Source organism: Nicotiana tabacum, chromosome 6, assembly GCF_000715075.1.
Source record: "Nicotiana tabacum cultivar K326 chromosome 6, ASM71507v2, whole genome shotgun sequence".
NCBI classification, from domain to species: domain Eukaryota; kingdom Viridiplantae; phylum Streptophyta; class Magnoliopsida; order Solanales; family Solanaceae; genus Nicotiana; species Nicotiana tabacum.
In genome coordinates, this window is record NC_134085.1 from 35,503,754 (window position 1) to 35,575,842 (window position 72,089).

A 72,089-nucleotide genomic window follows, 5' to 3' on the forward strand; every position below is an offset into this window, starting at 1 on the left:
TTTTGCTAGGAAAAGAAAAATATTAAAGCGTATTAACGGTATTCAAAATTCTCCTAGCTACCAAACTAGTCAATACCTTAGAGATCTAGAATTAAAACTTGTTGAAGATTATGACACAATCCTTAAACTAGAAGAGGACTACTGAAAATTACGCTCTAGGGTAAATTGGTTAAATGAAAGGGATGCAAATACTAAATTCTTTCATATTCAAGCCACTAACTGGAGAAATAATATTGTCTTTTTTAAAGATAACTATGGAAATTTGATCGAAAATCAAACTGCCCTAATAACTTATATTTCAAACACTTCCAGAGTATCTTTACTACGTCTCATGAAGATACTAACTGGAAAGCCATTCAATCAGATAACACTACCTACAATAAAGTTGACATATCCGGCCTTGATAGTAAATTAAGAAATCATGAGATTAGAAAAGCTATTTTCTCCTTCAAACCATACAAGGCTCCTGGACTGGATGGTCTACACCCCTTCTTCTTCTAAAAGTTCTGGCCAATTCTAGGCAGTAAGGTCATAAACTTGTGCCAAAAAATCTTTGACACAAGGGTTATGCCTCATCAAATTAACAAAACTTACTTATATTTGATCCCAAAATTCATTAATGCAAACCAATTAAAAAATTTTAGGCCAATCAGCCTATGTAACACGTTGTACAAAGTGGTCACAAAAGTTATTGCTAATCGCATCAAGCCTTTCCTAAAACATTTTATTAACGATCAACAAGGTAGCTTTGTTAAAAATAGGCGAGCTAGTGACAATGCTATCATTATCCAAGAAATGCTAAAACAGTTTAACACTCACAAAGGAAAAGAGAATTGCATTCTAAAGCTCGACCTAGAAAAAGCTTTTGATAAATTAGAGTGGTCATATGTTTACAGAACTCTAAAAAATTTCAACTTTCCTCCTAATATATCTTCCCTAATCCTTAATTGTATATCAACTAGTACTATCTCCGTTTTAGTGAATGGAAATAAAACGGAGGAATTATACCCTACTAGGGGAATTAGACAGGGAGACCCAATGTCCCCCTATCTTTTTATCTTATGCATGGATATTTTGTCCAAAAATATTGAACATCAAGTTGATATCCATAATTGGGACCCAATTAGACTAAACAAAAAATGTCTTCCCTTGTCCCACTTGTTCTTTGCAGACGACCTAACTTTAATGGGTCGTGCAAATAATAAAACAATCACTACTATGTGGAATAGTATGGAACATTTCTGTTACCTATCCAGGCTTGATATAAACAAAGATAAATCCAAATTATTAGTGTCAAAGTCTTGCACTAATGATAATATCACAATGGCCACAAACACGTTTGACATGAAACTTAGCAAATCATTTGATACTTACCTAGGTTTTTCCATGCTCCAAAACCACCATAGGCATAAAGAATACTAACCTATAATTGATAAAATACGGGCAAGGTTGAATAATTGGAATGTTAAATGGCTTAGCATGGCGGGAAGGTGCACTTTAATAACATCTGCTCTTAACACAATCCCAAATCACCTAATGCAATTATCTTTACTTCCTAGTAAAACTCTGAAGGAAATTGATAAGATTCAGAGAGATTTCCTATGGGGAACTACTAGTGAAAAGAAAAACATTCACCTAATTGGTTGGAATGTGGTAACACACCCTAAGGATGAGGGATCTAAAAATATAGCCCTTTTGGCCAGCCTAGCTTGGCGTATTCTTACTAACCCGTCATCCCTCTGGGCTCGTGTTCTCATTAGCTTGTATGGGTATATTAGTAGAACTGGGGGTTGCTCTAATACTTGGAAAAGCCTATTAAAGGGCTGGACCATTTGTAAACAAGGTATAAGGTGGCCAGTAGACCAACAACCAAACATGACTATTTGGGACACAAACTGGATCCCAAACTTCAACAACCTTAGAGATAATATAATTGGTCCCCTAACCTATAATGAAAATTGCTTAAAAATGAAAGACATCCGGAATAACAATGGATGAGATCTAAAAAAAATCTCTTTTGAGCTCCCTCAAAGCATTATTAATAATATCCATTCTTTATCTACAATATCCAACCCTACTCACATCAACAACCTCATCTGGAGCCCTAGTGGGTTATTTACAACTTCTTCCTATTATAGATTGATTGATAAACAATCCCAACCAGATAAAATATTCAATTGGATTTGGGGCACAAAATGTCCAAGGAAAATCCAGTTCTTCCTATGGAAATGTTATCACTCACGTCTCCCTACTAGAGAATACCTTGGAAAAATTGGTATCAACATAGACACAAACTGCCCCATATACAAGAACATGAATGAATCTACAATACACATCTTCTAGGAATGCACGATGGCTCAAATCTTTTGGCAAACCATGGGGGTATCCATAAATAACCAACTGGGTAGATGTTTTACGTAATAGAAACCCTAAAATAACCAACAAACTCATCACATGGGAAGAATATTTTCCATTTGTACTATGGGCGATTTGGAGAAACATAAATGAAAACAACATGAACAATACTAGCAACCATATCAACACGACCAACGTTATTAACCAAGCATTGGAATATCACTTGCTAACATCCAAGCCTACTAATAATAATATAAAAGTCAAGCTAAAAGTAAAGTGGCAGGCTCCTCCAAGGAATTGGTACAAACTCGATTTTGGTGGAGCCTTCAACAATAGCTGTTTACATGAAGGTATCAGTAGAATAATACGCAACAACAAAGGCGAATGGATGCTGGGATACTACGAGAAGTATCCCACAACATCACCCATCCAGGCTGAACTCCAAGCACTACGGCATGCACTTCAAATAATTATCAAGGAAAATATATTCCCAGTTGAAGTTGAAACAGATGCCATAGAGGTCATTCACTTCCTTTATGAGGATTATCCTACTTACAAAGATTTAATTCATGAATGCAGGTGGTTAATGGAGAAGGCAACGCAGCAATGGGAGATCATAATGAAGCATAGCTTTCGTTAGACCTATCAAATGGGTCGGGTCGACCCACGAACCGGCCCACATAACCCAATAAAATTGACCCTTTAACCGGCCCGTGACCCACAAAATCTTAACCGGACCAACCCATTAATTTAAGGGGCCTGGGTCGGGCTACAATATTTTGACCCACTGAACCGGACCGGACCCGAATCGGTAACTGACCCACAGGTCAACCGGCCCGGACCACCCTTATGAATGTGGTAGTAGAGCGGGTAATTGACTAATTGGACGTCGACCAGCTCAGTAAGATTTATTTTAATAAAATATTACATATATTTTTTATAAAAAGAAACTAAACCATTCAACCGGTGCTATCTACAATGGCTCGTGATTTTTTGGCGGTTCCGGTTTCAACTGTTGCTTCAGAAAGTGCATTTAGACATGCAAAATTACAACTTGGAGAGCGAAGATTATCTTTAAGTCCTCGCACTTTGGATGTCCTCGTTACTTTTAGAGATTGGATATATGCAGAAAGAAGAAATCAAGAAAATATAAATGACGATTTAGACTCAGTTGAAGATCTGACCATGTCCGATGTTGAAGGAGTGGATGGAGTAGCTAATGAGAATTAGAGTATATTATATTAGAATATCATTTTTCTTATGTATTAGATACAGAAATAATTGAATTCCATATTACTAAAGTATGATTTTTCTTTCATTTTTATTTTAATTGGCTTCAAGAACATGTAGTAATTTCAAGTTCGTATATAGATATAAAAGTTTGAAATTTTTATCATTTATTAGTTTTTAACTTTTTTTAATTAAATTAGATTTGGCCCATTAGGGCCCGGGTTAAGGGATTACGGGTTACGGGTCGGATCAACATGTTTTGATTAATGAGTCTAATCTGGACCGGCCCTATAAGAAAGTAAACTGGACCGGCCCGGTTAAGGATCCACGGGCCAAGAGTCAACGGGTTCGGGTCCGGGTCTAGTCGACCCATTTAACAGGTCTAGCTTTCGTGAAGGGAACTTGGTAGCACACTAGTTGGCAAAAGAAGCTCTAATGTCTCCTAGTTATAATAAACCCTATTATTTTGTATCACCACCTACCTTTGCAATGGATGCCTATTGCAAGGACCAGGATGACCATAAGTATGTTAGATCGTGTCCTATGAATGTGCGTAGTAATCTAGCGACATTAGCCAATGACAGTGCCTTAGAAGGCATTTCTCTAGTATGTACTAATGACAATGCTATGGGTCCCGTACCCTAGGTTGCTACTGTTATTATTATTACTAATATAAGTATCTTTTCCCTTAAAAAAAATTGTATCTAAATAATATTAAATATTGCTTCCTCTGGTCCACAATAAGTGACCTTTTGCCTTTTTATTTTGGTCCAAATAAGTGTCCATTTATATAATCAAGAAAAAATTTAATTTTTTTCCCAAAACTACCCTTACGTATGTATCCCTAAAAAGTTTTTTACTCCTCACATTAAATTATGCTGCAACATTTAATTAAGGTTAGTTTAGTCACACTAACTATTTTTGTCTAGAATTTAGTATTTCCTTAATGAGTGTGCCCAAGATAAATTGGTCACTTATTATGGATCAGAGGAAGTATTAATTATTAGATATTTAAAGTTCTTATTTTATTTTGGCACGACAATGACATGAGTTCGGTTTTTTTTTAAAAAAGTGAAAATTCATATTTATTGGGAGTGAAGCGTAATTATTTTTGTTATTATTGTTGCTAGATAATTAAAGTACATATTTTCTTATTAAAAATATTAATGATTATAATTGTTTAAAGAATAACGGTATATATATATATATATATTTAAAAAATACCTTTAAGAATTTTAGTGAATCTAAATCAATCAGCAGAGCTAAAAAAAAAAAATAGAAGACTAAGATTACTTCCCTAAGTTAAGGATAAATTTTTAATTTTGGATTCAAACAGTTTTTACTTATTTATTTTCATTATACTTTTTTTTCCTTAAAAAATGAAGACCACTTGTTCTTAAAGGGGTTTTCTGAAAGAGTGAAAGCAACCGATTCCTCCCTCTCTTCACTTCACTGTCTATATAATTATATTCATTCATGTAATCTTCCTATTCCTCACTCCTCAGAGTCATGGCGGAAGTAAACGTCGATATTGCTCAGCAATCAAGCCAAGGCCAAAACTTGCCACTCCAAGATCGAGTAGCCATCGTTACCGGCTCTTCTCGTGGCATCGGCAAAGCCATCGCCCTTCATTTAGCATCTCTGGGTGCTAAGCTCGTCATCAACTATTCCTCCAACTCCACAAAAGCCGACGACGTCGTATCCCAGATCAATTCCATCTCCAATTCCTCCTTACGTGCTATCGCCGTCAAAGCCAACATCTCTGACCCAGATCAAGTCAAATCCCTCTTCGACGCTGCAGAATCGGCTTTTCAATCGCCGGTCAACATCTTAGTCAACTCCGCCGCCGTGCTCGACGCTAAATACCCATCAATCCTAAACACAACGGTGGAGGACTTCGACAGGACCTTCGAAGTGAACGCACGTGGGGCTTTCATATGCTGCAAGGAAGGGGCGAGCAGAATCAAGCGCGGCGGAGGGGGGAGGATAATATGCTTAACGACATCGTTAGCGGCGGCGTTCAAGCCTGGGTACGGGGCTTACACGGCGTCGAAGGCGGCGGTGGAAGCGATGGTAAAGATACTGGCGAAGGAGCTGAAAGGGACTGGAATAACGGCGAATTGCGTGGCGCCGGGACCCATAGCAACGGATATGTTTTACAATGGGAGAACAGAGGAGATGATAAAGAGGGTAATTGATGAATGTCCAAATGGAAGACTTGGACAGACGGAGGATGTTGCGCCGGTTGTTGGGTTTTTGGCAGGTGATGCTTCTGAATGGGTTAATGGACAAGTCATTCGTGTCAATGGAGGCTATAACTGATCCTTTCTTCTCTCTTTTTTTTTCTTTTTTTTTTTCTTTTCAAATAGTAATAAAAATAAACATGCTAGCATGAAAATGGGGTGAGTGATATCTGTTTGGTTTCGGTGCAGTGTATGATGGTTGTTCCTCCCTTAATCAGATAATCAGAGGTTTCGAGTTTGAGCTTTGGGTATGGAAAAATTCTTGGCAGGGAACAGTACCCGAATGGGGCTCTTCTCGGTACGAATTCGAATATAATCGGGCTCCAATGCAGATACCGGACACCAGACGGGAAACCAAAAAAAGATATCTGTCTGGTTTTAATTTGTGTCATTTTGTTTGGTTTTGAATTATTACATAAATGACTTATTTGGAGTATTATATATGGTAAGAAAATCAAATCTTGAAACTAACTTTGACGATTATTTTTTAAGTTTACGGCTTAATTTACGGACTACAAAATTTCGAAAGAGACAAAGGTATATAGACATGGTTTTTGAGTATTACAGATTACATGCCAATTTTGCCATGCTAGTTATGTAAAGTTAAGAAATTTATTTTTATCGTTTAACGAAAGTGTAGAAAATTTTCATTCCAGTAGAAATAGAGATATTGTTTCGACCAAAAGAAAAATCTCTAAATCTGTCACTTTCTAGTTTCTTATACAATTAGTGCGGTTAGGCCCGGCAAAGCCCGTGCCAACGACTATATGTCTATATGAGCATTTCGTGTTTAACTATACAACTATTTAATGCTTCTCTGCTCATTTCTAGTGGTAACTAGTAGTCGTACTTGCGTTGCGCGCGGTTAATATTAAAAAAAGTATTAATTAAATTAAAGTATGATTGGGCTTATTTGATTCTATTAGATCGGATTGTTTTAATAAATTTTAATTGTCATATTATTTGTCAATACGATATACCCAATAATAAAATCTCTATTAAATTAAAAGTACTTATATAGTCAGTGAATAACTTTTTTTTCTATATTTTTCTTTATTATATTATTCAATGTTTAGTATTATTACATTATTAATAGAAATTTTTATTAGTATATTATTTTGTTTACTATTTTTTTCTGCTCGCTTTCTTTTTGTAATATAAGAGAAGATATATAATTTATTACTGTTGAAATATTTTTTTACTTTAAATGTTATTCTGTTTTTCTTAATAATATTATCTAAATTTTAATGAATAAAATCTCTATTAAACTAAAGGGGCTTATAAAGGTAGCGACTAACTTTTTTGTTATGTATTTTTCTTTATTATATCATCCAATATTTAGTATTATTATATTATTAATAGAAATTTTTATTAGCATATTACTTTATTTAATATTTTTCTCTACTACTTTGTTTTTGTAATATAATAGAAGATATATTTATTTTATTACTCTTGAAATAATTTTTATCTTAAATTTTATTTGATTGTTCTCAATAATATTGATCGATTTTAATGAACAAATTCTCAATTAAATTAAAATGACTTATCTAGTCATCCAATAACTTTTTTGTTATGTATTTATCTTTATTATATCATCTATGTTTAGTAGTCAATTTTAGGTAGTTAATTTCGTTGTGTCTTTTTTATCATTTTTTTATATAAATAATTTTTGAATATCCAAATTTGTTGGAGTTTTGTCCTAAAATTTGTCACTTTGTTAATTTTTTGATGTTACATTTGGAATTATCACAATGATTTGCTTCCCCTATTCTATATAAATAGAATAGATATTGTCTGAATTTTAATGAATAAAATCTCTATTAAATTAAAAGGACTTATATAGTAATCAAAAACTTTTTGCTATGTATTTTTGTTTATTATATTATCTAATGTTTAATATAATTATATTGATAATAGAAATTATTAGCATATTATTTGCTTAATATTTTTTTCTGTTAATTCTTTTTGTAATATAATAGATATATATATTTTATTACTCTTGAAAATACTTTTTTAATTTTTAATTTTATTATATTTTTCTTAATAATATTGTTTGAATTTTAATGAATAAATAAACTTTTTATTTCATAAAAGAAAAACAAAAATGATTTTAAAAAATGAAATAAAGAAATTAACTAACCTAAACCAACCCTCACCCATGTTTAAGTAGTTAATTTAGGTAGTTAATTTTTTTGTAAATTTTTAATAGATAATTTCTTTGTTATTAACTAATTATGTCATGTGGCTTTTTTTCTAGGATACTACTTGGAATAATGTGGTACTTTTTTCTTTGGCTTTTAATAATATATAGATATAGATATAGATATAAATATTGATTTGAATTAGCAATTTTTTATTTTTTATTTCGATTTTTATTATAAAATAATTTTAAAGTTCCAACTTTGTTGTAGCTTTGTCCTAAAAATCTACACTATACACACACACACACCACAATATTAGAAAGAAACTACTCCACAATTTTAATCAAAAGGTTTTTTTATTTCTTTATTTTCGTTTTTTTATTTTAAAATAATTTTAAACTACAACTTGAAACTACTCCCTAATTTGAATTGGTAATTTTTTATTTTTTTTATTTTATTTTTTATTGTCTTTGAGCCGAAGGTCTCCCGGAAACAGCCTTTATATCCTCTCTGGGACAGGGGTAAGGTCTGCGTACAGTCTACCCTCCCCAGACTCCACTGGTGGAATTTTACTAGGTTGTTGTTGTTGTGTCATTCTTTATTTTAAAACTCCAACTTGAAACTTCTCCCTGATTTGAATAGGTAATTTTTTTCTTTTTTTTTTCATTTTTTTATTATAGCTAATTTTTTTTATTTAAAAATAATTTTTTTAACTCCAACTTGAAACTACTCCAACCTAATTTGAATGGGTAGTTATTTTTTTATGTATTTACATTTTCGTTTTTTTTATTATAGCTAATTATGAGATATCTATATTTATTAATTCAAATAAAGTAATCAATTATTAATATATATATATATATATATATATATATATATATATATATATATATATATATATATATATATATATATTCATTTTTTATAGATATTTAAATTAAAAAATAATAATCAATAACTAATTATTAACTAAATAACTAATGAGTAACTAATTATGTCATGTGACTTTTTTTAGGCTGTCATTTGGCTTAAGGAGAGGATTTTGTCCTCTCCTTTCAATAATAATATAGATATTATCCTTGTACCATTCAGAAGCTTTTTAAGTACTATACTTTATTTGACATTCTTTGTTTATCATAGTAGTTTAATCATTTATTAGTTCCTAAATGGTACTATATTTGAATTTGTAATTTTAATTTAGAGATTATTTGAGTGATTGTAAATTTTTATTATCAATATAATTAGATTTAATTTAATTTAAGAAAATTCAGAAGAACGTGAAGATGTTAAAAAAAGGTTCAAAACAACTATATAGCATATTATGACCAACAACATTTTGGGTCCTGGTTCTAAACAAACTTTAAATAATTAAAAGTAATAAAATAACTTAACCCTGTCAATTTCTCCATTGTTGTTGGCGTCAATTATGTGTATACTCCAGTGTTTTATTACAAAAAGTAATGATTATTAAATGATAATTCATGCTCTTTCTTTTTAAATAACAAGCCGTTTAAATTCGATTGATTTATGTAATGGCAATTACGCATGCTATAAATTTTATGTTCAGCATATGGTCAATATAAAAGTTAGCATTTTATACTCAAATTTTTCCTTTTAATGTTTAGTTTTGAAAAAATAGTGTCATAAAATTAAAAATTAATTTGTAAAGACACAAAAAACTATTTCATCCAAAATTTCTAGTGTACTTTTTCCATGATTTTTTTTAATATCTTAGAAAGAGATATTTGGCTTACAAACGGAAATTTATTTTCCCTTCTTAGGCTAGCACTAACCCAAGCGAAGATCTTTGTAATTTACGGTATTTACTCTATTCTTCGTATTCTTATTTTATTTTATTTTTCACTCTCTTATTTAGTCAATAATATTTTGACTAATATGATATTTCGCATTAAATAATTAGCCCTTTTTTTGTATGGATAGTAATTATTCCTTTACCAGACTTTCTAATTTTTTGTAATTCTTTAGACCATAAACTTTGAAAAAGAAAAATACTTCTTGCTGCATTATCTTTCAAACTTCAATATAGAATGAAATGAGAACTTCAACGCTCTCCGGTAAAAATATGAAAGGTATCAAATACGTAGTACTTTAGCACATACATATTTATTAATGACAATAGAAATTCAAAAATATATCTATAAAAAAAGGAGGATGAATGAATTAAATAATTAATGCTCATAATATTATTTTTATAATAGATGTTCTCATTTTAAGTTTTTTTTTTTCCTTTTCAAACAATTGAATGAAACGGAAAGGTAACCATTTTTCTATTTTGCTCTTTTATAAAATATAGTTTCTGGCAAAATTGTTGAAGCTATATAGCGTTATAACATTAATGATTAACTTGAATAATTATTTTTAATTAATAGAATATTAATTGGATCATATATCAAGTATATTATATAATGATAGACTAAGTTTAGTTATAATATAATCATAATATTAGATAACTTAAATCTGAATACAAATAAGTGTGGTAACTTTCTTTCAATCTAAATCACATAAAAATTTTGAAAAGTTGAAAAATATGTTTTCCTACTTTAAATCTCATTTTATTTTCAAATATTTTCATAGTACAAAATAACAATTCCTTTCCCTCTTAATTTTTTCTGAAGATTTTCTTAAAATGTTTCTTCTTGTTTATAAAATGACATTCCTTTTCCCTTAATTTTTCTAATGATATTGTTAATTTTTCCTTGTTTAACGGAATGATGACACTCCTTTTCCTTTTTCTCGAAGATTCTCTAAAATATTGTTTGTGGTTTGATAATTCAACAACTTAAATCCATCTACACATTTTTTTTTTATAAACTAAATTTAACATTGAAGTGTTTCCCAAATTAAACTTTAATTGACCCACTTAAACTATTGTGGCTTTCAAGCTAAATAAAAATATTATTAGCTGTGATGTTTATGATGCTATCCATTTTAATATTAGCTATTTTAGATGTAGTCATGATAAAGAAAAAGTTCAAACTGCAATACCACAAAATTTACATTTAAAAACTGAACTTTTTTAACCTTTGGAACTATGCAAATTTTTTAAATTGCAAACAACACAGTTTTGCCTATTAGATTAAAGACCAAAATGACAATACATGGATAAAAAAAATAATAAGCATCAAATAGAAATTCATTTTGTCTATAGCTTATTTAAATAAATCGGAATCAAAAAGTACAATAGGTAGATTTGTATGGTATATGACAAGATTCCAGAATGAATATGTAGCCTACCTCTCTCTAATCTCTATTCTATCTCCTAACATTATCATGTAAAATGGCTTTTGCTGGCATTTCTCAGAGGTTTGCTAAATTTACTAAAATTTTATGAATAATTAGAGTTAGTAAAGAGCTAAATAAGAGATAAAATTATACTCCAAGAGTTGGCATTTGAAAAGCTGTCATATTTATCTCAGCAAAGAGATCCACATATTCAAGCGGGTCCCAGATTTTCTTTTTCTATGTTAATAGAAGTGGTAGTGTTTTAAGAGCCTACAAATCGGTAAAAATAGCGCGGTATAGCCAGTTTTCGGACTGGTCATTCAAAAATAGCCAACATTTACGAAGTCAATGAAAAATAGCCATTATTTTACTGCAACAGAGACCGGTCCAGCATAATATACTGGAGTTCGGTGCACCTGTATATGAACTCCAGCATATTATGCTTGACCGGTATACTTTGCTGACTCCAGTATAATATACTGGAGACTGGAGCACCGATGCTCCAAACTCCAGTATATTATACTGGACAATTATGCTTGCTGGAACTCCAGTATATTATGCTGGAGTTCTAGTGTACTTATGCTGGAACTCCATCATATTATGCTGGAGTTCCAGTATAAGTAACTCCGATATAATATACTGGTGTATTTTCCGGGTTTTGAATAGTATTTTCGCTCAAATTTATCTTTACATGAAAAGTGGCTTAATTTCGATTACTTTTGAAACTGGACTATTTTTGAACGACTAATTGTAAATCTGGTTATTTTTGAATTTTCTCCCTACAAATTGAGCGTATGGAAGAAAAATTCAAATGGGCCCCAGTATTTTTGCAAAGTTGTCCACGCGTGATTTATTATTGACTTGGTTATTTTGTCCATTCTTGGAATAAAGTTAAATCTCTATGGTTTTTTGTAAATTCACATGTTTTTAGTTTTGTGTAAATAATATAGGGGAAAAGACAGGAGTACCTATAAAAGTGAAACTATTTACCCTGCCCTACCCATTAAAGAATTCTACCCACTAAATAATTATAATCTCCTACCCATTTAATAAATAAATGGGAATATCAAAATAACTACCCCACGCTTAATGCCCTACCTATAAAAACGCAAAAGCAGCTCAAAATTTCAGAAAATCAGCGCACAAAATTGAGATTTCCACCGACATTCCCTAATTTGAAGATCACTAAGTGTGAAAAAACAGATCGAAGATGTTGATTCATATCTTCTTTTCAGATTTGGATTTCGCTGTTGTTTTCAGATTTTGATTTCGCTGTTGTTTTGATTTTGATTTCGGAGCTAAACTTCTGAAGTTTAGCTGAAAATTCTAATCTAGGTTTGGAGATCTGGAGATCTAGAGGTTTGATTTCGAAAAATCTGTTGCAGCTATATACTGTTGAAATTTCGAACACTGTTGAAATTTGCATTGTTGAGATTCAATTTTAGACATAAAAGTGATTATAACTTCAGAATCATGGAAAATATTCTAATTCTGTTGCAGCATAGTGGAGAATGGGATGATAACAATAATTTCATAAATTTTCATGTTGATGCAATTCTAATAAAGACCTCTTGGAAATTTGAACAACTTCTCAGAGAAATTGCAAAGCAACTGCAAAAGGACAGTAAAACAATAGTTATTCAGTATACTACTGCTCAAGGATATCCACCAATTACAATTTGCAGCGATATGAGTGTTAGTGTTTACATGGAATTGAAAAAATCAAATGCAGGGATGACAACACTTCCCCTGTGTGTGTCGTTTGCTAAAAACACTATAGCTGCAAGCACCTCCAGTTTCGATGTTGCTCCAATTTCATCAGAAATTGCACAATTTGAAAGCACTGATATGATTACTACGTTTGATGTGCAAGAAGGAGATGACGCCATTTTAGAACTTGATGATGCAAACATCATAACTGATCAATTTCATCAAAATGTTGAAAAAGGACAAATTTATGAAGACAAGAACTTGCTGGCTCTCGTTATGAAACAATATGTCGTTAGAGAAAAATGTCAATATCGGGTTCATAAATCATGCCCAAGAAGGTCCGTCTGCATGTTTTCAAGTAAAAAACTATGTGATACCTATATAGTATATAAGTATGTTAAATCAGTATACTATGCGAGTATGGAATTGTATTGGTTTGTCTGTGTTTTTTATCAGTGATACTGGTATAGTATATAAGTATGCTATATTAGTATACTATGCGAGTATATAACTGTATTGGTTTGTCTTTGTTATTATCAGTAAAACATAATACCAATATAGTATATATGTATGCTAAATCAGTATACTATGTGAGTATAGAATTGTGCTGCTTTGTCTATATTTTTTATCAGCAAAATATGATATTGATACAGTATATAAGTATACCAATAGAGTATACCATGTGAGTATATAATTGTACGGATTTTTGTGTGTGTGTTTTTATCAATAAAATATTATGCATAACTGTATTTGTATTATAAATAGGTATATCCTTGAATGCGTGGATGAAAGATGCACTTGGAGACTTAAAGCATCAAGCCTGCGAGCATCAAATCTTTTCAAAGTGACGGATTTCAATTCTGTCCACAGTTGTTTAACTGATAAGAGATTTTGTTCACAAAAGCAAGCTGTCTCAGCTTTTATTGCAGATGTGGTACAACATAAACTTGTTGACCCGAAAATCATATATACACCAACAGATATCCAGAGAGACATCCAAAAAGCATATGGTATGGACTTAAGCTACATGCAAGCATGGAGATCAAAAGAAAAAATAATGCAATTATTGAGACTATCACCAAGTGAATCGTACAAGAAAATGCCAACATATCTTTATATGTTAGAGTACGCTAACCCAGGATCAGTGACACGACTACACACTGAAGGAGATGGGAGCTTCTTGTATGCATTCATAGCTATATATGCATCGATTAGAGGATGGGTCTATTGTAGGTCAACAGTTGTAGTTGATGGAAGTTTTTTAAAGTCAACATATAGAGGGACCATACTCACGGCTTCCACGCAAGACGCAGAGGGTAAGAATACAATCCAATTACATTCAGTTAAAGAAACAAAAAATATTTTCAAATATTATATGATACCAGTATGGTATACAAGTATACCAACATAATATATAGTTGTTTTGCTACACACCTGCGCGTACCTATAACTATACTACTATATAAAATGCTAAATTAATATTTTGTGTACAATCCAATTACATTCAGTTAAAGAAACAAAAAATATTTTCAAATATTATATGATACCAGTATGGTATACAAGTATACCAACAGAGTATATAGTTGTTTTGCTACACACCTGCGCGTACCTATAACTATACTACTATATGAAATGCTAAATTAATATTTTGTGTACAATCCAATTACATTCAGTTAAAGAAACAAAAAACATTTTCAAATATTATATGATACCAGTATGGTATACAAGTATACCAACAGAGTATATAGTTGTTTTGCTACACACCTGCACCTACCTATGACTATACTACTATATGAAATGCTAAATTAATATAGTGTGTTGTAATTGATATTTTGTTCTTTGGGTTTACAGGACAAATTCTACCCCTTGCATATGCAATTGTTGATTCGGAAAATGATGCATCGTGGGAATGGTTCTTCGTGCAGTTCAGAGGAACCTATGGACAAAGAGAGGGAATGTGCGTTGTATCAGATAGGCATGATGCTATATGGAAAATAACTTCAATTGTCTATCCAGAAGTCCCTCATTGTGCATGTATGTTCCATCTGTGGAACAACATAAAGACAAACTTCAGGAAGAGCCAAAAACAAATCAAAGAAGTATATTTTGCGTTAGCAAGAGCATACACTGTTGAAGAATTCAACAGGCATATGGCAGAGTTAGAAGCTATTGATAGTAGAGTTAAAACATACCTGATGGTTATTGGATATGATAAATGGTCCCGGGCGCATTCCAAGGCAAATAGAACCATGACCATGACATCGAATATTGCGGAATCAGTAAATGCAGCAAAAAAGCATACAAGAGACCTCCCAGTTGTGAATTTGCTTGACTTTATGACAACATTGATTCAAAAATGGAATTACACCAATTGGAAGGATGCAGTGGAATCATTTATGAAGATTGGTGCAAAGTATGAAAAAATATTGGCAGATAATACTATCTTATCACAGACGATGACGGTATGCATTTTTAAAATCATAAAAACACTGCATGTACTGTATTTTTACCTTTTTACCTTAGTGATTTCACTAAACAACTGAATATTATTATTTAAGAAATACTATTACTTCATATAGCTAATGACTTTTCTTAATTAAAATTATACTAGGTGTTGCCATCAACTGAATTCTTACATTTAGTAATTGATGGCCAAACAAGAAATGTGGTGCGCCTATATGAAAGAAACTGCACTTGTGGGAGGTTTCAGCTAGACGATATTCCATGTCCACTAGCAGTAGTGAGCACGTAATTTTTGCCTTACGAAAACTACTCCAAAATAAATCAAAAAATAAAATAAATTTCTTTTACTGTGTAATTTCTGAATTTGCGTGGTGTTAAATATTTGTGTTATGTCTGTAAATGTTTACTTTGTCATAATAAAAATGAAAATTAAAATAAAATACGCATATAGGATTTAATTATGCATTTGAAAGATAATTTAAATAAAATCACAAAAAATATGCATTCGTTCTATTTTTAAAGGTGTCGTTATGTGATTAATGTTTTATCTACGTGTTAATGGTTATTTAAAAATAATTAGTATTATTGTAATGATAATTTTGTTTTTATAATTTTTTGATTAGGATTTTATTAATTAATAATATAATAGAATAAAATAAAATAAGTTGTAAAATAAAAATTGGACCTGGATTAAAATCCAGGCCCAAAACCAAATTACTCCCCCTTCAGCCCAATTCAGGCAACCCAGGCACCGGTCCAAATCAAACGAGTCAAAACGACATCGTTTGATTGTAGTTTATCAGGGACCGTTGGATCAAAGCCAACCAACGGCTGAGATCCCACGAACCTTAACCCATATCCATTACCCGACCCAGTGCCCCGATTCAGCCCGACCCCAGCAGTAAACCAAACGACACCGTTTGGCTAAGTGAACTAATCCTGGCCATCTATTCTCATTGATCCAACGGTCAAGATTAATCCACCCCACCCCTATATAAGGACCAAAACCTTACCCCGGCCCCCTAGCCAAACCCCCCCTCCTTCCCTATTCATCGTCCCTTCCGAAACTCACCCCTAACCCTAGCCGCCCTAGGATCCCACCGCCTGAAACCCGGCGGCATCAACGCCGCCGGTCACCAAAATAACACCCTAGACTCCTCACCACTTCCTCTACACAGATCTAACCTTAGTTTCCTTCGAATCAGACCCCAACTCTTCGAATATTAAATCGAAGGTGGGTCTGAAAACTCAAACCTTTCCAATGGCTTCCAAAATAACACCATAGTACCCCCTAGCATGCCTCGTTATGGATCTGAAGTTTGTTTGGCTCGAATCATTTCCGAGCTTCTCGAATCTTCTTTTGAAGATTCGGACCAAACAAGAACAAACTCAGAGTCCTCCCAAATTAACACCAAATGACCTTTAGGCTTCCCTCACCCTTGTGCCATCTTTTGTTTCCCTCGAATCTACCCAGAAGTGTTAGGATTTAAAAGCCAAAGTCTGAAACCCTAAATTTTTCAATCTTGGCATCTTTTCCACTTCAGACGAAAGATTGAGGTTTAATCGACCTTAGTCAAAGTATTTTCAGTAGAAAATACTTCGACTAAGGTCTGTTTGATTTCAAACAAAATCCAAATCCAAGTTGAATTGAATCCGGTTGAATTTGAAGGTTCAGAGGTAATTTTCTGTTTCTTATGTGTATTCTACGTATATTCTATGTTCGTTTCATTAGTTTGTTTAAATTTTCATAATTTTCTAGTCAATTCTGTTATACTGTCTCCTACCCGTCTATCTGATTCCAAATGTGAATTGTTTCTGTTGTTCGTGATTATTTACAATGTGAGTAATCGACTCGATTAAGTTCGTCGATTAGTTATATTGTGAATTCTCATTTATGATAATGCTAATTTAAACAGTCTGCTTCTATTGTTTTAGACTGATTATGGACAAATGTTGTAAATAGTCTACTGATTAATACTTGTCAATTAAATCATGTTTGTTTGCAAATCAGTAAATTCAAATGTATGATGTGTATATATTGTTTTCTGAACAGGGCATTGTCAGTATATTGACAATGCTCCTGTGTATGTTTGATCTTGATTCAATGTTTAAGTCCAAGTCTTGAATTGTTATAATGATTTCATTGATATGTTGTTATGATGTTAGTTCTGAATTCAGTGTGATTTTACAAATGTTGATTAGATGTAATTGTGTTAGAAGGTTACATTCTTAGATAGGATTCAGTCCAAAACTTTAGGATTGGTTATAGCTGCTTAAATAGATTTTAAAATCTGTATTGTTAGATTCTGAATTTAAGGCAGTAATAACAGTAGGAAATCTGGGACATTTTTTGGGACAGAATAGTGAGGGCAATGTGATAGAATAGTGGACTGAAAGTGGAATGTTAGTTGGCTATAATTTAAGATACTAATGGGAAACAAAGGGTAATGGGCTGTTGAAAAATCAGGATAAGAGCACTTAGATTTAAAGTATTCAAAAGCAGTTTTAATGGAAAACTTTCTGATTTTAAAAAGAGAAACGGGTCCAGGCAGCACTAGAAGGGTATAGGACAGCCCTGTATAAATAGAGGGGATTGGGACTGATTTAGAGAGAGATTTGAAGAGAGAAAAAGATCAGTCTTTGAGAGAGAAAGAAGGGAGCTTTTTCAGAAAGAAAAACAAGGAAAAAAAGAGAGCTTTCAGGCAGATTTTAGCAGATTTTAAGAAGAAAATCAGGAGTTCAAAAGAAAATCTGATTTAGCAGATTTTAAGAGAGTGAAAAGTCAGATTTGAATATGGAAAGTCAAGCAGAAAATCAAAAATGAAAATCTGAAGAGGAAAAAGAAACAGAAAAGAAACAAAAGAGAACAGTCACACACACACACATACAGATACAACAGCAGAAACAAAAAATCAGAAAAATGGGAATTTGAAACTGAAAAGAAACTGAAATCTGAAATATTATTCTTTCGTTGAATCTGTTCAAATTTATTTGATTCCATTGTTCAGTTAAAATCTGAAGTGTCTTTAAAAATACTGTACTGTGCATCTGGTTTCCTCGGGTCGTATTATTGCTCAAATCTGTGGAACTACTGCTATTCTGCTGAATTTGTTACTCCTGCTACTGCTAAAATTTTAACTCCTTCTTCCTTCACTGCCAGGTACACATCTTTTAAACTTATGTTGTGATGGGTTTCAACATGACAATAAATAAAGTTTGAGTTGTAATATTACTTTCTATTCATTTGAGTTCTTTAGCTAAAAAATTCAGTTTTGTTTCTTGATCAAATAAGTAGTATATGTTGACAGGATGACTGTAAGATAAATGTCCTTTATTGCAGTCTGTATAAGTGTTGTAACAAGGTTAAATTTCTAAATTTTCATTAAAGTATAGTTATGATTGAATAGTTAAGATAGGAAACTTGGCGTAAAATTGGTCATTATTTAAACTTTATGGTATTGTTAGCTAGGTATAGCATGATATGGAAATATCAAGGAAATATGCTATTTGTTTATTTTGTTAGTTAATTAGTTCTTGTTCAAAGCTAGTTAATGATTGGTTGCATTTTTATTTATATATGGTGTAATAGTGATTATGGTTAACATCAATAGTTGGAAGTTGCATTAGTATCCTCCGCTATGTTTGCAAACGTCAAAATAGGGCGAATAATGTTGTATGCAATATTACTTATTAAGTCAATTAGGTATATTTGTTCTCTTTCTTAAAATAACAAATGGCCTAGGAATGTTATAATATGAAAGTTAGCAACAAGGGTTCTCATAAATTGAGAATCCAATCGGATTGATTATATATATATCTTACATTTAACCATAAGCAGAATCAATAAAATAATTAGGCATGTTAGATTAAAAGTAAATATATAAGAATAAGATGAGATGTACAAGCACAAATTGCAACACTTTATATCAATGTCAATTGGAGATAGAATTTGCACTAAATAAATAAATAAAATTGTTCAAAAATACTTCTTCCCTTCATAAATCATTTTTATGAGTTTCATATGCAATTCATCCTTCGGTATATGTATATAATGTATTTGTGAAGAATAGTATTAATCATGTTCCTATTCTTTACTTTGAATTTGAATAGTCTGGATGAATACAATTTATACGCGGAAAATATAATCGACTATCTATATTTAATAAATTGTGAATTTCTTTTAAAAGAATTCAAAGACATCCCTTAAATATGAATTTCTCAGTATTCTCATATAAAATGTGTAGATACAACAAATAATTTGTGAAAATTCATAATACCATTAAGAAGATTTGGTGTAATTAGGGATACATTCGCGTAACCTGATTATACCGATAAAAGCAATTCGAATTATGCGTACGCGCAATTTTGAGCGAATATTTAATACAAGGGATTTCTTTGAGGATGTCAAAATAGTTTCATATAACCCGAGACGTGCAGTTCATTGTCTAAATATAAGGGTGATGACGTTCATAATTTTGTTTTAAATCACGCACATATGAATTTGTAATAAAGGAAATGATATGGTCAAATTTTATTGTGTACACGTACGCGTGGCACGATTCCCGGTAATTATAAAAGGTATATAATACGAATATACGTACGCGTAATTCGTTTATATAATTGTAAACAATAAGTAAAAGCGGTAATAAAATCATGCAATAAAATCGTGTTTAGTAAAATCAAGATAATTAAGCCGAGAATAAAAGCAGTTAAGCGACCGTGCTAGAACCACGGAATTCGGAAATGCCTAACACCTTCTTCCGGATTAACAGAATTCCTTACTCAGGATTTCTGGTTCGCAGAATAATAAACAGAGTCATAATCTCCTCGATTCAGGGATTAAAACAGGTGACTTGGGACGCCTTAAAATTCCCAGGTGGCGACTCTGAAATAATTAAATAAATCCCGTTTCGATTGTCCTTTAATTGGAAAAACTCCCACGCACCCTCGCGGGGGCGGAAAAAGGTGGTGCGACAGCTCTGGCGACTCTGCTGGGGACTTGACTGTTACAGTGTAAACTGTAACCCAGAACCATTGGTTCAGGGTTTAAAGAATTTGAGCTTAAAATATCTGTGTTAATTGGCTTTATTTACTATATGATTTTCAACTGTTTATATGCTAATATGCTAAATGTTGCTTTTTACCGCTTTAATATTATTTGAATTGTGAATATATACAACTGCTACGAAACCCCCTTCTTTCTGAGTCTTCTGAATTTATGGTGTACACGTGCGCGTGACCCACCTTTCTGTTAAAGTCATACCAAATAAGACGGAGTTGGGACAAGTAACTAGGCCGGGTAGACTTTCGTGCTCCCGGTACGTTGCCCCCGCTTCGGCTCAAACTGTCCGTTTGGGTAAGCCAGATTTAGAACAATCAACCTCAGGTTTTTGCCTAGAATAACTCAGCCATGTACCGGATCCCTAGTAGGAACGAATATTTGCATCATATGCATTTGGCCTTGGAGACTCAACACGGGAGTTGGGTCTGTCTAGGACAGGTGAACCCGAAATAAAAAGACCAGCATGATGCATCCTACTTGCTACTTGTGCATGCATTTGCCTCGAACATGCTTGTTGACCAGCTTAAACAAAATCATGGTGAGAAGAGAGGAATAAAATGGGTTGTTTTTTTTAAAAAAAAAAGATATTTAATAAATAAAATGATTTTTTTTTAGTGTAAAATTTTCAAAAATAAGTTTTGACTTTATTAAAATTAAATTTCAGATACAAAATGAGCACCACACAAAGCCCCTCATCCACGAGTACAGAAGAATTTCTATTTCAGCTTCAAATGTGGTGGTATGATTTAGGCGAAGACGGTCAAAAATGGGTCGTCAAGCATTTGGGAAATCTCACGGACATTATGAAAGTTAAACCCCGTGATGATCTGATTGCGGCGTTAGTAACTTTTTGGGACCCTGTTCACAATGTATTTTGTTTCTCTGACTTCGAGCTGACTCCTACATTAGAGGAGATAGCTGGCTATGCTGGTTTTGACGGAAGTCTAAGAAATCAAAGCTTGATATTCACAAAGGCTCCTTCGGTACATCGATTCTTCGGTCTTCTGAACATCAGCAGTCAAATCAGGAAAAACAATGTCATCAATGGATGTTGTTCCTTCAACTTTTTGTATTCAAGGTTCGGAAAGTCAGATGGGTTCGAAATTCATGAGAAAGGCCTTACTAACAAGCAAAACAAAGACACTTGGCAGATTCACCGTCGCTTTGCCTTCATGGTGGCTTTTCTAGGAGTCATGGTCTTCCCAAACAAAGAGCGAACAATTGATATTTGCACCGCGAAAGTTGTGCAAATCCTCACCACCAAAGAAAATCACACCCTTATCCCCATCATTCTATCAGATATTTATCGGGCTTTGACTTTATGTAAATCAGGAGCAAAAGTCTTCGAAGGATGCAAAATTTTGTTGCAAATGTGGGTGATGGAACATCTCCAACAACAGCCCAAGATCATACAGTATGGGTCAAACAATGATAATTGCATCGAGAGCTATGAGGAAAGAACAAAAAATTATCAGGCTCCAGAAGGGATAGAAGCATGGGTATCTCATCTAAAGGCTTTGACGACAAATCAGATTGAATGGACTTTGGGATGGCTCCCGATGAGGGAAGTAATACACATGTCAACCTCAAATAGTTATCTACTACTATTGGGATTGAGAAGCATTCAGCCGTATGCGCCACTAAGAGTCCTAAGGCAACTAGGGAGATATCAAGTAGTTCCTGATGATGAAGATTTGAGTGTGCAAGTAATCGAATTACACCCAGAAGCCACTATTCCCGAGGCTCTACTTCAGCAGATGTGGAATGGATGTCGATACTTGAAAAGTGATACTCAAGTCCCAGACACTACAAAGGGTGAGATAAATCCTGGATATGCAAGGTGGTTTGAAAAACGGTCTCGCGTGGATGATGTACCAGAGCCTGAGCTAAGAAGGCCAACAAAAAGACCCCATGTTCAAAACTGGGGAGAAAAGGAAAAAGGGTACAAAACAACTATCCATGCCCAAAAAGAAAATCTGAGAAGCCTCAGTTTGGAGAAAGATTTGCAAGCACAAGAAGCCGAAGGCGAGAAGAAGAGTCTAGCTTGTGAGAATGAAAATCTTCATGCTCGATTCCAAAAAATGAAAAGAGTTTCTGAAACGCCAAAGAGGAGCTGGAAGGATAAAAAAACCATCGCCAATCTCTTTGAAAGAATGCAAGATTATGATTCCATTCTTGCGGAAAACGAAAGGGCATTGAGCAAAGCAAAAGAAAGGATCCAACGATTAAACGAAGAAGCCAGATCTAACAAGGAACGCCAAGATAGGCAATCAGAAAAAGACAGGGCACAATTCAAGAAGGAAAAAGACCATTGGATACGATCAGAAAACCAGCTTCGTGCATAACTAGAAGAGGCAAGAAGATGCAACAGAGAACATCAACAAGCAGACCTCGACAGGGAAAGAGCGCAAGCAAGATTAGAGCAGACCAGACTCCGAGCTCTATTAGAATCAACTCTAGATCGTGAAAACCGTGTCAGAGATATAACCACCACTCGTCAGCAGCAATTGCAGGACCAAGACCAACGTCTCCAAGGTTTCAGGGCACAAATCCACGACCTGGCAATCTTCACATCTCAAAGTTATGTAAACTGCCAAGGAATGGATTATGAAAGGTTTACAGAGCATGCACCCACTTTTGCTCGTCATCTAGCAATGGAGTTGGAAAGGATGTATCGTACGCTGGGAGGCCATCCAGGTTAAGCCCCACATTGAGCAGACAATCCAATAATTGACAACAAAAGTGGAAAGTGGAGCATGTTGTGAGATGATAAGAGTTGTATCTTGTATTTTTATTTAAGTATGTGTGTTTCAAATCATTTTCTTAAAGTTTTCAAATGTAATTCCATCTTTGTATAATGAATAAAAGTGATTGCCTTTAGTCCGAACTACGCAAGGTCTGATTCATGCAGGGGCATGATACGTAAGCAATCTCTATAGGATTCGACCACCACAATATAAGAAAATAAAATAAAATAAAAGTGAATAAAAATTTCAAGAAAGCTGGGACGACACAAGCAGCCGAGCAAATGCATAATAGAAAGGGATTATTTGTCTAGGAGCATTGCATCTCAACGTGTGATTATATATGTGTTAAACTCTCAAAACTAACAAGTTTGTTCATTTTCAGAATTCAAGCAGTTAGTTTCTCTAAAGAGTATACTGACATATTATCATTATCACACAAGATCAAAAGGACCAATACCCGAAAGTATGTCTATCCCAGATGTTGACACAGGTATGGAGCTAGAGGAGATGGATGTCGGGAAAATGAAAGAAGAGATGTTTAAACTCAAGTAGCAAATGGCTGAGATGTACCAAGCCTGGTCTACAGGACAGTTACCCCCATCTTACCCGAATAACCCTGCTCCATCAATGACCCAAACTCAGGATAATATTACCACTGAATTATCCCCAAATTTCCCCATTTACCAGCACTACCGAGGCACCACCTCTCAGACACCACAGTCTCCACCTCCGAAACCAGTTCCATACTTTCCTCCACCTATGACTCCTGTTTTCGTAGCACCTCCCCCTGCTACATTTCACAAATCTCCTAGTGAGCCTACATTCCAGGCCCAGGACAACCAATATTACCCCCGGAGCCCACCCTCAAAGCCTCCGAAATTAATTCAACTACTCCTCGTTTTGATCTCCCAACCGAAATTGACAAGCCAGCCAAAAATGCTGAACAAGAAGAGATGTTCAGGAAGGTCAAGAGTTTAGAACAATCGTTCAGAGACATGCGAGGATTAGGTGGGCAAGTCAGTGTAGCATACAAAGATTTGTGTTTATTCCCTCATGTACAATTACCAGTTGGCTTCAAGATGCCCAAATTTGACCTATACAACGGGCACGGCGACCCAGTAGCCCATTTAAGGGGTTTCTGTAGCAAGATGCGAGGAGCTGGGGGAAAGGATGAATTATTGATGGCCTACTTCAGTCAAAGTTTAAGCGGATCAGCTTTGGAGTGGTATACACGCCAGGACCATGGGAGATGGTACACTTGGGATGACCTGGCACAGGCATTCGCATACCATTTCCAATAAAATCTGGAAATCATCCCAGATCGATTATCTTTGACAAAATTTGAGAAGAAACACAATGAAAGTTTCAGAGAGTATGGCTTCCGATGGAGAGAACAGGCAGCACGAGTGGATCCTCCTATGAAGGAGAGTGAAATGGTAGACTACTTCCTCCAAGCCTTGGAACCAACTTACTATGCCCATCTAGTTTCAGCGGTTGGGAAATCATTCAACGAAGTGGTGAAGATGGGAGGTATGGTGGAAGAAGGACTCAAAACAAATAAAATTATGAGCTATTCAGCAATTAAGGCAACTACACAAGCTATTCAAGGCGGGGTAGGAGGAATCGGAAGAAAGAAGAGGGAGGAAGCAGCGATAGTTGATTCAGGAATTTGGCCGGGACCCAGAGGTTCACCGCTTTACTATAATCAACAACGACCTCGCCAATCAGCTTACCACCATGATTCATCCCAACACTACTATCACCCTTCAGAGCCTCATTTTTCCATTAACCATGCTCAAGCATACAATCAGCCACCTGTTCACACCAATTGGCGTGCTCCTGCCACACCAAATACTTACCCACGAGCCTATCCCGGACCAGGTTTCAGGCCTAGGCCAGCATTCAGGGGAGAAAGGGAACAGAAAAAGAAAACTTACACTCCATTGGGAGAGTCTTACACCAGTCTGTTCCACAGGCTGAGACAGCTAGACATGCTAAGACCAATACAATCCAAGCTACCCAATCCTCCTCCAAAGAATCTGGATTACACCATTAGCTGTGAGTATTGCTCCGGTGCACCAGGCCATGATACGGAGAAATGCTGGCATTTGAAAAATGCAATACAAGAGCTGATTGATACTAATAAAATCGAGGTTCAAACCCCCGAAGCTCCCAATATCAATAGAAATCCAATGCCAGCCCATCAAGAGGCTAATATGATAGAAATCATACAAGCTGATGGAGAGACAAAGAAGCCGTCACAAACTGTCATGATGATCAAGTCTCATGGAGCCAAGCCGGAGAAGCAGTTAACAGAGGAGAAACTGGTACCTAAGCAGAACAGAAATGGTGATGAACCATCTACGATAGTCGATAAGGGATCATCGAGCAAAGTTGCCACAAAACAAGAAAGGCCGAAAGTGATAGTACCAGGGGTTGCTAACAAACCCATTGTATTCGTGGAAGGACCCCGTACAGATCGGGTTATTATCGCACCTGTAATCCAGCTGCCGGTCATCAACAACAAAGCCATCCCATGGAACTACGAACGGGTGACTGTAATGTACAAAGGAAAAGAAGTCAAGGAAGAAGTGTGTGAGGTGCAAGGCTTGACTCGTTCGGGAAGATGTTTTACGCCCGAAGAGTTAAGAAAAACTAAAAACAATCCAACACCAATAAAGAGAGCTGTGACGGAAGAAGAGGCGGAAGAGTTTTTAAGAAAAATGAAACTCCATGATTATTCTGTTGTGGATCAATTAAAGAAGACGCCCGTTCAAATTTCATTGTTGTCATTACTGATTCATTCAGAGGAGCACCGTCTGGCTTTGATGAAAATCCTGAATGAGGCTCATGTTCCTGAAAAGATCTCCGTAAATCATTTAGGAAGAATAGCCAACAGAATCTTTGAGACAAACAAAATTACATTTGCTGATGATGAATTACCTGTGGAAGGTACTGAGCACAACAGAGCTCTTTACCTCACCGTGAAATGTGAAAACTCCGTAGTAACCCGGGTATTGGTTGACAATGGGTCAAGTGCAAACATCTGCCCTCTCTCCACTTTAAGCAAATTAAAAATTAAAGAGGAGAGGATCCAGAAGAATAGTATCTGCGTACGGGGGTTTGACGGTGGAAGCAGAGATTCATTTGGCGACATAGTGTTGGAACTAACAATAGGGCCAGTTGAATTCACAATGGAATTTCAAGTGTTGGACATAACTGTCTCTTACAACTTGTTGTTGGGCCGACCATGGATCCATGCTGCCAAAGCAGTCCCGTCAATACTACATCAGGTTGTCAAGTTTGAATGGGATCATCAAGAAATAGTTGTGCATGAGGAAGAAAGTTTAAATGCTCACAGCAGTACCATTGTATCGGTCGAGGGAACAGAAAATGACCAGGGACCATGGGTATACCAAGTATCCGACACAGTATCGGTAGAGAAAATTCCAGAGGGGAAATACCTTCCGAATCTAAAGATATCCTCTGCTTCAGTCATGGTAGCTTATGAAATGTTAAAGAATGGCTTTATACCCGGCAAAGGTCTGGGCTTATCTTTGCAAGGAATTATACAACCAGTATCTCTCCCCGAGAACTGGGGAACATTCGGTTTGGGGTTCATACCCACTGTAAATGACATGATAAAGGCCAGAAAGTTGAAACACAAGACATGGGTTCTTCCAAAACCAGTCCCACCTCTATCAAAGTCTTTTGTCAATACCGGTGCTAAAAATCGCCCGATAACAACAATTCCTAAATCCCGGGTCAATCCTGAGGAGGAATTAATTAAAAGATTCGAGAAATTGTTTGATGATGTGAATATGTTGGAAAGCGGAGAAGGGTGTAGCAACGCAAAAGTTCAATTCGTTGGGCCAGAAACAAAGCTTAATAATTGGAAAGCCACTCCTCTCCCAATTCGAAAGGAGTCTTGCTAGTTTATTTTGATTTTCTTTCAGTTTGTTTGGGTTACTTCAGGGTTGTAATCCCAAAGCTTATCTTACAGTTTGTTTGAAGTGTGCAAACCTTGTTATCTTTCATCATCCAATAAAAAGCAGTTTCCTTTTTATTATCATTCCTGATAGTTTTCTTTTCTTTTTCTTTTTCTGTACAGTTCTTTTTACGTTGGCTCTAGTGATATGGCATGCATGAGGAATCCTCAGCCCAGTCTTAAAAATCAATCTGGTTCCGAAGTAATAATTCAAGAAATATATTGTGATTATGAATCAGAATATGATGAAGATGAGGTTTTTGAAGAGATTAGTAAAGAGTTAATTCACTTTGAGGAAAAAATCAAACCTAACTTGAGTGATACCGAAGACATCAATACAGGGGATACGAGTAATATCCAGGAAACTAAAATAAGTGTCCATCTCGAACCAAAGATCCGAGAAGAGTTAATTAAAGCACTCATAGAATTCAAAGATATTTTTGCATGGTCATATGACGACATGCCGGGCCTGAGCACTGATTTAGTAGTTCACAAATTGCCCACCGATCCAACGGTGCCTCCTGTCAAGCAAAGGCTGAGAAAATTCAAGCCTGACATGAGTGTGAGAATTAAGGAAGAAATCACCAAACAATTGGAAGCAAAGGTCATTCGAGTCACTCGATATCCTGTTTGGTTGGCTAATATCGTTCCTGTACCAAAGAAAGACAGCAAAATTAGAGTATGCGTCGACTACCGCAATCTCAACAAAGCAAGTCCAAAGGATAATTTCCCATTACCCAATATCCATATTTTGATCGACAATTGTGCCAAGCATGATATAGGATCTTTCGTGGATTGTGATGCCGGGTATCATCAAATTCTAATGGATGAAGAAGACGCAGAAAAGACGGCATTCATCACACCATGGGGAACTTATTGCTACCGGGTAATGCCATTCGGTTTAAAGAACGCCGGAGCAACCTATATGAGAGCAATGACCACAGTGTTTCATGATATGATACACAAGGAGATTGAGGTATACGTGGACGATGTGATCATAAAATCAAAGCATCAGGCCGACCACGTTGGGGATTTGAGGAAGTTCTTCTTAAGACTTCGAAGGTACAACCTCAAGCTTAACCCTGCCAAATGCGCATTTGGAGTTCCATATGGAAAGTTGCTGGGATTCATAGTCAGTCGACGAGGTATCGAGCTAGACCCATCAAAAATCAAAGCCATCCAAGAATTGCCACCTCCAAAGAACAAAACTGAAGTAATGAGTTTGTTAGGAAGGTTGAATTACATCAGCAGGTTTATTGCTCAGCTTACGACAACCTGTGAGCCAATTTTCAAATTATTGAAAAAGGATGCTGCGGTCAAATGGACCGATGAGTGTCAAGAAGCGTTCGATAAGATAAAAGGGTACTTGTCGAACCCACCCGTGTTGGTCCCGCCAGAGCCAGGAAGACCTTTGATTCTTTACTTAACAGTTTTGGAAAATTCATTTGGTTGCGTATTGGGGCAACATGACCTCACTGGCAGAAAAGAACAGTCCATCTACTACCTTATCAAGAAGTTCACAGCTTATGAGGTTAAGTATACTCATCTAGAAAAGACATGTTGCGCCCTAACATGGGTAGCTCAAAAATTGAAACACTATTTGCGGCCCAAGCATTGGCCGATCATTTAGCTGAAAACCCGGTCGATGAGGAATACTTACCTCATTTCTCGTCTTGATCCATTGAAATATATTTTTCAAAAGCCTATGCCAACGGGAAGACTTGCAAAGTGGCAGATATTACTCACAGAATTTGACATCATCTATGTGACTCGAACTGCAATGAAGGCCCAAGCATTGGCCGATCATTTAGCTGAAAACCCGGTCGATGAGGAATACGAGCCGTTGAAAACCTATTTTCCTGATGAAGAAATAATGCTATATCGACGAGGTGGAGCAAATTAAAAAACCTGGCTGGAAACTTTTCTTTGATGGAGCCGCTAACATGAAAGGAGTCGGGATAGGAGCTGTAATCATCTCTGAAACAGGGCATCACTATCTTGTTACGGCTCAATTGCGATTTTATTGCACCAATAATATGGCTGAATATGAAGCTTGTATTTTGGGGTTAAGGCTAGCCGCAGACATGGGCATCCGAGAAATCTTAGTCATGGGAGATTCAGATCTTTTGGTACATCAAATTCAAGGAGAATGGGAAACCCGAGACTTGAAGCTCATACCATACCGACAATGTCTACATGATCTTTGTCAGTGGTTTCAATAAGTGGACTTCCAACATATTTCAAGAATCCGTAACGAGGTTGCCGATGCATTGGCTACCCTGGCATCAATGTTGCATCATCCGGACAAAGCTTATGTAGATCCGATACATATTCAAGTCCACGATCAGCACGCTTGTTGCAATATGGTTGAAGAAGAATTTGATGGTGAACCATGGTTCCACGACATCAAGGAGTATATCAGGATGGGGATATATCCCGCACAAGCCACAGGAGATCAAAAGAGGACCATTAGGCGATTGACAAATGGATTCTTCTTAAGCGGAGGAGTTTTGTATAAAAGAACACCAAATCTTGGATTATTAAGATGCATAGATGCCAGACAAGCTACAGATGTCATGTCTAAGTACATTCTGGAGTTTGCGGACCCCACATGAGTGGATATGTGTTGGCAAAGAAAATCCTCCGAGCTGGTTACTATTAGCTTACCATGGAGCGAGATTGTATCAGTTTTGTGCGCAAATGTCATCAATGCCAGATACATGGAGATTTGATTCATTCTCCACCATCCGAGTTGCACACAATGTCGGCACCATGGCCCTTCGTTGCCTGGGGCATGGATGTGATTGGACCAATTGAGCCGGCAGCATCCAATGGGCACAGGTTCATTCTGGTAGCCATTGATTATTTTACCAAATGGGTTGAGGCCAAGACATTCAAATCAGTGACCAAGAAAGCTGTGGTCGATTTTGTCCACTCAAATATCATATGTCGATTCGGAATCCCAAAGGTGATCATCACAGATAACGGTGCTAATCTTAACAACAACTTAATGAAGGAAGTATGTCAACAGTTTAAGATTACACATCGCAACTCTACCCCATATCGGCCCAAGGCGAATGGAGCAGTAGAGGCAGCCAACAAAAACATAAAGAAGATACTTCGGAAAATGGTAGAAGGTTCAAAACAATGGCATGAAAAATTACCATTTGCATTATTGGGATATCGCACTACTGTTCGCACTTCAGTAGGAGCAACTCCTTATTTGTTGGTATATGGCACTGAAGCAGTAATTCCTGCAGAAGTTGAGATTCCTTCCCTTCGGATCATCGCCGAAGCAAAGATTGATGATGATGAATGGGTCAAAACCCGTCTGGAACAGTTAAACTTGATTGATGAAAAACGATTGGCCGCAGTATGTCATGGTCAATTATATCAAAGAAGAATAGAAAGAGCATACAACAAAAAGGTGCATCCACGGAAGTTTAAAGTGGGTCAACATGTGCTGAAACGTATTCTTCCACATCAGGTTGAGGCGAAAGGCAAATTTGCCCCGAATTGGCAAGGACCATTCATTGTGACCAGAGTATTGTCGAATGGTGCACTATGTTTAACAGATATTGAAGGCAAATGCATAGACATGGCGATCAATTCTGACGCGGTAAAGAGATATTATGCATAACTTTTTGAATGTTTGTATTTAGCATTATTTCGAAGATTGGAATGACAAAGGCAATTTATTCTGCTATCCAAACACTGTACCCTTTGTTTCCCCTTCGAGCCATACTTGTTTCTTTCCTACCCTCTCTTGGAATCAATGAAAGTCAAATATGTAATAAAAAAAAAAAATCACTATCATTAAGTGAACTACGTTTGACCTGATTCCTCAAAGAAGGATACGTAGGCGCCTCACGGCTCGGTCATAGGGTGCACAATATACATAATGTGCACAAAAAGAAGCATCAAGCGACCCCAATCAAGAAACTGGGGCAAAGAATTGTATTGGAAATAAGAAAAAGATTCCAAGAGTTGTAATTTTAAATCCATACCAGAACTGTTTAGCTTTTAATACCTTTTCCATTTCTAACCCCATACCAAAAAGACCTTTCGATCAATCTTAGAAAAATGCTGAGACAAGCAAATGAAGATGGTTCATAACACTCTGGTACAAACAAGAAAAGAAAGTAAAAATGAGAGAGTCTTATAGGTGAAAACCCACACGGGCACCATAAGGCAACAGAAGTTGAGAGAAAAGTAAAATGAGAGAGTCTTATTGGTGAAAACCTTCGTAGGCACCATAAGGCGAAAAGGAAGTGAGAAATGAACAAATGAGGAATGTTTATCGATGAAAACTCTTTGAGATATTGCAAGTCCAACAGGTCTGCGAAATGAAAAGTGAAGTTGGATTACGGAAATTTTGGGGAAAACGAAAATGAGACAATTGAAAGGAGATTGATTAAAAGACTCGGTTGATTAATCCGAAATGCATACCCTGATCATTGGCGCCAGTAACTCCAATCAGATAAGTTTTATTCCTTCTCCGACAGTCATCCAAATTTGGATTTTTCTTTTCATTCTATAATTGTCGAAATCAGTGTGTTTCGTCACTAATAATCTTACTTTTCTAAAGCTTTGAGATAAGTTTTATTCCAAACAAATAAGAAGGAGTGTCAAGGTATACTACCAAGAATCAAGGTTACATGATGCAAAATAAGGCCATGAAAGGCGGGAGATAAAAATAATAAGATATGGGAGAAAGAAAAGTGAAATCAAAAGTGGATCAACAATGTCAGGAGAGACATATGATCACGGCTAAAAGGGTTTGAAGGAAAACATACAGAGGGAAATCCTATAGTCAAGGATCAATTACAAGGACAAAACGGTCTTTTTCAACCATTCCAAGGCGATAAAAAAGAGACGAAGAGAAGCCTCACCATCGGCAAGAATACCCCAGTTAACCACCCTGCTTTAAACTAACGAAGTTTTCTTTGATTTAAAACAGGGGCAAAGACAATATTTGTGTCAGGAAATACCTAGATAAGAAAAGAAGAAGTCAGGCGTCCACCTGGAGAATGAGGATGAAAGAATTGAAGAAGAAATCAGGCGTCCACCTGGAGAACGAGGACAAAGAATTGAAAAAGTCAGGCGTCCACCTGGAGAATGAGGATGAGAATTAAAGAAGTCAGGCGTCCACCTAGAGAATGAGGATGAGAAAAGAAGAAGTCAGGCGTCCACCTGGAGAATGAGGATGAAAGAATTGAAGAAGAAATCAGGCGTCCACCTGGAGAACGAGGACAAAGAATTGAAGAAGTCAGGCGTCCACCTGGAGAATGAGGATGAAGAAGTTAAAAAGAAGTCAGGCGTCCACCTGGAGAATGAGGATGAAAAAGTTAAAAAGAAGTCAGGCGTCCACCTGGAGAATGAGGATGAAGAATTAAAGAAAGAAGTCAGGCGTCCACCTGGAGAATGAGGATGAGAAAAGAAGAAGTCAGGCGTCCACCTGGAGAACGAGGATGAAAAAGAAGAAGTCAGGCGTCCACCTAGAGAATGAGGATGAAAGAATTGAAGAAGAAATCAGGCATCCACCTGGAGAACGAGGACAAAGAATTGAAGAAGTCAGGCATCCACCTGGAGAATGAGGATGAATCCGCAGTCAGGCACCCACCTGGAGAACAAGGGAATACAATTGAAGTATTGAAGTCAAAAGCCCGCTCATATGAGAAGGGAGCACACTTAGAATCAATAAAGCAGAGGAGTCTAACAAAATCCCCAGCAAGAAACAACAAGAGTCCCAAACAGATGAAGAAAATACGGGACACGATAAAAAGGAAAACGGAATGAGCCAAATGCCCAAGAGTCACCAAGATATCAAGACAACAAGAAACGCAAGGGCATGATCTAGATAAGATTTTATAATTCATGTACCATAGTCTAGTTTAGTTTTTTTTGTATTACCTTGGAAGTAAGGTGTAATAAGGAGGTCAGTAAGCAGTAAAAATAGCACGAAGCAGCAGTAACATCACAGTCCCACGGTAGTCCCAGCTACCCAAAACTTCCCGAACTACATTGACCTGATTCCTTTATAGCCAAGGATATGTAGGAAACCTTTGAAGCAGAGGTTCGGTCAAATCTTTCAAAAAATGCTTCCCACGGAGTATTTGAACGGGCAAAAATAGCTCGTGTCCGCTCACTTTATCTTTGCACGAAAACTCTTCGAGTTTCCGCACAAAGAGGGGCAGCTGTGAGCACGTAATTTTTGCCTTACGAAAACTACTCCAAAATAAATCAAAAAATAAAATAAATTTCTTTTACTGTGTAATTTCTGAATTTGCGTGGTGTTAAATATTTGTGTTACGTCCGTAAATGTTTACTTTGTCATAATAAAAATAAAAATTAAAATAAAATACATGTTGCATGCATATAGGATTTAATTATGCATTTGAAAGATAATTTAAATAAAATCACAAAAAATATGCATTCGTTCTATTTTTAAAGGTGTCGTTATGTGATTAATGTTTTATCTACGTGTTAATGGTTATTTAAAAATAATTAGTATTATTGTAATGATAATTTTGTTTTTATAATTTTTTGATTAGGATTTTATTAATTAATAATAGAATAGAATAAAATAAAATAAGTTGTAAAATAAAAAATTGGACCTGGATTAAAATCCAAGCCCAAAACCAAATTACTCCCCCTTCAGCCCAATTCAGGCAACCCAGGCACCGGTCCAAATCAAACGAGTCAAAACGACATCGTTTGATTGTAGTTTATCAGGGACCGTTGGATCAAAGCCAACCAACGGCTGAGATCCCACGAACCTTAACCCATATCCATTACCCGACCCAGTGCCCCGATTCAGCCCGACCCCAGCAGTAAACCAAACGACACCGTTTGGCTAAGTGAACTAATCCTGGCCATCTATTCTCATTGATCCAACGGTCAAGATTAATCCACCCCACCCCTATATAAGGACCAAAACCTTACCCCGGCCCCCCTAGCCAAACCCCCCTCCTTCCCTATTCATCGTCCTTTCCGAAACTCACCCCTAACCCTAGCCGCCCTAGGATCCCACCGCCTGAAACCCGGCGGCATCAACGCCGCCGGTCACCAAAATAACACCCTAGACTCCTCACCACTTCCTCTACACAGATCTAACCTTAGTTTCCTTCGAATCAGACCCCAACTCTTCGAATATTAAATCGAAGGTGGGTCTGAAAACTCAAACCTTTCCAATGGCTTCCAAAATAACACCATAGTACCCCCTAGCATGCCTCGTTATGGATCTGAAGTTTGTTTGGCTCGAATCATTTCCGAGCTTCTCGAATCTTCTTTTGAAGATTCGGACCAAACAAGAACAAACTCAGATTCCTCCCAAATTAACATCAAATGACCTTTAGGCTTCCCTCACCCTTGTGCCATCTTTGGTTTCCCTCGAATCTACCCAGAAGTGTTCGGATTTAAAAGCCAAAGTCTGAAACCCTAAATTTTTCAATCTTGGCATCTTTTCCACTTCAGACGAAAGATTGAGGTTTAATCGACCTTAGTCAAAGTATTTTCAGTAGAAAATACTTTGACTAAGGTCTGTTTGATTTCAAACAAAATCCAAATCCAAGTTGAGTTGAGTCCGGTTGAATTTGAAAGTTCAGAGGTAATTTTCTGTTTCTTATGTGTATTCTACGTATATTCTATGTTCGTTTCATTAGTTTGTTTAAATTTTCATAATTTTCTAGTCAATTCTATTATACTGTCTCCTACCCGTCTATCTGATTCCAAATGTGAATTGTTTCTGTTGTTCATGATTATTTACAATGTGAGTAATCGACTCGATTAAGTTCGTCGATTAGTTATATTGTGAATTCTCATTTATGATAATGCTAATTTAAACAGCCTGCTTCTATTGTTTTAGACTGATTATGGACAAATGTTGTAAATAGTCTACTGATTAATACTTGTCAATTAAATCATGTTTGTTTGCAAATCAGTAAATTCAAATGTATGATGTGTATATATTGTTTTCTGAACAGGGCATTGCCAGTATATTGACAATGCTCCTATGTATGTTTGATCTTGATTCAATGTTTAAGTCCAAGTCTGAATTGTTATAATGATTTCATTGATATGTTGTTATGATGTTAGTTCTGAATTCAGTGTGATTTTACAAATGTTGATTAGATGTAATTGTGTTAGAAGGTTACATTCTTAGATAGGATTCAGTCCAAAACTTTAGGATTGGTTATAGCTGCTTAAACAGATTTTAAAATCTGTATTGTTAGATTCTGAATTTAAGGCAGTAATAACAGTAATTACAGTAGGAAATCTGGGACATTTTTTGGGACAGAATAGTGAGGGCAATGTGATAGAATAGTGGACTGAAAGTGGAATGTTAGTTGGCTATAATTTAAGATACTAATGGGAAACAAAGGGTAATGGGCTGTTGAAAAATCAGGATAAGAGCACTTAGATTTAAAGTATTCAAAAGCAGTTTTAATGGAAAACTTTCTGATTTTAAAAAGAGAAACGGGTCCAGGCAGCACTAGAAGGGTATAGGACAGCCCTGTATAAATAGAGGGGATTGGGACTGATTTAGAGAGAGATTTGAAGAGAGAAAAAGATCAGTCTTTGAGAGAGAAAGAAGGGAGCTTTTTCAGAAAGAAAAACAAGGAAAAAAAGAGAGCTTTCAGGCAGATTTTAGCAGATTTTAAGAAGAAAATCAGGAGTTCAAAAGAAAATCTGATTTAGCAGATTTTAAGAGAGTGAAAAGTCAGATTTGAATATGGAAAGTCAAGCAGAAAATCAAAAATGAAAATCTGAAGAGGAAAAAGAAACAGAAAAGAAACAAAAGAGAACAGTCACACACACACACACAGATACAACAACAGAAACAGAAAATCAGAAAAATGGGAATTTGAAACTGAAAAGAAACTGAAATCTGAAATATTATTCTTTCGTTGAATCTGTTCAAATTTATTTGATTCCATTGTTCAGTTAAAATCTTAAGTGTCTTTAAAAATATTGTACTGTGCATCTGGTTTCCTCGGGTCGTATTATTGCTCAAATCTGTGGAACTACTGCTATTCTGCTGAATTTGTTACTGCTGCTACTGCTGAAATTTTAACTCCTTCTTCCTTCATTGCCAGGTACACATCTTTTAAACTTATGTTGTGATGGGTTTCAACATGACAATAAATAAAGTTTGAGTTGTAATATTACTTTCTATTCATTTGAGTTCTTTAGCTAAAAAATTCAGTTTTGTTTCTTGATCAAATAAGTAGTATATGTTGACAGGATGACTGTAAGATAAATGTCCTTTATTGCAGTCTGTATAAGTGTTGTAACAAGGTTAAATTTCTAAATTTTCATTAAAGTATAGTTATGATTGAATAGTTAAGATAGGAAATTTGGCGTAAAATTGGCCATTATTTAAACTTTATGGTATTGTTAGCTAGGTATAGCATGATATGGAAATATCAAGGAAATATGCTATTAGTTTATTTTGTTAGTTAATTAGTTCTTGTTCAAAGCTAGTTAATGATTGGTTGCATTTTTATTTATATATGGTGTAATAATGATTATGGTTAACATCAATAGTTGGAAGTTGCATTAGTATCCTCCGCTATGTTTGCAAACGTCAAAATAGGGCGAATAATGTTGTATGCAATATTACTTATTAAGTCAATTAGGTAGATTTGTTCTCTTTCTTAAAATAACAAATGGCCTAGGAATGTTATAATATGAAAGTTAGCAACAAGGGTTCTCATAAATTGAGAATCCAATCGGATTGATTATATATATATATCTTACATTTAACCATAAGCAGAATCAATAAAATAATTAGGTCTGTTAGATTAAAAGTAAATATATGAGAATAAGATGAGATGTACAAGCACAAATTGCAACACTTTATATCAATGGCAATTGGAGATAGAATTTGCACTAAATAAATAAATAAAATTGTTCAAAAATACTTCTTCCCTTCATAAATCATTTTTATGAGTTTCATATGCAATTCATCCTTCGGTATATGTATATAATGTATTTGTGAAGAATAGTATTAATCATGTTCCTATTCTTTACTTTGAATTTGAATAGTCTGGATGAATACAATTTATACGCGGAAAATATAATCGACTATCTATATTTAATAAATTGTGAATTTCTTTTAAAAGAATTCAAAGACATCCCTTAAATATGAATTTCTCAGTATTCTCATATAAAATGTGTAGATACAACAAATAATTTGTGAAAATTCATAATACAATTAAGATGATTTGGTGTAATTAGGGATACATTCGCGTAACCTGATTATACCGATAAAAGCAATTCGAATTATGCGTACGCGCAATTTCGAGCGAATATTTAATACAAAGGATTTCTTTGAGGATGTCAAAATAGTTTCATATAACCCGAGACGTGCAGTTCATTGTCTAAATATAAGGGTGATGACGTTCATAATTTTGTTTTAAATCACGCACATAAGAATTTGTAATAAAGGAAATGATATGGTCAAATTTTATTGTGTACACGTATGCGTGGCACGATTCCCGGTAATTATAAAAGGTATATAATACGAATATACGTACGCGTAATTCGTTTATATAATTGTAAACAATAAGTAAAAGCGGTAATAAAATCATGCAATAAAATCGTGTTTAGTAAAATCAAGATAATTAAGCCGAGAATAAAAGCAGTTAAGCGACCGTGCTAGAACCACGGAATTCGGAAATGCCTAACACCTTCTTCCGGATTAACAGAATTCCTTACTCAGGATTTCTGGTTCGCAGAATAATAAACAGAGTCATAATCTCCTCGATTCAGGGATTAAAACAGGTGACTTGGGACGCCTTAAAATTCCCAGGTGGCGACTCTGAAATAATTAAATAAATCTCGTTTCGACTGTCCTTTAATTGGAAAAACTCCCACGCACCCTTGCGGGGGCGGAAAAAGGTGGTGCGACAGCAGTTATACAAAAATTCCATATGGATTCATACAAGTATTGCTCGAATTACTATAGCATAGACTACTTGCTGAAAACATATGGGATACCAGTAAATCCATTGCCTGATGAAACAACGTGGAAAATTCCAGAAGATGTCTCTTCGTAGGTGGTACTTCCACCAAAAGGAAAAATCAAACCAGGAAGACCTAAAAAGAAGAGAGGCATAGGAGGCTGGGAAGGAAATACAGTTACATGTGCACTATGCGGGAGAAAAGGACACAACCGGAGAACATGCCGAAATATTCCAAAGAGAGATTGATATAATGCTTCAATGTTTTTATAGAACTCATATATCGTAGAATCATAGCATTTGAATTGCAAAAAAAATAAAATGCATTTCTTGCACTAGACATATATTTGGTATGATGATTCTTTGAGAAATTATTTTTTGGCAACAAATTTATATGGCTACTTGTATTTTCAATAAGAATTTATTTATTTTATATTTTAGTATATAAAAGTGGGATGCACTTACATCTAGTTGCTGCACGAAAAAAGATGCTCAAATATATATGTGATACCCAAGTGGTATATCTGTATACCTTATTGGTATATCTGTATATCTTATTAGTATCAAAATATGTGCAGAAATAGAAGTGATGCTGCAAATGCAACATTTGTACATACTTTGTTAACAAAATGGGCACGCTTTGCAGCTCATGTCTGTATTGAAGTATAACAAATTGGAAGCCATTTACATGCAGTTATTGTACATCATCAGGTACATTAATACAAGGTGATACCCAAATGTTATATTTGTATACCTCGCTGGTATATAGTGGTATTGCACTAATATGGCTAAAACAAAATATGCGCAGAAATACAAATGGTGCACCAGATACAATGTGATACCCAAAATGCGCACGCTTTGCAACTCATGTCAGTACTTACATCTAGTTGCTGAAGGAAAAAAGGTGAGTCAAATACGACGTGATACCCAAATGGTATATCAGTATACATTATTGGTATATAGTTCTACTACACTAATACACCATCTATGCTAAAACTACAGATGAACATTAAAGCTTAGACCATCATCACATTCGAAAGAAGATCATTTAACTTCTGTCACAACTACTTTGTATGTTGTTGGAAGTGTTCGCTTCATCTGTCCCTAATTTTCACTTGCAGAATCCATTAAACCTTACCCTCTGGCAAAGGAATGGACCTCGACATCCTAATAAACCAACAACTTTATGAAAGAAGCCTAAGAAAAGCCTAATAAAACAAGCTGAAATCAGAAACAAAATCAGCAAATTTTCAGCATCAAGAGACATAACTAAACTGATAAATCCCATGTACTTGAAGAAATCTATACCACATATTCTGAACCAGAATAATTAAATATGACAAAAGAAACATTAGCAGCTGGAAATATTTTACAAAGGCACAAGTTTCCTACAGTCCTGAATCAGCAGAAGGTCATTTACTACTAATGATACCATACTTCACCAAAACTATTAAAATCCTGCAAAGTTTAACTAAAACCAAAAGGAGACCTACACTACTTCTTGCGTTTCTTTCCACGAATCTTTTTAGATGCTACTGGAGCCTCAGATTCACTTGATTCGCCATGCAACTGCTTGTTCCTCCCATAGTTCCACAACAGTATACCAAACCTAGCTCGAAGACCATCCACATCAAAATTGGCAACATGGATTGGAAGATCTTCAATAATATACTCAGCAAAGCAAGCAACATATACTCCACAATCTCTGAAATAAAACAAATGAATAGACTATACAAATCAATTAGAAGTGAAAATGTTAATATGAATGAGGAAAACAAAGTAAAAAAAAAAGTAACTATTCTTACGAATTTTGCTATGTTGGCAGATTTGTAATCAGTTCAATCTCAAAAGGATCAGTCAACTTCTTTCCCATGTGCAGACCATTTTCTACTACAATGTCACTTCTTTGGTTATAAAATTCAATACTAACTAGAAATGGGGGGATAAACAAAGCATAAGCCTCTGCCACTTTTTGAATAGCTTTTTTGTGCTTTCGACTACGCAGCGAGTCATATACGTAAAAACATCTCTTGTGGAATGACACACACCCCAATATCCAATGCCAAATTTCTGCCAAATTAATTGGAAAAATGACATGATCAACCTGGTGCCATGGAGTGTTGCAATGCATCCTAAATCCTTTCATGTACTCCATGATATCGTCTGATCTATCAATCAAATGATCTTGTTTCCCACCTTTTATAAATTCTGTGAAAACCCTTTGAATGATATTATTAAAAAGAGTATCTGTAGTTGTGACTTTGATTGGCATATTAGTTTCATATTTCGCCTTCTTCCTAAGATAGTAGAATATAATATTCAAGTGCTGCAAAAAGAGAGGAAGAAAACATGACTACCACTAACAATATGAATGAACTACTACAACAACAAAAATAAAAAGCAGTACACATACCGAACTAGAGAGCGGCCTGCCAGAATAGTTTAAGGTATGGAAAAACGTCTTATCATCAATCTGTTCAACTTCAAAGTCAAAACAAGGCTCTAGCTTTTGATCACCAGGTAAATACACTTCCCTATTTCGTATAAAAGAAGATATGGATAAGAAATATAACAACAAACATTAAGAAAAAATGAAAACAAAAGTACATGGAAACGATTACGCACTCTCCCAATTGCATGTTTGCTTCAACAAAGTTTGAGAATGCAGTCGTAAGCTTAAAATCAACAGTCTCTGAAATGTCATTTACAAATGGAAATCTTCCTTTGATAACCTTCGAGGATCCCCCAATTGCACTAACACCAGATTGCCAGTCATTCCTATACAGCGACTATTTTACAGTTGCGGGGCGCCTTCTCCGTGCGAAAACTGTGGGAGTAGTTTCAAATTCTGTTTGTATCTGGACAATACTTCTTGATACCGACTGATCAGGTTTAGACTTATTTACAGCACGAGTTGTCAGTTCATTTCCAGATTGATTTACATTACGTCTCCCTCCTTGTGTAATGGCAGCAATTAGATCAAGTTGAGAATCAGTATATTCAAAATCAGAATCCAAGTGAAGATCACCCTCGTGTCGACATGGAGCTTAAATTAGAAAATGCTAGTGAATAAATAAATATACAAAGTTAAGAAATTTAGAAAAAAAGAATGAAAAGTTATATATAGAAGGCATTACCATAAGGCAAATTCACATTACTGCCACCAACATCCACTTGACCAACACCATCAACCCGACATGTTGAACATATAAAAGCATTATCAGCATCACTACTTAAATAAAAATTAAAAAACTATCAAGAACCTATCATTTACATACTAACTACAGAATTAGTAACATCAACATCGTACCCTGTGGAGCAGTATTAGACTCAATAACAACATCTGCTCATGTCTGTACAGGGATTCCTAATGGCAGCGGAGCAGGACCCAACTTTTTAACATCATGAGATGACTGCTTATATGTTGCTTGTTGTGTAATGGCGGTGATTTGATCAATTGCAGATGCAGACAGTTCAAAGTTAGAATCTAAGCCAAAATCATCATTAACTAAACCATCACTTGCTGTGACGTTCTTCACATTGACACCAGTGGCACCTCCATCTTGACCAACCCCACCAAAACCAGATACTAAACATATAAAAATATAAGCAAGAGTACTATTTTCAAAAAACAACAGCAAAAAAAAAATCAAATCTGTGATTTACATACTATAAGGCGCTTTGGGCGTGCTATCTCCAAGAACTACGGATCATTCCCAACGTGGCCACTTTCAAACTGGTCATAATCATTATGCATCTCACGAGAGTCAGGATCATTATCCTGTTGCTTATGCTGAAAATGAGAAACTAACAATTTTAGTATTATGTATATTACAAGAATACTATGTGCACTAAAGGTAAAGAATGAAATAGTATCATATAAGCATATATTGCATCTTTGAACAATATACTATAGCATTATATTATATAAAAGATCAATACCGCTGAATTTCCCTCTGGTTTCATTGACTGCCTACCAATAGCTGCAAGCACCTCCTCAAACCTGGTCTCTACAAAAAGCTTCAAAGCTTGTAACTCCTTCATTACCTCAGCATTGGTAGGTTGGGAATCACCTCCAGTACTTTCATGCATACTTTGTGTCTTTGGTAATTGCGTGCCAAAAACCTGAAAGCTATCGGGCTGACTGTCAGTGCACTCAACTTCAATTTCAAAGTTTAGACCACGCACATCAAATAGTTGCTTCTCATCATTAGTTGGGGTGATGTTCTTTAGCTGCAATTATTAAGCACACTAGTTAGAAATAGAAATGATAATAAAGTATGGAAAGATAAAAGATCCCTATTACCATATAATACCAATATAGTATATGTGTATACCAACATAGTACATCACTGAATTGGGATATAGTATACATGATACCAATATAGTATACATGTATACCAACAAAGTATATCACTGAACTGGGATATTGCTACAACTGTGACTAAACCACTGTACCAAAATATTAAGAGAGGCAATAAAACTATGAGAAAATTACCTGCTCGCATTGCAAGCTACACATTTGCAAAGCAACTCGCTCATTTGATATTTGACCCATGACTACCCAATTCAAAATTCGTGGAAGTTTGTTTCCAAGATGATCAGCAAAGTGACCATCCAAACTTGGGCAACATTCATACAACCAAGTCTGTAAAGCCAACGGGAAGCCACCGAGTCTATAAAAAGAAGGCTTATCTTGAAACTTGTTGGAACACGAGTCAATTGTAGCTTTATAAACATCTATACCCCAGGGATAATTATTAAAATCACCGCACTCAACCAAGTCAATGTAAGATCGTGAAATAACCTTTGTTTTGAGTTGAGAAAGTAAGAAGTTGTTCACAAAATAAAGAACTGCTATCTTCAATGCATCATCATCTGTTTCCCATTTCTTCTTCTTAAAACAGTCTGCTAGTTGGGCAAATGTCACGGATGCAGTCCCAAAATATTTTGAAATCAACCTATTCTCTGCTATGCTCTCTATACTTGTATCACCCTTACATTTCAACCCAGTAACAAGTGCAAATTCACCCAAGCCAAAGCGCAACCTAGAATCATTCACTACAAACCGCATCTCATTTTTCACCTCATGATGTACTTCTCTAATAAGCAAATGGTGCATAACCCGAATCTGCACAATAACTGGTGGCAGATCCAAAAAATAGCCAAAGCATGTTTTCTTAAACAGTCGAAGTTGCCTCTTTGATAAATTCGCTTTCAATTGATGAATAACATGACAGTTGGTATCCTAATCAACCTTTGGTTTATAATCTAAGTCCATAGGCACAAGGAAATCCCAACACTGCAAAACATGTTCATATAAAATAATTTCAGAAATAGAATTCACTTAAAATATAACTAAACCAACTAAAAATATTACAACTGCCATACGATACCAACACGACATATAACTATACCAGCAGGGTATACAATTCTACTGACTAATTTCCGGCAACTACAAATTTTACTTATAAGGAAACAAAAGGAAAATAGTGTGGGAACAATTTGCAGCAATACTAAGTGACCATCAATGCATAAACTTACTTTAAGTTGTTTCATTTGAAGATGCATATTCAATATTACTAGGGAGGGAAAGCCAAAAGAAACTTAGCTATTAAATCTCTAGTATCCGGAAACTATTCTATCAAATACATATTTTAGAGGATAGTAGCAAAATACTTTTCATCTTGCATATTCTTGAGATTACTAAGGAAGTAAAAGAATAGCATAAACTCACATCAAATTGCACTACAAGATAGCTAATATTCGACAAGGAACTTATGCTACAGTACCAGCGCTTCTCGCCCATTGACCCCATCCACACAATGCCACCTATAAAGAAAAGCTCATTCTGCACTCCTAACTTACACGGTCCCATTCCTTCCATGCTTCTCTCCATCACTGTCAACTGGCTAAATACTAAATCATGTACAAAACCATCTAATGCAAAGCTGAAAATCAGAAATCACACAGAGCAGCTCTGGCTTCAATAAATATGGTTGACTGCAACAACTACTGAATCAGTGACCCTTTTTAAACCTCAAGCAGAACATTAATTTAATCTGTCTATATTGATTCAAAAACATTGAGAAACTAATAGTAAAGACAAATATGCCATCCAAAATTAACAAGCTCAATATTGCAAATTAACTGGTCTGTACAATATACTAGAAAAGATCACTCAATTCCTTCACGCTCAAACACAATGTATACAAAATAATATCTTTTACTTCTTCTAAGCAGAATGATAGGCCTAAATTTTGCTAATATCACAGAAACATACATATAGAACAGCTCAAATGAACTTAACCCAAAAACTTAAAATTCGCTGGTACTTGATTTTCTCTTAGTTAATCATCTAGTGATGGATTTTGACAACTATAAACACTATTACGTCGCACTGAACATTGATGAAACGGATAGCTGGAATAAACAGATAAATGAAAATCGTAATAAATTTACAACAGTTCTCTTAAATGTACAAAATAAACTTGAAGAAATAGAATTCACTTAAAATTAACACAACTGACTATAACTATAATATAATATAAAAGCATAACAGGAAATCAAAAAATAACAATGTACTATACATTAAAAATCTCAAAGATCATAATTGTAAGAAAATTACCTTCTTGGGTGCGATACCAATTTTTTTATTCTTTAATTGAGAATCATCGCTACAATCAACATCTACTGGTTGAGTCTCTGTTTTAGGCCCGGATTCACGTCGACTTCCCCCTAACTCAGAATCCTCAACAACTTTACCTTTTCCCTTATCAGTCACAGGAACACCTCCTATGACTGGTTCGGAATTTGTGTCGGGTAATGACAGGTAGGGAGTTTCATCGACTGACGAAGCATTAATATTATTTCCTTTTCCACCCTCTAATTCTACATTTTCAGTTGTGTTTTCAACATGACTACTACTAGGGTTACGACTAAATAGAGACTGAGAATCAGAAAATATGGAAAAACTAGGAACAGACATGGCTGAGGCAACAGATTCAGCAACTACTTGTGTTGAAGAATGATATTGTCCATGGCGCCACCATCTACGCGCACAATGCTTCCGACCCATAGAGAAAACAACAACCCATAGACATTGATTCACAAAAGTACAAAGGAAAACACAAAAATCCTATGATTTTGAAAACCCACTTTCACTAAAATGTACTTTCAGAAGCAAAAATTTCACCCAAAGCAAAAATGTCACCCAAAAATAGGTACTAGACGAAGAGATAGAATGGAGTCGGAAAAAAATTAAAAACTCGAATGTGAGTGAATTTTGCGTTCTCATCGGTTGGCTATAGAGATTTGGAAACTGTACTCTAGTCTACTTGTTAACTATTAAAGAACGAAGAAAAGCGTGGGAAACTTGTGCCGGGTGAAATAGGTGGGCTGGATCGAAGATAAGGAGAGATGGGTAGATTGGGCCGCGTGAAATATGGGGGCCGGGTAAATAAATTGGGCCGACTGGGTAGGCAGGGTAAATAGTTTGGGCATGTGTATTAAAAGGTAAATAGTTTGGGCTTAATATGTATAAAGTGAGATTTTCACTATTATTAATAATATACTAATAGTAGTATAGTAATTTGCGACACTGATAGTAGTACCACGCCGGTAAAAGTAGCAGTTCTATAGTTCATTATTTTATTGCATCACCTCACCATGCAATATTAATCCCTTTCAACTAACTCAAATTTCTAGTGTAGTCCAAATAAGAATGATTTGTTACCGTCATGACATGATATAAAGATGAGATTTTTACATACTCTTTACCTCGAAAATACGAGTAACAATTAAATTAGATTAGTGGTTTTAAAGATATGTGATTTAGTTCAATACCAATTAATAATCAAGAACTAAGAAGTAGAAATGAAAGATAAAAGTGAATCAAACCAATGTCACTTAGCAGCAGTGACCTCTAGCTCAGGGACCTCGAGGTGGCTTAGGGCAGTAAGAACGATAAAATAGGAAAAGCCAAGTAAGAACAATAAAGCTAAAGGACAATTCTGATGAATAGTAGGCAAAAAGTAGAGAGTATATTCTTTGCTCAATGATTAGATGATATTACAAAGGATTGGGGTCCACTTTATATAATAGGGGAATCCTAAATAAGGAATATTTTTATTTACAGTAAGGAATATTCTTGGTACAGCTGTCTAACCGCCTAGTATGGTATTTACCGTGAAAATGGTAATAACAATTAAATTTGATTATGGGACTCTAAAAATACGTGATCTATTTTTATGCTAGTTGTTAAGTAGATGATGCTATGTATGTGAGACTTAGAAACGAAATAGGAGTTAAGGATAAAGCGATAACCAAACCGATAGGTTAACAATCGGGGCCTCGAGCTTGTCGATTCTGGGGCCTCGAGGTCGATTTTAGAGCTCGGCTGCAAGCTATCGAAGGTGGTCGAGGTATGACTAACAGTTATAATAAAATCAACGAAGGCTCTTTATGGCCAATGATAAGCAATAAATGATGAACAATAACGAAGATAATTAAAGGAAGTAATAATATAAAGAGAATGTGTTAGAGAGCAGAGCAAATCTTCTTTTATATTTCGTGTGGAGCAACTGAAGCAACAGAGGTTTACAAAATAACAAGGATCCCCTTTATACAGGAGAGGAATCCCAACATAGTACAAAATACATTAATGACAAAGAAGCAGAGATGGGACGGCTAGATGGCACCCTGATTCAGGGTTAGGGTATCCCACTAGGCTATGTCAGTCCTAGCCGTGTGCCTTAGGAACTCCCCACTTTTACCATGGCCGTGGTCAACGTCATCCCAAGGTTGAGCATCGATGAACCCCAAGGGAGGGAACTCGACCATAGCCTCGAGCCTTCGAGACGATCATCTAAGGTGCCCCGATGATGAGGAATTGGACCCTCCGATTTCGCTGTATACAGATAGTCCCCGCGTTTCTTAGAGAGGAGCGATAAGAAACGATTTTGACATCCGATTCTTCGGACTTCCCGTGATGACGTCATATAGATGATGCAAGACTCTGTGATAACCGAAAAATCCCGTCGTTTCACTTCTCTAGGATCATTCAAAGCATTACGGTTCCTCATTCTTCAAAGCTATAATATCGCTACCGGTTTAGTTCCCAAAAATGCATTAATTGTGCCTGCTGATACATCTTTCAAGGACATTGATGGCATCGTCGGTTACATTTTTCAAAAGAGTATTGATTGCGCCCGCCGGTTACTCTGCCCTTTCTCTATAAATAGGGGCTTTCTGGAACCAATTCCTTATTCAAGCGTTTTTTAATCAGCCTTTCTCCCATTTTTTACTTTCGTTCTCATACACTATCGTCTCCCATGCCTGAGGCCCGTGGCTTTAAAGTTGCCTGGTGGTGTTCTCATCAGTTATATCATGGCCTTTTCCCGGGGCCCCTCCTTGTGGAGCAAGATTGAACCAACTTGCTGTTGTTACTGCTATCGCTGTTGGCCCGAGATGAGGAGATAGGGAGGTCGATCTCTTCCATCTTGGGAAGGTATATGGACTATACATCGCTGCTCATGAGGGTGTTCGGACTATACACCGTTGCTCACCTTCCTTCCCCAGCCTGGTGTGGCACTCCACCCCCTTTGCTTTCCGTAGGGTGAAGTGGTACCTCTGGCTGGTAGCTTGCACGACGTAATGTCCCAAGAAGTGGACTCAAAGTAGCCGTGCAAGTGAGACCGACGCTCGCCAAGTCTTCTACTGGGCCGCGATCTTCCTGGCCTGGTGAGAGCCATTGCCTTTTGGCGGGCTATGACATTTTTTCATCCCTTTTCGCCCCTTCACTTTCCTCTTCTTCGTCTTCTCCCTTGGAGATTCCCTTTTGGAGGACCGAGATGAGCCCCCCAAGGAGGTGGCGCTCGAAGATACTACCGCCAAGGATGAACCTTTGAGAATAGATTAGGCTATTGTCTTTTGCCACATGTGTACTTTTTCGCTTCTTTGTTTCTGTGTAAGGACCCCTCATGGGCTTTCGTAATCATATGTAAGGACCCCTCGTAGGATTTTGTAATCAAGTGTTTTCTGAATACAAAGACGTTTTCCCAAGTTTATCTTCGATGCTTGCTATATTTCCTTTCACTTGCACTTATGGAGACTCTGAATGCGTGACTCTATCGGCTACTGCTAATATCGAACCCAGATGCGAGTGTTTTTTTCTGACCTTTGATTGACTAATACGACCTCTTGTCGAACCCTTCAACGTTCCTTGGATCGAGCTTGGATTGAATCGATAAACTTGGGTCGTGGGGACCCTTACTTCGAGTTGAATGAAAGTAACGCTTTGAGCCTTGAGACTGTGATTTATCACCTAGGCCCTACGGTAGTCTTTGATGGGAAATTTTCTCGGAGGTCCGAGGATAGGGACTGCCTTTGAGCTTTTGACAGCAGTCCCCAAGTGGAGGTTCGTTCAAACTCGGTTCACCTGGAAACTTGCTTCGAACTTAGCGTAGGTAGCCTGAAGGCGCTGTAGATAGATCCCGGAAGAGGGTTTGCCCGAACTCAGATGGTACCCCGAGGCCAAGCCCATATGGGTGGAGTTTAAGTGCTTATTTCCTTGGAGCCTAACTCCTTTTTGACGAAAGTCCCCGAGGTCAGGTACTACTTTGAGTCTTGTAATGATATCATTGGCTTCCTGGAGCCTAACCTTTTTCTGATGGAGGTCCTCGAGGTCAGGTACCACCTCGAGACTTGCAATGATGTCATTGACTTCCTGGAGCCTAACTTTTTTCTGATAGTAGTCCTCGAGGTCGGGTACCACCTAGGGATTGGTGATGATGTTGTTGGCATTTTAGAGCCTAACTTCTCTTTGATTGAGGTCCTCAAGGTTGGGTACCACCTCAGGACTGACGATGATGTCGTTGGCCTTTTAGAGCCTAACATCTCTTTGATGGAGTTCCTCGAGGTCGGGTACCACCTCAGGACTGGTGATGATGTTATTGGCCTTTTAGAGCCTAACTTCTTTTTGGTGGAGGTCCTCGAGGTCGAGTACCACCTCGGGACTGGCGATGATATCATTGGCTTCTTAGGGCCTAACTTCTATTTGGTGGAGATCCTCGAGGTCGGGTAACACCTCGGGACTTATGGGGATACGGGGATTTTCGTTCTCAAAACATTACATGGAGTCGCCTAATGTACAATATGGTTGCCAAGTTGTTGAGGTGATTTGGTAATATCAGTCAATGTTTTTAACCGGCTTTGAGGCAGGCGGATCATCGCTATTTTTTCCATATATATATATATAATATTGTTTCTGCTTTTTTGGAGATCCCACCATTTTAAGTAGTTGCCCTTCTTTTTCTGCGTTAAGCCTTTCATTATTTCAGTACTAACGCACTTGCACAGATTCCTACTTTAGTTCTCTAATTTTGCCATAGCCATGGCTACTACGTCGGGGTCTGTCCGGCAGAGAGGGGAGAGCTCCGCCTCCGGTATTCAGGACCAACGAGAGTATACCTTGAAGACTAATTCTTCGGTAGGAGAAGAGCATCTTGAGTTAGTGAGAAAAGACTACGGATGGGGGGAGAAAGTAGTGTTACAGACATTTTCCCCGGATGAGGGCATCACGGATCGTGCCGATGGATTTTTGAATGTGTACATGTATCCTTTCACACTGGGCCCCCTTGATAGGGTTGTGCTTGACTTCTGTTTAATATATCAGGTTACCTTGGCGCGGATCCACCCGTCATTTTAGCGAACAGTGTTAGTGATGAGATTTTTCGCGGAGAAGGAGGGGCTTGAACTTATGCTCAGTCATCTTATTAGGTTGTACCGACCCTTTTACCATCGAGGTCTACCAACCTTGCGATGCCGATCGACCACGCCCTTTGTTGTTGATGATGAGGAAGATGGAGACTGGGAGTGGATGAGTCACTTCGTCCGAGTGCGGACCGCTGACATTATCCCCGTGGAGCTTATATCATTCCCTAAGGAATGGAACTATACACATAAGTGGTGCATTCCGTGCCTTCTCAGTTTTGTCTATGGCGAAAACTAGTTTCGTAGCCGTGCCTTCTTTTCTTTTTCTGCAGCTGTTTCATGGGCGTCGGGCGATGTTCCTGATTTGTCGAATTAGGTTCGGAAGTTGGTGACCCAATAGACCTGTGATGAGCGCAATTGGCGAGCCTTGTCCCGAGGCAGATGGGAAGCAAAACATCATGGTGCGTGTTGTGCTATTTTTTTCCTCTCCATTCCTTTGTTTGGAGAGGCATTTTCCCTTTATGCATATTAATCTTGTTGTTGTAGGCATCGGAGAGCCTTCCGAGGCGAGGCCGCGCTCCTTTAGAGAAGGGTAAGGGTTGCCAGCTTTCGGGCTAAAGGACGACAATAATAAGTGAGAGATGCTTTTTCCGGGCGATGGCACTCAAAGCAAGGCAAAACGGGATCGGGGCTTCTGAGCAGAAGCATCGTCCGAGCCTGCTGCGTCCGTGGTTCCTGGTTCTAGAAAGATGGTTTCCCCATTGCTATCGCCTTCTTTTTCTATTGACAGTACTTCGAGGGATACTAGAAACCTGGGGTCGCATACACCAAGCGACCGTGCCTCGACCAGAGTTGACCCTTTTAGAGATGAGGGAACTAGGTTGGCAGATGTGCGCTCGGCCTTCAAGGAAGCCCAGTGGCTTCACTTCGTGATGAGTTTCGGCACAGTCCTTTTGAGCTTCATGCCTTCCCTTCCTTATTGGGTTTTCTTTTGCAGGCCTTCGACAAACTTAAGCCTGCTTCGCTGTGAAGCCAGGCTACGGAAAGCTCTGGATGAGGAGAGATCCCTTAGGCTCCTTTGTGATGAAAAGGAAGTTGAGTTGGTACACTTGAGGTATGAGGTGAGCCGAAACTTGAATTACGAGAACTACTTGAAGGAGCAGGTAATTTTCTGTTCTAGGTAAGCATGCATTCCGCCTTCTAGCTTTTGAGGCTAACGCTTCATTTATTTCAGTTGCATAAAAAGATGGAGGCCTTGGAGCGCCTTCAGGATAAAGCTAGCCGAGCCAGGCATAAGCATGATGAGCTAAAAGCTTGGGCGGAGGTTCAGGCTTTAGAGGGGAAGGGAGCCCTGGCTAAAGTTCCCACTTTTGAGGCTCAACTTCTCTTAGCTTGTGATAACGATTCGGCTCAAATAGATATGATTACGAAGCTCGAGTTTGAGCTTTCGAAGGTCAGGGTTGAGATCGTTGATGCCCGGGTTGAAGCCGTAATGAGTCGAGCTAAAGTTGACCAGGAGATGGCGATATATTTAAAGGACGCTACCGATGCTGAAGCTGAGCTGAGAAGGATCCTCGACCGTGAAGAGAGGATTGAAGAATATGCTCGTTGCAAGTCTCAAAGAAAGACCCTCGAGGAGTTCCGTGCTAGGGGTTTTGCCCTCTCGGAAGAGTTGGCGCGAGCGAGGGCGGATGAGCGTGATGCTCGGTTACTTCTGTCCGACGCCGAAGAAAGCGAAGACGAGGCCAACAGGCCATAGCTCCCAGGGGCGTAGATTTCGCCATTTGTATATAGCATTTTCAAAGTATGTTTGTAGTTGGGGATTGCATTTTTTCATATATGTGTATAAAAGAAAACCTTGCAGCTTTATTTCTTCTGTATCTCTTTCTATCTCGAATTTGGATAGGTGAACTGGTCTTTGAGTTGGTAGGAATCCTTATATTCGTGATATGTCTCTGGGGCTCATTAGGTTGGCCCGTAGGCTCTTACGCACTTGGTCGATGTGACCTTTTATGTGGGTTGGAGACAATGGCTCTTACACCTTGCTCTTAGGCATATTTAGTTAACTATTTTGGGTTCAATCTCCGAATCGGGTTTCGACTCGAGCTCATTCGACCCTCAAGTTTTGTATTTGTACGGGCTGGCGACAATGGCTCTTACGCTTTGGGCCGATGCGGCCTTTTATACGGGCTGGCAACAATGGCTCTTACGCCTTGCTCTTAGGCATATTTAGTTAACTATTTTGGGTTTAGTCTCTGAATCTAGTTTCAACTCGAGCTCATTCGACCCTCAAGTTTTGTATTTGTGCGGGCTGGCGACAATGGCTCTTACGCTTTGGGCCGATGCGGCCTTTTATACTGGCTAGCAACAATGGCTTTTGCGCCATGGGTCGAAGCGACCTTTTAGTGTGGGCTAGCGATAATGGCTCTCATGCCTTGGGTCGAAGCGACCTTTTATTGGCTTTATTTTTCCCTCATTAAGGACTTTTTGAAATAATTTTTTCCTAACTCTTCGACGGTTCGATAAAAACCTCGATTACGAGTCGTTATGTGGTGATAATCGAGCACCTCGGGAGGTTTGGCTCGAAGGCTGAGTATCTCGAAGCCTATGATTTGGAGTTGACATGGTCGAAGCTCTTTTTCCTATATCGAGGGTAGCCTGTTTTACCGGTTCTTTTCGAAGTAGATTCAAAGTAATTTAAGGCCTATGATTTTGTAGCGATGGTCGGGCGTCCCCGAGTCACGTTAGTTCGGCTGGTACAGCCTTGTGACCGGAGTTATTTGTGTTCGGCTGGAGCCTTTAAGTCCCGAGTGAAGTAGTTTCGGCATCTATATCGAGGGTATGCCTTTTAGGGGTCTTACAAGTTCGATATATAGCCAAAACTTTGAGATCGAGCTTATGCCTTTAGTGAGGTCTTATAGTTTTGGATACTTGGTACAAGTATTGTTCATGCCTTGCTTGAGGTCTTACAGGTTTTACATGCCTTTGAGGTCTTACAGTTTTGGATACTTGGTACAATTATTGTTCATGCCTTGCTTGAGGTCTTACATATATTTCTATTGCCTTATGTAGGCCTTACAAGACCGAGGCTGGCTGCATGTGGCCTTACGACCTTGGGTTTTGATAAGTCGATGGAGGTGGCGCTTGATGGCAGTCCTCGAGTCACCGAGGGTTTCTTGACTTGGGAGTCATTACTTGTAAACTTGGTATTGCCTCATTGAGGGCTTGCGATTTTGGAGATTCTGCCCTGAGGTCGTGCGATTTTTGAGATTTTGACGCCAGTCCCCGATGTTCGGGACACTTTCGGCCTTGGAGACGTTTCGTGATTTTCATATTACCTCGCTAAGGGCTTACGAGTTTGGAGTCCTGACCCGGAGGTCGTTCAGGTATTGAATTGTTGACGCTAGTCCTCGAATGCTCGAGACGTTTTTGTTAGAGGAGTCATTTTTGCAAAAATGCTGAGTTTCTTTTGGAGTGTGATATGCTTTGATAAAAGATATTTTTCGATTACTTGGTATAAGTTTACATGTTTTTGCCATCGGGGGCTCGGCTATACGGACATGGTTCGTTCGATTGTTTGGCCCGGTACATGATTTTCCTATTGGGACCCCATTTGGCGTTTCTTAGAATTTCCGAGTGGATAGCCTTTCGGGGGGATGCCCCTTAGTGTTCGAGGTTGATTGCAATAAAAGCCTTGAATACTTGTCGAGTCGTCATTAGGTAGCATGTGAATGTTACTTCATTAAAAACCTTGTCGGTAAAACCCTTTTCGGGATAAAAACTCGGTCGAAGGAAAAGAGTGCAACGGATGCTTTAAAACCTTAAGGTCTTCGGGCTGGGTTAGCACTTTGACTGCTTCGGTCGGGCACCTGCATAAGGGTTAGTATGAAATATAAAATGAAAAAGGGAGAGGGTTATACCTTAGTGTGGGATGTGCCGACAACATTTCGAGGTCCGATATGTTCTAATCGCTTGTGATGAGGATGCAGTACGGTCCTTTACTTTATTTAATCGGGATTAACCGAAGATGTAGTTTGATTACCCTTTGGCCCCTTTGTGGGTGGAGGTATTGGTGTCGGCGCCACATCGTGCACCGCAAACATTTCTCTTGTCGTATGCTGTTCCCTGTAGACGGTTTTAATTCCACCCTTTGTTGGGAATTTCATCATTTGGTGGAGGGTGGATGGTACTGCACTCATGCAGTGTATCCACGGCCTCCCGAACAAGGTGTTGTACATCATATCTCCTTCGATGACATGGAATTTGACATTCTGGGTTATGCTGGCCACGTTGACTAGGAGGGTGATTTCTCCTTTCGTTGCTTCACTTGCCACGTTGAATCCGTTGAGGACTCGAATGGCGGGCACGATTTGGTCAAGCAATCCGAGCTGCTTTATTACCCTCGACCTGATAATGTTGGCCGAGCTACCTGGATCCACGAGTGCACATTTTATTTGAAATGTATTTACGAGGAAAGACATTACCAGTGCGTCATTGTGAGGTTGAGACAAGGTCTTAGTGTCCTCTTCGCTGAATGTGAGGGCATCCTTGGGTATGTACCCCCGGGTTTGCTTTTCTCTAGTAATAGATATTTTTTTCCTTCTCATCACGGGTTCCTGTGGGGCATCGATGCCTCCCAAGATCATGTGGATGACATGTTGCAGCTCATTCGTTTCGTTCTCCTTGGCCGCCTCTCTTTCCCAGAGCTGATTTTTGGCTCGGTCGCTGAGGAATTCCCGGAGATGACCGTTGTTAAGTAGTCGGTCTACCTCATCTCGGAGCTGGTGGCAATCCTCGGTCCTGTGGCTGTACGTGTTGTGGAATTCACACACTAAGTTATGATTCCTTTGTGAAGGATCTGATTGTACAGGCCTAGGCCACCTGGTGTCTTTGATTTTACAGATGGAAAACACGATATCCAATACATCGACATTGAAGTTGTATTCTGATAAGGGAGGTGCCTCCGTTGGCCCTGCGTTTCTATCGAATCCGGCTCTGTTGATGAGTCCTCGAGGATTCTGTCCTCGGTCTATCCTTCGATCGTTGCGAGGTGGGTTGCGCCTCGGGGTGTTCCTTCTGTCTTCGATGTACGGCTGATATCTTTCTTTGTTTGGCTTTGGCTCCTTCGCCAGAAGCCTGCTTGGGTATACTAAGCCTGGGGGGTCCCTAGCTGCTCGTCTTCGACCCTGATCTTCGACTGGTATCGGTTATGGATGTCCGACCAGGTCATAGCGGGATACTCGACCAAATTCTATTTCAACTGCTTTGAAGCCACCGAGCTTCATTCATTCAGACCTTGAGTGAAGGCCTGCACTGCCCAATCGTCGGAGACCGGTGATAGTTCCATTCGTTCTATTTGAAAGCGAGATACGAATTCTCGTAGCATCTCGTTCTCCCTTTGCTTAATTTTGAAGACGTCGGATTTCCTTGTGGCCACCTTGATGGCTCCAGCATGTTCCCTTATGAAGGAATCTGCCAACATGGCAAATGAGTCTACAGAATTTGGCGCCAGGTTGTGATACCACATCATTGCCCCTTTAGAAAGTGTTTCCCCAAATTTCTTTAGTAGTACGGACTCGATCTTGTCGTCCATTAGGTCGTTGCCCTTTACCGCACAAGTGTATGCGGTGACATGCTCATTGGGATCCGAGGTTCCATTGTATTTCGGAATGTCTAGCATTCTGAATTTCTTTGGGATGGGTTTTGGAGTTGCCTCCTCTGGGAATGGCCTTTGTATGAACTTCTTTGAATCTACCCCTTTTAAGATCAGGGGTGAGGCCGGAATTTGGTCGATCCTGGAGTTGTAGGTCTCGACCTTTTTGTCGTTGGTTTCTATCATTTTCTCACCCAATTCGATCCTTCTGGTGAGATCCTCGAGCATTTTTACGATGACAGGATTGGTCATCGACCCGTTATTGCTCGATCTCTCCGGTACCAATTCGGCTGGGGAGCTGTACCCAGTGCTATCGTGCAAGGAGTTTTTTGGTGACTTTGCAGCTGAGCAATATCCAGCTGTTGTGCCTGCAACATTTTAAAAATAACATGAAGGCTAACCTCCCGTTCTTCCCTAGTTTGGGTTTTCTGAGCTTCTTGTTGATCTCCTTGGTGCACACTCCTATTGGTGTGCGAGCTTATATCGACCTGTTGGGTGTCACTTGAGACTGTGTCCGCCGGAATTGGTCCTGGTGCGTTCTCAAGGTTTCGCGGTGGCACACCAACACCTGGAGCAGACACACCATTTTCTCTGTGGTCCTCAAGATTGTTGTTTTCACCTCCATTCACTGAGTTAGACATTTCGACCTGAAATCGAAGATCTTGGACAAGAGAAAGCGTGAAAGATAAATTGTGTTATGTAGTAAAACCAATAAGAAAATAATCACTATTATTTTTAGCCCCACGGTGGGCGCCAAACTGTTTACCGTAAAAATGGTAATAACAATTAAATTTGATTATGTGACTCTAAAAATACGTGATCTATTTTTATGCTAGTTGTTAAACAGATGATGCTATGTATGTGAGACTTAGAAATGAAATGGCAGTTAAGGATAAAACGATAACCAAACCTATAGGTTAACAATCGAGGCCTCGAGCTTGTCGATTCGGGGGGCCTCGAGGTCGATTCCGGAGCTCAGCTGCGAGCTATCGAAGGTAGTCGAGGTATGACTAACAATTATAATAAAATCAATGAAGGCTCTTTATGGTCAATGATAAGCAATAAATGATGAAAAATAACGAAGATAATAAATGGAAGCAATATTATAAAGAGAATGTGTTAGAGATCAGAGCAAATCTTCTTTTGTATTTCGTGTGGAGCAACTGAAGCAACATAGGTTTACAAAATGACATGGATCCCATTTATATAGGAGGGGAATCCCAACATAGTACAAAAAACATTAATGAAAAAGAAGCTGAGATGGGACGGCTAGATGGCACCCTGTTCTTTTCTTCATCACCAATCTTTCCTTCTTCACTCGAATCACAATGGTTAAAACATCCAAAACTGTTCCCCAACAAGAAAAGGCCTCTTTGTCAACACGGCCATACAGAAGCAAACCGGTGGTGCCACCCACCATCGAGGAGTGAATTCCCTCGCCGTGTGAAATAACATTCGATTTCAAAATCGAAAAACCCGTATCGACACCAGGCCGATGTGAGTCTATGTCTCGATACATCTGTTTGATAACCAAGGATGAACTCGAGCAGGTAAAGAAAGATTGCGTCTGGGGTGAAAAAGATGTGGTTATCCCTCCCCGGAAGAGGACATCACTACCCATAAGGCGAGGTACTTAAGCGTGTACACCTATCTATTCACGATGGGCCCCGTAGATCCAACTCTGGGTTCCGTAGATCCAATTATTCTCAACTTCTGCCAATGGTACCAGGTGATACTTGGCCAGATCTACCCTTCGTTCTAGCAAATTATTCACTTGATCAGATTCTTTTCGAGCCAGGTCAAGGGGATACCTTTCACTCTTGACCATTTAATCAGGTTGTACAGTCCTCGACTATACCGAGGTGGCTTGATAAAACTGCACCGCCGATCCCCGAAATCTCTCTTCTCCAGCATCAATAAGGATAAAGACCGAGGATGGATGAGCCGGTTTGTCCGAGTCAGGACCTCCGACTTGATTCCTACCGAGAGTATGCCATTCCTTAGGGAATGGAACATGAAGCGTAAGTACATGGCAACTTTATACCTTGCTTCCCCTTTTCTTTCATGATTTTATCTTTTTCTCGATATAACCCTTCTCTGATGGTGCAGCTATTGCTTGGTCTCCTGCAGCAGTCCTGGACCTCGAAGGTTGGGTCCGCAAACTGGTCTCTACTTCTTCATATGCGGAGCGCTGCTGGCGCAATTTAGCCAAGGGCCGATAGGAGGCAAAAAACATGGTGAGTTTTCTTGTTTTCTTACTTGTGTTCCTCAACACAATACTTACTTCATTTCTATGCAGGCCTCGGAGAAGCTACTGAAATGCGACTGCCCCCACCTGGTAAAGAAGAGATCTCAAAGCCTTCCAAATAAAAGAAGAGAAAGAGGGGGTCGCCCGTAAATATGCCGAAGCAGAAGATAAGCATGGTTCGAAAGCCTAAGGCCAATACTATGGCCTTATCTCCAGAAATGGCCCAATGCCTTCGGGACCAGGAAGAAAAAGAAGATGATGATGACTGCTTGTTGGTAGCTCGTGAAAGAGGAAGCCCTAATGCTTTGAAGGCCGCTGAACCTGTGGTGGCAGAGGTGGTTCAGTCTCGAACCGAAGAAATTTTTGAGGGGAGCTCGAGCAAAGTCCTCGGGTCATCAGGTGAAAAAAGCGTGCCTTGACTCGGGGGACGCTTGGTGGATGAGTTAGAATAGCCTAACCCCGAGACTCTTCAAAGAAAAAATAATATCCCAGGTGAACCGCTTGGGGTAATCAACATAGACGATTCACCGCAAGGCCCGGGCTTTTCTGAGGGGCAACTCTAAGATGCCCAGGACATGGAGACTCCCAACATGGGAATGAGCCATGAAAGTCATGATATCTTTCGAGAGTGCCTTGATGGGATCGAGGATGGCCCCGACCCAGATGCTTCTTTCATTTTTATGAGGCATGGTGGCTCTTCAAACAAGTATTTGTCCTTTGAAATCAGGCTTGTATTTTATCCTTGTTGTTCTGAATCTAACTTATCCCCTTTTTTTGAAGGTCATCGTGCTTCATAAGAAAGCATTCTCCAAGGCTCAAGCCGATCTTGCCCAATGTGAAGCCGATGATTAAGAAGATCTCGGAAGAAATGGACATTCTTATAATCCTCTACGCCAAGAAAGAGGGGGAGATCAGCAATCTCCGAGTTGAGTTGATGAAGGCTTCTCAAGAACGCACCGAGCTTGTTGAAAAGGTAATACAGACTTTAGAGGTCTGCTATGCATTTGCTTATTTTGACGACTAATACTTCAATTATGCAGTTTTAGTAGAAGGGCAAGTTGGTGGAGCAGCTTCGGGAGGAGCTGAAGGTGAAGGAGGCCGAGACCCTGGGCTAGAGGCAAGGCATGGACAGTCTCGCCTATGAGAAAGAAACTCTTCGAGAGCAGCTGGCTTCACTTGAACGCCAGTTTCAAAGAGTGAAGGAGGAGAGCCTAGCTTGAGGCCGCGAAATCGAGGAGCTTAAAGCTAAATCTGCTGTTGAACTAGCCAAAGCTAAATCTGACGCTGAGGCAATTGCATCTTTGTACCAAGCTGACGCCGAGGCAGCCAACACCCGGTCAAGAGAGATCTCTGCTGCAGCTGAAATCAAGTTATCATGTGCACTCGACCATGCCATGAGACAGTCCCGTTGAGAGACCCTCGAGGAGGTGCATGCTCGCAGCTTCGATTTCTCTGCCGACATTGAAAAGGCCAAGGCTTTGGAGGAAGAGGCCACCGCTTTGCTTTATAATGATAAGGATTTAGCCAGTGGCTCTGATAGTGGGGGAGACGAAGAAGAAGACCCTGAAGATGAGGCTCTTGAAAGCGCGGCTCCCGGAGATGCAGATGTCGAAGATATGGCCCCAGAGTAGTTTTAAATTTCTTTTATTTTGTTTTTGTGTAAGAACCCCTCGTGGGTATTGTAAATATTTTTTGTAAACCCCCTTGTAAATATAAGGTATCTTTTTGTTTTATCCTTGACTTGTGTTGAATTTTGTCCTCATTGTGGAATATTTCGATAATTCAAATAATCAGCTCGAGTACTGGTTTGGGCTCAGAACTTAGTAAACCCTTAGGTTTTTATTTGATCAATATAATACCCTTTAGGGTTTCGTTAATCCTCAAGCTAAATCTAAATCGATTTGACATGAGTTCGGGACGTCGGAGTTCTCGACTCTGAGTTGAGTGAGAACAGAATCTAGACCTCTATATGTTTTGGCCCTTAGGCCTTTTTAAATTAGCCCTTAGGCTTTTATATATCGGCCCTTAGGCTCTTTGAGTTGGGCTGTTGTGGCCTCTAAAATGGCTATAGTTTTTCCCTCTTTTCGGCTAAAAGACTTAGTATTAATTTTGTATTCCTTAGCATGTGTTTTTTGTACTCGTTGGGTTTTTTGAGGGTTCGACATATCGGAACCTTATTAGTAACTTGTTTGTGTAATGATAATCGAGTACCTCTTGAGGTTTTTTGAAGGCTGATGTTTATCGAAGCCTTTAAATTATTCGAGGGTTGAATTTATCAAAGCCCTTTATATTTTGCTTTTGACGAGGGTAGCCTGATTTAACCGATTTTTCAATGTTTAAAGACCTTTAATTCATGGCGGAAGTGGGACATCTCCGAGCCGCATTATTTGGCTGTAGCTTTTATATGACCATAGTCTTTAATATGGCCGTAGCCTTCAGGTATCTCACTTGGACTTATTTCCCGATAACTTTTCGAACTTGTCCGAAGAGTTAGTCCCTGAGTATATTGGCCTTGGACTTTGTTTCGAGAGGGTGCCTCTTTGAGGTCTTATGGGTCCGAGTTTTTGATGACTCGGATGTATTGACTATCAGTGACAGTCCTTGAGTATTTTGGGGTGTTTTGGCCCTTGGGCCGCTTCCCATATGATTGTAAGTGTATAGCTCATATGATAGTAAACTTCTTTGAGATACAAAGTGTTTTTGATATAATTAGAATGCTTCTTCGAATAATTGATACATGTGTACATGCTTTGCCGTCGGGGCTTGACTATTCTATATGAACACGGTTCATTTTACCATTTGGCCCATTACAAAGTTCTCCTATAGAGGCCCTCTTAGGCATGAAGTATTTTTCTCAAAAATATAACCTCCGAGGGTGATGCCCTCCAGTATTCGAGGTTGATTGAAAAGAAGCCTTGGATATTGTTGAGTTTTCCTTAGGTAGCACATAATTGTTGCCTCGTTAAAAATCTTGCCGGTAAAACCCATTTGGGACAAAATCCGATCTAAGGAAAAAAGAGTGCAACGCATTCTTTAAAACCTAAGGCCTTCGTGTGAAAAGGGGTGTCTTCGAGATCACGTTCCTTCGACAGCTTCGATCGAAAGATCTATAATAAGTTAGTTTTAGACTTGAACGGACAAAAGGATAAAATCATACCTTAGCACTAACATCACTTGAGTAACGATATGTTCCAATTGTTTGGCAGTTGTTCACCTTCCATTGTGCTAAGTTTGTAAGATGCTTTACCGACAACTCCGAGGACTCGGTAAGATCCTTTCCAATTCAGGTTCTAGTTTTCCTTCATTTGGGTCTCGAGTAATGAGGGTGACTTTCTGCATGACTAAGTCCCCGATTCTAAAATGTCGAAGGTTGGTTCTTCTATTTTAGTATTTCTCGATCCTTTGCTTTTGCGCAGCCATCCGAACAAGCGTCGCTTCTCGCTTTTCATTTAACAACTCGAGGCTAACATTTATGGCCTCATGGTTTGACTCCTCTGTTGCATGTTGAAACCTGGCGTTGGTTTCCCCAATCTCAATGGGATGAGGGCCTCAGATCCAAATACTAGAGAAAAATGGGGTGGCTCCCATGCTAGACTTCGATGTTGTCCGATATGCCCAGAGGACCTCGGGTAAAACTTCTCTCCATTTTCCCTTTGCATCGTCTAACCTTTTCTTTAGGTTTTGAATGATAGTTTTGTTTGTTGACTCGGCCTGCCCATTTCCAGTCGGGTGGTGCGGTGTTGCTAAAATCCTCTTTATTTTATGTGCTTCGAGGAACTCCATTACCTTGCTGCCGACGAACTGTTTTGCGTTGTCACATACAATCTCGGCAGGTATCCCGAATCGGCATATTATATGGTCCTAGATAAGGTCAATAACTTCCTTTTCTCGGACCTTCTCGAAGGCCTGTGCTTCCAGCCACTTCGAAAAATAATCAGTCATAAATAAAATAAATTTAGCTTTACCTAGAGCTATTGGTAAGGGTCCAACTATGTCCATTCCCCATTTCATGAAAGGCCACGGGGATAGGACTGAATGGAGTTGTTCCCCGGGCTGATGGATCATTGGTACAAATCGTTGACACTTATCACATTTTCTAACAAATTCCTTAGTATCTTTTCCCATGCTATCCCAGTATTAGCCTGCTCTGATAATTTTGCGAACCAAAGACTCGGCACCGGAATGGTTCCCACAAGTGCCTTCGTGGACTTCTCGAAGAACATAATCGGTATCACATGGCCGTTCGGGGTTGATATTTGATATCATACCCGCTAAGTTTGACGGCCCAATTGGCCAATCGGCCCAATAATGTGGGCTTATGCAAAACATTTCAAAGGTGGTAGGTGGTTAATACACATATAAGATGACATTGAAAATATAGTTTTAACTTTTGAGATGCGCTTATCAATGCAAGTGCTAATTTTTCTAAGTGAGGATATCTAGTTTCAGCATCTCCTAGAGTTCGACTTACAAAATAGACAGGAAATTGCGTACCTTGCTCTTCTCAAACCAGTACCCCACTTACCGCTATCTCGGACACTACCAAGTATAGATAAAGTTTTTCATCTACCTTTGGGGTGTGAAGCAAAGGCGGGCTCAATAAGTATCGCTTTAATTCTTTTAGAGCTTGCTAACATTCTGAGTTCCACGCGAAATCCTTTTTTCTTTTTGAGCAAGGAAAAGAACAGGTGACTCCGATCCGATGACCTCGAAATGAATCGACCCAAGGCAGCTATTCGCCGTGTTAACCTTTGCCCGACCTTCACGCTATCCACGACTGTGATTTCCTCGATAGCCTTGATCTTATCGGGGTTGATTTCGATACCCCGATTTGACACCATGAAACCAAGGAACTTACCCAAACCAACTCCGAAGGAACATTTCTCCGGGTTAAGCTTCAAGTTGTATTGCCTCAAAATTTTGAATGTTTCATGTAGATGAAATAAATGGTCCTCTACGTGCAGGGACTTAACCAACATATCATCAATATAAACTTCCATTGTTTTACCTATTTGTTCTTCGAACATTTTGTTAACCATGCATTGGTACGTTGCCCCTGCATTTTTTTAGCACATAGGGCATTACATTGTAACAATAGATCCCAAATTTAGTAATAAACAAAGTCTTTTCCTGGTCCCCCGGGTTCATCTGAATTTGATTGTACCCGGAGTAGGCGTCGAGAAAAGTTAGGATCTCGTGGTTGGTCGTGGCATCGATCATACGATCGATGCTGGGCAGTGGGAAAGAATCTTTTGGGCATGCCTTGTTCAAGTCCTTATAGTCTACACACATTCTAATTTTGTTTCCTTTTTTAGGAACTACAACTACATTGGCTAACCACTCGAGGTACTTTACCTCCCGTATAGATCCTATTTTAAGAAGTTTGGTTATCTCGTCCTTTATGAAAGCATGCTTTACCTTGGACTGAGGCCTCCTTTTTTGCTTCACTGGTTTGAAACTAGGATCGGTGCTCAGCCGATGCGTGGTGATCTTCGGTGGAATCCCTGTCATATCTAAATGGGACCAAGAAAAGCAATCCATATTGTCAATAAGAAATTGAATGAGTTTTTTCCTGACTTCAGGGGTTAATCCCATTCCTAGGTATACCTTTTTCTTGGGCATGTGTTTGATCAAAATGACCTACTCCAGCTCCTCGATAGTTGATTTGGTTGCATCGGATTCTTTGGGAACGACGAATGTTCGGGGAGTAAGGAAATCCTCGTCTTCGTGTTCGATTACCTGTTGCTCCGATTCCATCGAGGATGGAGGCGGTGATTGCTATTTGGCCGCTTGTTTACCTCTGATGCTCGATTTCTCCGAAGCCGAGGGCTCTGGAGTTGGAACCACTTCCTCGATCGCAAACATCTCCTTTGCTGCATGTTGCTCCCTATAGACCATTTTTACTCATTTCTCTGTTGGGAACTTCATCATCTGGAGAAGAGTTGAAGGCAATGCCCTCATGTTGTGTATCCATGGTCTCCCGAGGAGTGCATTATACCTCATGTCACCCTCAATGACATGGAATTTTGTATCCTGTATGGTCTCGGATACGTTTACTGGTAAGATAATTTCTCCCTTTGTTGTTTCACTTTCCATGTTGAAGCCATTTAGGACCCGGGATGCAGGTACGATCTGATCTTGTAGGCCGAGTTGTTCCACGACCCTCGATCTAATTATGTTTTTTGAGCTACCTGGATCCACTAAAACACGTTTAACTTAAATTTTATTCAAAAGGATAGACATTACTAGGGCATCGTTGTGAGGCTGAGATATGCCTTCTGCTTCCTCGTCATAGAATGATAAAATGTCCTCAGACATGTAGATCCGAGCCCGTTTTTCTCTGGTGATTGATACTTTGGGCGCTTAAACACAGGTCGTTGAGGGATATCGACTGCACCAATGATCATGTGGATTACATGCTGCGGTTCTTCTTGCTCAGTTTTCCTGGCATCCCTTTCCTTGAAGTGATTCTTAGCTCGATCACTTAGAAATTCTTGGAGGTGGCCCTCGTTGAACAACCGGGCCACTTCTTCCCTTAGATGCCTATAATCTTCCATTCTATGACCATGTATGCCATGATATTTGCACATCAAGTTTGGTTTTCTTTGAGAGGGATCGGTCTGTATAGGCCTGGGCCATTTGGTACCTTTGATTTTCCCAATAGCTGAGACAATCCCTGATGTATCTATGCTGAAGTTGTACTCTGACAATCCAGGGGCCTCGGCGGGGTCGGTGTGCTTATAGAACTCGCTTTTACTCATGATTCCCCAAGAAATTTGACCTCGATCATTTCTCCGATCGCTCTGAGAAGCATTGCGGCTTAGGTCGTTGCTCTTTCGATCGACATATGGGTGATACCGTTCTTTGTTGAATCTCGATTCCTGGTCTATGTCCCTCGAGGGCTTAGCTGCGAATTTATTAGGATGAATCAAACTCGAGGGGCCTCCCAACTGGTCGTCCTCGACCCTGATTTTTGACCGGTAATGAGTGTGCACATCCGACCATGTCACGGCTGGATATTCGATCAAGTTCTGTTTCAACTGTCAAGACGCAATCGAGCTCTTTTCATTCAGACCTTACATAAAGGCTTGAACTGCCCAATCATCGGAGACTGGCGGCAATTCCATTCTTTCCATCTGAAACCTGGACATGAACTCTCTTAGCATCTCGCCGTTCCTTTATTTTATTTTGGAGACATCTGATTTTCTAGTGGCCACCTTTATGGCCCCGGCGTGTGCTTTCACGAAGGCATCTACTAACATGGCAAATGAATCAATGGAGTTAGGGGCTATGTTGTGATATCAGATCATGGCTCCTTTTGATAGTGTTTCCCCAAACTTTTTCAATAACACTGACTCGATTTCATCGTCATTCAAGTCATTTCCTTTGATTCCACAAGTGTATGAAGTAATATGTTCGTTAGGGTCAGTTGTCCTATTGTATTTGGGTATATCGGGCATATAAAACTTCTTGGGAATGGGCATCGGAGCCGCACTTGCGGGGAATGATTTTTGTATGAACTTTTTGGCATCTAAACCTTTCAAGACTGGAGGTGCCCCCGGCATTTGATCAACACGGGAGTTGTAAGTCTCTACTTTTTTGTCATTTTCCTCAATCTTCTTTTCTCCGGTCTCGATCCTATTGGAGAGCTCTTTGAGCATCCTCATAATGGTGGGGTCAGTCCCCGAGTTATTTCCGTTTGATCTCTCCGGTTCTGGTTCAACATGTCGAGTATTTTCATGTTAAGCTAAGCTCGGAGTCTTATTTTGACTTTGAAGTTGAGCGATGGCAACTTGCTGAGCTTGCAGCATCTCAAATATCACTTGGAGGCTGATTCCCCCATCTCACATTCCTCGTGCTCCTTGTCCACCATATCGGGCTTCCCTACGTTAATTCCCTATGGGGTCTATGTCTGAATCTGCGTTTAGAGCATTATGTGAACTAATATTAACTGGCTCCATATTTGGCACTTCTTTAGGTTCATTGGTGGTACATCGACCGCTATACTGTTGTTTTCTCCAAGACCTTCGTTGTCATGAACAGGTGCGTTTTGTGTGCTAGACATGTTTCAGCCTGAGAATTAAAAAATCTTGACAAGCAAAAGTGTAAAAACAACATGTGTAATGAGAATCGGTATAGAAATAATCACTATTATCTTTAGCCCCACGGTGGGCGCCAAATTGTTTACCTCGAAAATACGAGTAACAATTAAATTTGATTAGTGGGTTTAAAGATATGTGATTTAGTTCAATACTATTTAATAATCAAGAAATAAGAAGTAGAAATGAAAGATAGAAGTGAATCAAATCAATGTCACTTAGCAGCAGTGACCTCGAGCTCAGGGACCTTGAGGTGGCTTAGGGCAGTAAGAACGAGAAAATAGGAAAAACCAAGAATAATAAAGCTAAAGGACAATTCTGATGAATAGTAGGCAAAAAGTAGAGAGTATATTCTTTGCTCAATGATTAGATGATGTTACAAATGATTGGGGTCCCCTTTATATAATAGGGGAATCTTAAATAAGGAATATTTCTATTTACAGTAAGGAATATTCTTGGTATAGTTGTCTAACCGCTTAGTATGGAATCGTACAATCATATTCTAGGATTTGCGCCATGACTTTGGGGACGTGACATGAATCTAACTCGTTCTGGTATAAATCCATAACAGTACTATTTCGGGATCGAGCACACTCGATCTCGGTATGCATCGAGCTTCGCCTTCGAACCCGAGCCCGATGCCTCGAGCCCTAACTTGATCTTGCCTGGACTTGGACTTAGGAGGAGCCCTCGAGCCTATAAGTCAGAGATACATGATTTTGATCGTATACAGATACCTATACATTATTGGAAACTTTATTATCAGAAATGTCAATATTTAGTTAATTACCTGACCTAAATAAGGTTTGTTTACAAAATATATACATTCCACCTTAAAAGGCTCCCAATCCATTATTAGTGCCTTAAATCAAGGGATTTAGTTACACCCTTTTTCTTTTTTTCTCCTCTTCTCTTTCTTCTTTCCAGATTCTGTTTGCTATACCCTTGATATCTATGATCTTTTCTTCTCTTTGAATTTTTGATGTAAATTACTTCCTCGGAGATAATCTAAAGTAAGAACAAATAGACAAAATAAAATACAGAGAAGAGAGAAGATATATAGGCGATAATATTAGGAACTCAATTTTTACCTTTCAATTGTAATTTGTAATGGAGAGGCTTATCTTTACCAACTCTTCACTTCCCTCGTCTAAACTCCACCACCTTAAGCCCTTTCCTCGTCTCCCCCAACTCGAATTCTCCGTTCTGAGATTTCAAACTCTGCCCTCCCTTAAACGTGTTGAGTATCACGGGCCCAATTTGCTTTCTTGCAATACAATTTGTATACAAAATTTAGGGTTCCGAGATTTCAAACTCGAATTCTCTGTTTCGAGATTTCAAACTCTGCCCTCCCTTAAACGTGTTGAGTATTGTGGGCCCAATTTGATTTCTTGCAATACAATTTGTATACAAAATTTATACAATATGTCTTTTATATTTGATTTATGCATAGTAGAAATAAATTTCATACAACTAATTATATATTATACAACTTATCTACAACTTTCATATATTATTTCTACCCAGTTAAATATAACTATAATATCATATAACTTAAATACAAATTTTATACAATTTTTTTGTATATTTTGTATCTGATTTATACATAGTAAAAACAAATTTCATACAACTAATCATATATTATACAACTTATCTCCAACTTTCATATATTATTTCTACCCAATTATATACAATTACAATATCATATAACTTAAATACAATTTTTATACAATATTGTTCAACTTTCATACAATATTTAAATAAAATATATATATATAAACAACAGAATACAATTTTATCTACAATTTCATAAGTATAATCTTCTTCTTCTTCTTCTTCTTCTTCTTCTTCTTCTTCTTCTTCTTCTTCTTGTTCTTCGACGACGACGACGAGTTTCAATCTGAAATTCAGTCAAAATCAAGTCTAATCTTCACCAAAACTCCCTCAAAATTGAGATATAAACTCCAAAAAATATTCCCAATTGTTTGCAACAACACCCAATGCAAACAAATAATGATTTTTGAAAACTCAAATTCGAATTCAAAGCTTTTTAATAGCTGTTAATGGTAGAATTGCTGCTCTCTTTTCCTTTGCTCTACATTACTGGAATTAGGGATTGAGAGATACAAAGAGACATAGAGAGAGAGAGCACTCAGGATTGAGAGAGAGAGAGAGAGAGAGAGAGAGAGAGAGAGAGCGTAGGATGGAGAGAGAATAAGAATGAGAAATAATTGATTCCTAGTTTAAAGGGATACTCATTTAATTTCTAAAGTGTATATAATTGGTAAATTTTTATATAGGATGTAATCAAATTGAAACTTGAGTATGGAGAGTAATAAAGTTTCCAATAGTGTATAGGTATGTAAAAATCCCTATAAAGATTGGATCAACCTAATATGAACTTAGGGATCATTTGGTTCGAAGATAAGTTTGCAAGAATTGCAATATAGAGATACTAAATATAAGGACTAACAATACATGAATTGTAATATCAAGATTATTTTGTATTAGATGTTTAGTTTGTTGTATTAAAAGGTGGATAATTTTTAAATTGATAAAATTGAGTTTACCATTACACCCTTGAACATGTATAATTAAAAATTTCTCTCTAGCTTCTTTCTTCTCTTCACTATCATCATTATTCCTTCCTCACAAACCAAGAAGAATTCTAGAACTTCTATCTTAGAAATATGAATTATTTTAAATTTGTTGGGTCTTGGTAACCAAAAGAGAAAGAAAAAAAAAGTTAACAAGAAAAGAAAGAAGGAGCTCAAAATGAAACTGAAAATTTATTCCTAATTAGTCCCAACTTTATTAGGCTGCTAATTTGCTGGACTATCGTCGAAGCTTACGTTCTTTCCCGGAGCATTGAAAGATTCAAGAAGTAGTAGTGATGACGTCCAAAACACACCTTGATAAGAGATATGTTACGGTCGTATGCAATATAATTTACCCTATTATGAGTCGGGGTCGAATCTCACAAGGAGTTATGAAGCGTTCTAGTTGACTCATTCACTAAATAATCTAAATTGAACAAAAAAGACAAATATACTTGGATTTTGTGGATATTAACTAATGAATTAGAGTCAAGTAACTAACAACAAACCAAACTAAAAGTCGACAGTAACTTAAGAAATTTGCAGACAATAAAAAGGCCTAAGGTAGAGAATCCCCCAATTGCCGGGCTAGTAAAATCCTGAAACTTTGTTTGACATTATTCTATCAACCTTTGACCTAACGTTGTTCGCTAGAGTTTTCCAACTACTAATGGCACAATTCTTAAACTAATTTTTCCAAAATAATCAAGATAATAAATTCGTCTAATTCTAGATCACATTCGAATCCTGATGTTCCGATAACGATTCTAAATCGGGTTAATTAATTCCTTAATTCAACCCAAAGTACTGTTGTTTGACTGACCTAATCTAGTCAATCTTTTCCAAGAATAACAAGAAATAAGGCATAAATAATTGCAAGCTCAAACAATTAAATTCATTAAAATCGCAGCTAAACAAATAGAATAAGTATCAACGATTCAGGAATATTTACTCAAAATCGCCCAACAACGGGTTCATCAATACCCTAGATAGGGAATTTAGCTAATACTAAAAACATAATGACTATTATCAAAACAATCTCCATAATAAACAAAAATATGAATAGTTGAGAGAAACTTTTCAAATCTTCGATCAGGATGGTTTTTGGACGCTTCCAAGCCCTTTCTTGCTTCGAAAATAATGTTCTCTTTGTTCCAGGTCGAGATATTGGGTGGGGAGGCGAAAAGAAGCGTTTATATCGTGTAAAATTTGTTCCAAAGACCAAAATATCCTTATAATTTTTGCCCAAAAATTTCTGCTCGCGCGCCAGGCTTGCACCGCGCGCTGACCATGCGCTCTACATTTGACCTTGTCCAGATGAGCGCACACTGAGCGTACATTAGAGGGAAATGTGTTATTTTTGCACTTTGTCCTTTTCTTCAATTTGAGCATATTTTCGTCCCAAAACTTCAAAAATTTCTTTAGTTCTTCTTTCAACTCCCTATAAACCAAATAGCGTTAATTAGGTACATTTTTGGTGAGTTTTAACTAAACTATTCGAGAACACTTGAAAATGAGGTTAAAATACTATCAAAATATAGAGAATTATGCCAAATATCATTACCCCATACTTAGAATTTTGCTCGTCCTCGAGCAAAGAAGAGAAATGGTTCAATCTTAACACATAAGCAATCAAAACTAGTTCAAAACTTCTTAACAAGCAGGTTCCGCTGAGATCAACCATGAAATTTAAAGATCCTTTCTTTTACTCATACTCACACTCACACATTGAAAGTGAAACCTTGTGACCACACAAATTCCATTGTACCTCACAATCAAAGAAGTACCCCAAAACTCACACACCATGTAATTAATCACATAACAATAGAGCAATTAGCAATCAATAACTTTCACACTCAGCAATGAATTTCACATGCACATGAAACAATACCATAAGCTTGCTTATTTTGTTGCTATCCATTAATGTAGGCATCTCAAGTAAAGATCAAATAGGACTTTTCTATGGTTGTTATGTAGGATCAAGGACAAGTAGGATAATGTAAGCAACAGTGAATCAACTTCATATGGCACTACCATCACGTGATATTAAGTACATTTCCTTTTTTTTTTTTTTGAATAATATTCTTCCTTTCTAGATTACACACCAAAGCCAAAAACTTCCCAACATCACCTTGTACTGTCAAGCCATTGATCATAATAGTCTAAACATAACCATCTTTATATTGTAACTTCAAAACCAACAATGCCTCCTTGATGCACCCTCTACCTTGCATGCATATCTCTTAAAGTTGTGCATATCTTCAACAATTTTCTAGGCATGTTCATAAAATTCACACTTTAGTTACACATCAACAACACAGGATCTGTCATTAATACTGCTTCTATTTTGCACTAAAAAGCACAGTCGACATCCCCTTTTTTTTATTTCTCACACTACTTTTTTCACGCACTAAGTACTTTCACAATGTTTAAGTGACGTTTTCCATTAGAAAATAGGGTAAAATTTATGCAATTAACTTCTTGGGATAAGGGGCATCATTAGGCTATCAAAAAAGAAGAAGGTGAATATGTCATTAGGTACACATGGGTTATCTAGGGATAATTTACAATTGTAGGTAGGTCAATTTAGGCTCGTGTGGCTAGACAAAGATAGCGTACAATCATTTCCTAACTTGAGAATATCCTAAGATTTCACCTCAAACAACAAGTAGTGCAAGTTCTAGATGGACATGTGAACATAAAAATGCTCAATTAGACCTCACCACTATGTGTACATGGAATGCATAATTAACTCAATTCCAACCCTCAATATGAAAGCATGAGCTCAACAAGAAAAATCAAGCCTTCTTGGTGACTTTCTGAGAAGGTTGCATATCAAGGTTCCGAACTTTCTTTAAAAAGTCTTTTGTTACTATTGTCACGACCCAAGATTCACTAAAGGTCGTAATGGCGCCTAACATCACCGTCAGGCAAGCCAACAATGAATGATCAACTTAATTACTCATTTTAGCATTTTTAAATCATAATTTTCCTTAATTAAGCAGTATAAAATAGAATTTAGAGGGTAAATGATAATATTTACACGAACCACAATAATGAACAACCCGAAGGAACCCTCAAAACCCGGTATCACAAGTGCATGAACATTTTCTAAGAAGTGCAATAATAATACAACATCTGTTCAGAATGTAAATAAGACATGATGAAATAAATGGTACAATAGGGATTCGGTGGACTGCGATGCATAGCCTGAATTGCAGCTCACATAAAGTCTCCTTAACAGATGCGCCTACGCGCCAAGATGCTCACCAAATGACCTGTCAGATCCTGCTTATTTAGTGCAGAAGTACAGCATGAGTACGTAAATCAACACGTACCCAGTAAGTATCTAGCCTATCACCGGAGAAGTAGTGACAAGGGGTCGACATCCACACTTACTTGAAGTCCAAATAAATAAATAATAATTCATAATAGGTATGAAGTGCACAACAATCGTGGAGTAAATCTATAATTTCATAATGTTCCAATTACTTCTTTTAAAGCATAAATTTCTCGATCTTGTATTCTACCTTAATATCTTAGAAAATGCCAAGTGTCAATACCAATAAATAAGAAATACCATAAAATGCCGGGAATCAGTGGGAGGTTAATCTCGTGACTATTCGGATTA

At 37.8% G+C, this 72,089-nt stretch overlaps 2 protein-coding genes across 3 annotated transcripts; both read left to right on the forward strand.

Annotated features, from left to right (window-relative positions):
• Nucleotides 1-5,006: 5,006 nt before the first annotated feature.
• On the forward strand, nucleotides 5,007-6,299 carry LOC107790362 (NADPH-dependent aldehyde reductase-like protein, chloroplastic). Of its 2 annotated transcripts, XM_016612280.2 has the most exons (2): nucleotides 5,007-5,848; nucleotides 6,018-6,299. In XM_016612280.2, the coding sequence occupies exons 1-2, from the start codon at nucleotides 5,095-5,097 to the stop codon at nucleotides 6,233-6,235; spliced, it is 972 nt and encodes a 323-aa protein (XP_016467766.1). In that variant the 5' UTR covers nucleotides 5,007-5,094; the 3' UTR covers nucleotides 6,236-6,299. The 2 variants fall into 2 exon arrangements, with proteins under 2 accessions (XP_016467766.1, XP_016467767.1); XM_016612281.2 differs by having other exon boundaries at nucleotides 5,011-6,069.
• Nucleotides 6,300-12,685: 6,386 nt separating this feature from the next.
• LOC142181767 (uncharacterized) lies at nucleotides 12,686-15,674 on the forward strand. Its single transcript, XM_075255282.1, has 4 exons — nucleotides 12,686-13,260; nucleotides 13,688-14,238; nucleotides 14,774-15,384; nucleotides 15,534-15,674. Exons 1-4 carry the CDS (start codon nucleotides 12,686-12,688, stop codon nucleotides 15,672-15,674), a joined length of 1,878 nt encoding a protein of 625 aa, XP_075111383.1.
• The last annotated feature ends 56,415 nt before the right edge of the window (nucleotides 15,675-72,089 follow it).

Excerpts from the sequence above, each read along its gene's own strand:
- LOC142181767 (XM_075255282.1), top strand. The coding sequence starts at position 12,686 with ATGGAAAATATTCTAATTCTGTTGCAGCATAGTGGAGAATGGGATGAT. Across the intron at positions 13,261-13,687 it reads CATAAATCATGCCCAAGAAG|GTATATCCTTGAATGCGTGG; the intron begins GTCCGTCTGCAT and ends TATTATAAATAG. Across the intron at positions 15,385-15,533 it reads TCTTATCACAGACGATGACG|GTGTTGCCATCAACTGAATT; the intron begins GTATGCATTTTT and ends AAATTATACTAG.
- LOC107790362 (XM_016612280.2), top strand. The coding sequence starts at position 5,095 with ATGGCGGAAGTAAACGTCGATATTGCTCAGCAATCAAGCCAAGGCCAA. Across the intron at positions 5,849-6,017 it reads GGTTGTTGGGTTTTTGGCAG|TGTATGATGGTTGTTCCTCC; the intron begins GTGATGCTTCTG and ends GTTTCGGTGCAG.